The 72,089-nt window shown below is 43.6% G+C and overlaps 4 protein-coding genes across 7 annotated transcripts in view; 3 read left to right on the top strand and 1 right to left on the bottom strand.

Moving 5' to 3' along the window:
• LOC308364802 (BTB/POZ domain-containing protein KCTD1) overlaps nucleotides 1-6,428 on the top strand; it is a gene marked incomplete at both ends in the record, with an annotated part of 6,650 nt that extends 222 nt beyond the window's left edge. Inside the window, 4 exons of the mRNA XM_080838045.1 lie at nucleotides 1,043-1,221; nucleotides 2,388-2,532; nucleotides 3,789-4,094; nucleotides 6,270-6,428. Coding sequence (XP_080694171.1) covers nucleotides 1,043-1,221; nucleotides 2,388-2,532; nucleotides 3,789-4,094; nucleotides 6,270-6,428 — 789 coding nt within the window. The remainder of the gene's footprint in view (nucleotides 1-1,042; nucleotides 1,222-2,387; nucleotides 2,533-3,788; nucleotides 4,095-6,269) is intronic.
• Nucleotides 6,429-32,661: 26,233 nt separating this feature from the next.
• On the bottom strand, nucleotides 32,662-36,890 carry LOC308364584 (proteasome subunit alpha type-7-like). Of its 2 annotated transcripts, XM_080837763.1 has the most exons (7): nucleotides 36,676-36,890; nucleotides 35,997-36,123; nucleotides 35,785-35,909; nucleotides 35,042-35,164; nucleotides 34,698-34,817; nucleotides 34,512-34,574; nucleotides 32,662-32,890 (listed from the first exon to the last, which is right to left on the bottom strand). In XM_080837763.1, exons 1-7 carry the CDS (start codon nucleotides 36,775-36,777, stop codon nucleotides 32,795-32,797), a joined length of 756 nt encoding a protein of 251 aa, XP_080693889.1. In that variant the 5' UTR covers nucleotides 36,778-36,890; the 3' UTR covers nucleotides 32,662-32,794. The 2 variants fall into 2 exon arrangements, with proteins under 2 accessions (XP_080693889.1, XP_080693888.1); XM_080837762.1 differs by having other exon boundaries at nucleotides 35,785-36,123.
• A 796-nt stretch (nucleotides 36,891-37,686) lies between these two features.
• ss18 (SS18 subunit of BAF chromatin remodeling complex) lies at nucleotides 37,687-49,172 on the top strand. Of its 3 annotated transcripts, XM_080838025.1 has the most exons (11): nucleotides 37,687-37,921; nucleotides 38,723-38,799; nucleotides 39,532-39,616; nucleotides 40,062-40,200; nucleotides 41,499-41,723; nucleotides 41,854-42,024; nucleotides 42,129-42,206; nucleotides 44,602-44,724; nucleotides 45,930-46,060; nucleotides 46,668-46,730; nucleotides 47,527-49,172. In XM_080838025.1, exons 1-10 carry the CDS (start codon nucleotides 37,853-37,855, stop codon nucleotides 46,683-46,685), a joined length of 1,116 nt encoding a protein of 371 aa, XP_080694151.1. In that variant the 5' UTR covers nucleotides 37,687-37,852; the 3' UTR covers nucleotides 46,686-46,730; nucleotides 47,527-49,172. The 3 variants fall into 3 exon arrangements, with proteins under 3 accessions (XP_080694151.1, XP_080694150.1, XP_080694152.1); XM_080838024.1 differs by having other exon boundaries at nucleotides 45,930-49,172; XM_080838026.1 differs by lacking the exon at nucleotides 44,602-44,724 and having other exon boundaries at nucleotides 45,930-49,172.
• A 16,488-nt stretch (nucleotides 49,173-65,660) lies between these two features.
• Nucleotides 65,661-72,089, top strand: part of znf521 (zinc finger protein 521) — a gene marked incomplete at its 5' end in the record, with an annotated part of 114,472 nt that continues 108,043 nt past the window's right edge. The window contains 2 exons of the mRNA XM_080837626.1: nucleotides 65,661-65,849; nucleotides 69,510-69,627. Of these exons, the coding sequence (XP_080693752.1) occupies nucleotides 65,661-65,849; nucleotides 69,510-69,627 (307 nt within the window). The remainder of the gene's footprint in view (nucleotides 65,850-69,509; nucleotides 69,628-72,089) is intronic.

Here is a 72,089-nt window from a genome sequence, read left to right as displayed (position 1 = left end):
CCTATTCAACCCAAATCTGAGCCTTTTAACCATGATGTGTGGAATAAGAAGCGCTTTTTGTGTTTAAAGTATCGCTCCTGTAGACTACTTATTCGTTAAGTGTTGGTCTCGAACCGCTGCTCTCTGTTTGTGCAGAGGCAACTGTTCCCGCGGTAACCTAGTAAGAAAATGACCAGTTTACTGACATTTCTAAATTGGTAGGCTTAATTCATTCGTGAATGCATGAACGGATACTTATGTTATAATAAAATATATTTTCTTACTAGGCTACAATACAACCATCTCACCATGTACGGCTGCAGTTTACCTGCCCACTGATTTGTACGATTTAAAGTAAAGGCCACCCTACCGAGTCCTTTTCGTAACTTCGAGTTTTACCGGAGTACCATACCATGTCCAAGTTATTTTATAACAAGCCTGCTGTTTACACTTGGAAACAATTAATTGAATTTGACCCATAATAATGTAGTGATAGCAGGTTGGATAGAAAGTAGTGACCTATGCATTATGATGTTAGCCTTTATTTAAAACTCTTGTCAAATTAACACAAGGGCAACATGCATAGTGAAACGATGCCTAATGGTGTCCACAGTTACCCTCTGATGTATGTGGGTATATTGGACAGCTTGAAATCTTAGTTTGGAAGCCAAGTGTATCTTTTTTACTCATTTGACACAGTAAGCTTGTCCTTGTTTCAGAGCTTGTAATAAGGACACATGGCCACATTAATGATGCTGCTGCTGCTGGTGGTGGTTAGTCAGTACCTCCACTGAATTTGCTTCTCTCCTCCTTTTTCAGTTACTGTCATGCCTTTTAGAGCCATGGAATATTTGGGATTTATACATTCCACTAAATGGTGGCCCCAAAGCATGTCAAAACAATGAAAACTGTTTGCAGACATTTTTCAACTTCATACCAACACAATTACAATGGTTTGGCAAAATATGTGAATCCCAATAACATGAATGCAGCCTAATGATTTCTGCTGATTGTCTGTGTGAGTGACCCGCTGACCTTAAAGTTTATTTGTTGGTTCTGACAGGATAACCGGTCCAACATGTCCAGGCCCATGATCACCAGATCGCCAGCCTCTCCACTGAGTAACCAGGGCATCCCCGCTCCTGCCCAGCTCACCAAGTCCAACGCGCCGGTGCACATTGACGTCGGGGGCCACATGTACACCAGCAGTCTGGCCACATTAACAAAATATCCAGAGTCCAGGTGAGCTTCACTTCTAAGGAGGGTCATAGTGGGCCTTCTTCACATCCCACTTCATGTCAACTAGTATGGTTGGTGAATTTAAAAATATATATATTTTTCATAAAAGTGAAGAGGAGTCTTTCGCAGTGTTCCTTGACATACCAGACAAGCACTATGGCACACATGCTTTGTTCCACAGTCCCTGTGTGCAGTGTTGAACACCCCAAGAGATGTAAGCTGGACATCGTTTTAAAGAACATGGCGTGACTCAGACAGTGAAATAGATCTAATGTAGCCCTTGTCTGTCTTGGTCATCTTTATTAGGTCTGAGACTGCTGAATGTCATCCACCATGACAGATCAGATAAATGTCAAAGTGTGTGTCCCTCAGCGCAGCTAAATTCTCAAAATTCTACAGACTTCTGCAAGCCAATTGGACTATTCAGACCCCTTATGAACCCAAACCTGTACTGTCATTCACTTATCTTATTAACTTAACCTAAGCCAAATCATCTGAAACATTATCTTCCACAGATAGGCTCGTTAGAATTTTTAAAACATGTTTTTCTTTTTTTTTTGTATGAACGTGTGGGTGACTGTCAAGTGCGTTTTGGCAGTAATCCACACAAAGCCTTACTTTTTCAGTCATGTCCCCACCACTTATCCCACTGCTGAATAAATTATGTCTTTTTGAAATGTATTTATGTTAAACACATTTCATCATTGTTGCATCATGATCCTCCAAACTTTACAAACAGCAAACATTCTGAGGCTTTAAAAAAAAAAAAAAAAATGCTTCTTTTTCCTGTGATTGTGTATGGTGTAGTTAAACTGCTGAACACAGAGCCCAGACAAAGACAGTTCTGTCACAGTGACAGATGCCCCAGGAGCGGTACAGGTCCAAAGGGTATGGGGGCCATCTGGAGATGAAGGGCCTCGCTGTCCCCTCAGGCTAGGCTCCTGGAGCACACTGCCCTGGGGCCCAGCCTCTACCAGATGGCCCCAACCTCTGCGTCTGACCAGGGGTTTAATCCACAATTTATGTATTTATTTATTTATTATTCAGGGTTTTTTGTTGTTTATTGTCTGCAAGGGATTTCAGCCTGGCTTGCTGTCGCTTTTGGTGCCACAAGTTTGCCTCATATTGCATCTTTCTCTCTCTCTCTCTCTCTCTCTCTCTCTGGACAGAATTGGCCGTCTCTTTGATGGCACAGAGCCCATTGTCCTGGACAGCCTCAAGCAGCACTACTTCATTGACAGGGATGGTCACATGTTCCGCTATATCCTCAACTTCCTCAGGATCTCAAAGCTCCTCATCCCAGACGACTTCAAAGTGAGTGTCTGACTCACTTCAGTACACAGTGATGTAGCCCACTCATTTGGGCCAGAATTTATCCAACTTCCAAATTAGGGATTGGGTGCAGTGTACACACCATCTGAAATGTTTATTTTCTCTTACAGAGCTCACAGCGTGTGCAACATTTCTTTGAGAGTTCACAGGCGTAGCATATGTCAGAAAGCATTAGTCATCTGGCCTCGGTGCAAACTAAAAACCAAGGAATGAGTAAAAAAATATATAAACTGATGCAGATTATGAACACACGTTCATGGTGAATCGGCCTGTGCAGCACATTTTAAAGCAGCAGCTAGGTTTAGGATTATAGCCATTCAGGTCTGACAAATTAGAAGCAGCCATTTTAGGTCATATGAGTTTGTTGCGCTCTTTGTGTACATTGATTGTTAAATGTGCAACTGGATGCCATCTTCCTCGGGGCTGGGAGGTTATCCTAGTAGTTAAGGTGCCAGACTTGAAACAAACCTCAGGGCTGATCCTCACAAGAACACATACCAAACACTAGACTACTATACTGGGGGATAAATATCCAAGGTCCTTGAAAGAGTCATTGCCTCTGGGCCATTGAGCAAGACCCCAAAATAGCTGTAAGGCTTTTCACCCCAATCTGCTGGACCCTACCTAGAAACATGCCTGTCTGCTTTTACCCCTAGGGTATCACTGCACAGTGAAATGGGGGTTTCAGTTGACGTGCCCTGACATGTATGAAAAAAAGTTCAATTAAAAATAAAAGTTAAAATCTAATAGTAGCAGTAAAAGCATAAAGAGCGCACGTCTGTATACTTTCTACTTTTGGGAATGTTTTACTTTGAGCCCTGTCACAGTGTGAGCATTTGAATTCCGATTTGCTAGCTCCTACATGCCATTTAGCTGTTAATTACAAACTTGCCCTGAGAGCAAACAAATAATCACATTATCTGATAGACTGTCCACTGGGTGACTCAATCTGCGCTTAAAGTATGTCAGATAAAACAAGCAAAGACAAAAGACTGGCTGGAGTTCAGTGTGAGGCCACAGTCGCTCGTTCAGACAGTCTGAAACGATCATGGCCAGGTGCTTTCTGTTCAGTCAAGTTTTTTTAATTGCATTCTTGCATTGGAATTCAGAGTCAAATTGAATTAAAGTCCTCAAAATTGGGGACAGATGATGAAGGACTGGTGAGATGACATGGTGTTACATGCTCTCTCTCTCTCTCTCTCTCTCTCCCTCCCTCCCTCCCTCCCTGCTACCTAAAGGACTTCACTCTGCTGTACGAGGAAGCCCGGTATTTCCAGCTGCAGCCCATGCTGGCAGAGTTGGAGCGCTGGCGGCACGACCGGGAGCTGAGCCGGGTGTCTCGCCCCTGCGAGTGCCTGGTGGTGCGCGTGGCCCCCGACCTCGGCGAGAGGATCACGCTGAGTGGGGACAAGGCCCTTATCGAGGACATCTTCCCCGAGATCGGAGACGTCATGTGCAACTCTGTCAACGCTGGCTGGAACCACGACTCCACACATGTCATCCGCTTCCCCCTCAATGGCTACTGCCACCTCAACTCTGTCCAGGTAAGCAGAAGTGTGTGTGTGTGTGTCTGTGTGTGTGTGTGGTGGGGGGTGGTAAAAGATGTATCTGTGCATTTGTCTATTTTACTTCATTTAATTACAACTCAAATACACCCATGGAATGTATTTAGGGAGTTATACATCATCACATACCTTCTGTAGGGTCTAGGGTTTTGAATTCCAGAGCTTCCAGACTTGTAATGTACTTGAGCACCAGAGAATATTGCTCCTCATCCCTTTGGGATGCCTGGTTTATAAGTGATATCAGATGTAATGTCACCTGAGACAATACGCTCTTGAATTTTCAGTTTAATGAACATGGCTGCATAAAGCAAAACGCCATGAAGCAAAATTGCATCATGTTGCTGTATAAAGGAGAAGCATGGTTTTGACATCACTGTTTTTGGAATGTTCTAGTCATTAAGTTATTTTTTGAGTAGATTTCACACAATCTCAGGTGCAACATCACAAAGAGGAATCTGCCAAACACACCTTTAGGTGTTGGAGATGAGGGAGGGAGGGGGGTCTTCAATCCTATGAAGTCCGGCACACTCCAAGCTATTTATTTCAGCTGAGCTTTTAGTCTTCTTTTTGGACCTGAGTATGCAGACGTCTCTCTACTTTGACACTTCCTCAATTACCCAGCAACACATTACGAGCTTGGGGCATTTTATTTCCTGACCCTTGTGATTTTCTTTTTTAGTGAATCTTTCAACTTTGTCAACATCTGTTTGAAAACCCCTTATTCTTACCAAAAAAAAAAACTTGATTTTTCAATTTTTACAGGAAAGACATATTTTAACACACAAACAGATACAAACTCGCCGAACATGCACTCACACACAATCACAGAGATGCACTCCTTGGTGTTATGAGAGTACACTCCCTGGCAGGTAGTCCGCAGGCAGGACCCCATAATCCTGTTTGGTTATTAAAGCGAGCCCGCAGTGGGTGCTGTATCTGCGCCTAATGGAGGCTGTGTATTTATGTGTGTGTGTGTGTGTGTGTGTGTTCTCTCACACACACACACACTGGGGGAGGGTAGAGGAGATGGAGGGGGGGCCGCCAGCAGAGTGAGACCTTTGTAGTTTTGGCGGGGGCTCAGGCCCGGGGCGGCGGAGGGGGGAGTTTGGGGGGGTGGTAGGGAGGGGCGTGCTGGGGATCTGTGCTGCCAAGTGGCACAGAGAGAAGCCTCAGCACTCCCTGGGGGCACTTTGATGGAATGCGATGATCCCGCTGCCCCCCGGACACGTCTGTGGATGTCTGTGAGGCTGCAGAATGAGGGACAAACTCGTATGCGTATGCACACACACACACACACACACACACACACGTGCACATATTCTCATTCTGTTTCTCTCTGCCTCACTTAAATCTCTCAAAAATTAGACATTTACATTTATGATGGAATAGGATGTTTAGTAGTGGTTGTAAGCAATAACCTACTTTCTCATTCTAGTCTTATGTTGTTTCTTGATATTTATTCATAATTGTATGTCATTGCATCCTTGCATTAGATGCTTAGAGCCTTCTTTACAATACATAACATTTTAACACACACTGTTGTCAAAAGCCAACCAAACAATAAATGTTCTACAGTGTTATGGCCGACTTATGGATAAGTTTCAACAGTGATATCTGTCGTTAGTCAAAAGTGGTTTACCTTAATTTTTCTAATTAGAACCCAATTACTGGGCCAAAGACATACACAGTGATGAGCCAAAACAAATCACCTAATAATGTTCCATGTTGTTCACCTATTTTGTGCATTAGATTACACATAGCTATTACTTTTAGGTACTAGTGCAGAACTTAAGAAACCACTACTTCAGTGTGAGTTGAATGGCTGTTTGTGTGAGTTTCACAAAGGCGGCATCAAATTTCGATGGTGTGGTGTAAGAGGGAATTTTGTTGGGTGTGAATGCTTATTTGCTCACACTGATTTCTGAAACCATCTTGAAAATCAAGTTGTCAAATGTGTCTCTTCTAAGTCATATGTTCTTTCTGGTGTTGTTTTGGTTTTAACGCACAAATGTTAACAATAACCTGGGGGGACATCTAAACATCAAAAAGGGATCACTATTAGGGTTAATTTGGACGCGCCTTACCTTACCTGAGCTGTGTGTGTGCTTACCTGAGCTGTGTGTGTGCTTACCTGAGCTGTGTGTGTGCTTGCAGGTCCTGGAGCGGCTGCAGCAACGAGGGTTCGATATTGCTGGCTCATGCGGGGGTGGCGTGGACTCCTCCCAGTTCAGCGAGTACGTGCTGAAGCGAGAGCTGCGGCGGGCCCTGCGAGGCCCTCAGACGAACAGGATAAAACAGGAGCAGCTGGACTAACGACCTCCCAGCCTCAAGGGGCGCCAGACATTTCAACTACCACAGAAGCACGGACACTTCCTGTGTGTTATTTTTTGTTTTCCTTTCTTTCTTTTTTTTTTTTTTTACGTACATAAGACAACAAAAAAACAGAAAAAAATGCAACTGAATTTTTTTGCCACAAGAAGATACAGAACGTTTGAAGACTTTTTAAATCGTCGATTTTCTTGTGACTTTCCCTCGAAGACAAAAATGTCCCCAAATGAAGTTTGTTTTAAAACTTTGATGCTACAGTATAAAAAAATAATCTATGTATATAAAGGCCAACCTGTTCAAATACGATTTAAAAAAATGAAGTTTGTTTTTACCACTACTATTTTATTATTCCATGCAACATTTCACAGAGTGAAGTCAGCAGAGTGTTGCAAGAACTCCGTCTCTGTGTCTTTTTCCCATGTTGTGTTAACATTTTTAAGCAGTTTTTCCATCGTTTTTCTTCTGGACAAGTGAAATGCAAAAATTCAAACAGTTGAAGTATGTAAAGATAGCTCAAAGAACTTTTATGGAAAATCTCACAGTATGCCAGGATGTCATGGTACATTCTCCACTCGTTAAAATGAAAATGAATAAATAAATTATGTTAATACCATTACCTCTTTGTCTGGGAATACACATTACATTAAAATATCAATATATCTATAATATAATTGATATTGTATACATATTATTTTATCTATCAATAATGTCAAATATCAATATCTATCAAACATTCTCTCTGTGTTATTGCATACAAATAGTATGATACTGTGTTTACTTATTGGCTAAGAAAAGACGGGGCTCTGACATCATATTCATGGTTGACATTTCTCTAATAACAGAATAAGACATTCCAGCAAAGGCATTGCGAAACCCAACAAGTGGGGGTGTAAGTCTTAAAATATGTTAAGACCTCAATAGTGACTGTGTTTTTCATCTTATTCATCGATGTAATTAAACCAGACTTGCAAGCTTTCAGTGAAATGAAAACATATTGTTAAGATCTGAAACAAATATCTGTTGTCTATTTGCCATTTGAATTGCAATTTGGGTTTAACAGAACACAACATTTGTCTCAGAGAATACGGTCACATATCTGCGGCCTAGTTGATGGTGCTAACATTGTTTTGTGCATTTTATGTCTTAGTCCCACTTTTTCAGAGAGACACTGTACAGTTAGTTCAACAGTTATAGTTAGTTAACTGATTGCATATAATCATGATGTTATGTCTTGAAAAATTAACGTGGAGTCTGAAGGAGTCTGAACTCACTTGACTGAAATGGAGCATTGGATTTCTGGGGGTACATATTGCATAACACATACTGAAAAGAAATGGCTATGTTGTGAGAAGGATGTCTAAACAAGGTTAGCTGGTTGTTGTCCTAAAATCAATGCACAAATATCTAGCTAAGCTGTTCACTTCTCTCATTCCTGATAAAACTAAAGTTCGAAAAAGAAAATGGGCATGGGCAGAGTCACTGCTTTTGGCACAAACATGTTCTTGTGTACATGTATTTATAGGAAACCCATAGGGCCAACAGATACAAAGGGTAATGTGTATTTGGTTGAGAAAGAACATAAATTGGCGAATGCCTACATCCCTGTATTGCCCCCCCCCCCTGTGTCGTTCACCGTTTCCTTGATTAAACTGAAGTGTCACATAGCCTCCTAATCTTTCCTGCTGTGTCTCCCATCTCCAAGGTTGTCTGGTTGCACTGGAGTTGTTTTATCATTCACTTGAAAAAATATGGACACCAAGCTTGCAATAAGCTGCTCCAGCCAGGTCTGACTGTTGGTTTTGATATAGTGAGGACAAGTCTTCATATGGTCTTGAGCAGTGGAGTCAGCCAAGAAGGGAAACTGCATAGTGTTGTTTCATATCTCTTCTGAAATATATCTGTGTGTGTTTGTATGTGTTTGTTTGTGTGTGTGGAGAGAGATAGAGTGTGTGTGTGTGTGTGTGTGTGTGTGTGTGTGTGTGTGTGTGTGTGTATGTATGCATGTGAGAGAGAGAGAGCAAAAGAGTGTTTGTGTGCGTGTCTCCCCACGTCTGCCAGACCGTGGTTTGTTCTTGTGAATGTTTCTGTTGCCATTCAGCTTATCTGTGGCCGTGTCACTTTCCTCCATTATAGAAGACAGGGATCATTTAAAGACAAGTGACCTCATGTGATGCTCTCCCTCATATTGTTAGAGTAAGAGGAACACAACTGCATCATCTCTATGAACATACACATACATCTGGAGTTTTTTTGAACGCATACTCTCTTTCCATCTCTCCCTATCTCTTCTGCTTGCTCTCTCTTGTCTGTCTCTCTCCTCCTCTCTATCTCTCTCTCTCTCTCTCTCTCCTCCTCTCTATATCTCTCTCTCTCACACACACACACACTCACACACACACACACACACTCAGATTTCCGCCCCACCCTCCAGACTCTCTGACGAGCTCTAGTTTTACTGTGTCCTTGCCCCAGGCGCTGAGGCTTCAGAGTACCCCCACACTGCTGGGAAAGGCTGCAGGGCCAGAGCTGTGGTGCGTTTGCTCAGCTCATCCTAAACTCCATTAGCTGCACTTTTATTTCTGGAGCTGGTCTTTAGAGAGAGGCCATTGTGCCACAGTCCAGTGCTCAGGCTAAGTGGAGGAGAGGCAGGCCCAGGAGACAGAGAGGAAGAGGAAGAGGAGGAGGAGGCGAGAGCTTTTTTAAAAGCCTGGCAGACTGAATGGAAACAATCTCCTCACCGTGCACTCTACTTGGTTGCTTATGCATGCATGCAGTCTGTCACTCATTCTCTCTCGATCACCCTCTTGATAGCCCCTTTACTAACTCTCACTCACTCACTCACTCACTCACTTACTAATTCACCCCTTAACTTTCTATCTCACTCTTTACTCATTCATCCACTCACCCATTCATTCAATTACCCACTCTCTCCTTCCCTCCCTCACTCACAGCACTCAAACTTCCAGGCTGTGACTAACCACATTATCAAATATTAACCACATTATGCAAGCAGGCTATTTTCTCCCAGTGAAACTTCTACCTGAGAGGCAGCTGAGTTGCGAGGGAGATTGATCGCAGAGAGCGGGGCCTCCTCTCTTTGCTTAGTGGCACTGAACAGAGCAGACTGCTGCACGCAAGCCCTGTCAGCTGGGTTTCGCCATATCCCTTCAGGACTCAAATCCAAAGTGAAATCCCACACAGAGGGCTGACGTCTGTCTTTTAATGCTTTTGGCAGAATCCCCGCACCCCTCAGCTTCCCACGTTTTCTCCTTATTTGTCTCCATTTCACCCTCACACTGACTCCATTGCCTTACAACACGTCTGTGTGCACAGGCTAGGCTTAGGGTAAAGGAAGGATGATGCGGATGGGTATTAGGTAGGTGCAGCCCAATTTCACAAAGATGTCCGGCACCTCACAGCTTGACAGGCCTGAGTGTCCAGTCGACCCTCCGACACAAAACCAAAACGTTTTACCCCTATGTGTACTACACAACCGTCCGGTGTAGGCTACGCACAGTCTTTAAAGAACATGCTGTAGCCTTCAGATGGTTATAAAGAGCATCTGTACTGGGGGCGAAATGGAAAGCATAAAAACACATTTCACCCTCTAAAATCCGAGTTACATAAATAAGAACTGAGTCAATGTTCAGCACATATTGGGACCCATGAAATATTTAGGATGAACAACTTCAGCACTCTGGCTCTGCAGTAAAGGGAAAGAGGTGCTTTCCTCCACCCCTCTGTGTGACTTTGGCCTTACCTGTGGGCCAAGCGCACTAATGAGGCTCATTCAAGGCCCCGCTCCTCATTTCCTGCACCCACACCGAGTTGAAAAGGAATCAGAGATGGCCCTCACTGAGGCAACACACTGGAGAGGCGAAAAAAGGACTACTGGTATGAATAAACTCAGATATCCACTTGCATTTCTGTTATATATATATATATATATATATACGTGTGTGTGTGTGAACAGATTTGAAAGATAATGAAAGGCAGGGTAGAGAGAGAGTGAGTGAGAGAGAGAAAGAAAGGGAGAGATAACGAAAGAGCGAAATTGGGGTAATTTGGATTCTTCGTCTGTGGAGCCTCACGCTTCAGTGCTTTCTGCTGCTAATCAAAGGGCAGAGCTGACCCTGTAGACTCCTCTCCAGACTGCACATTCTTAATTACACCAAACTGAATTGTTTGATCTCATCGGCCATCATCTGATATTCACCCAAGACAAGTAAAGCCCCATTACAGCTATTTCTCCCAATCTCTCCCTCTCTCTTTCCCTCTCTCTTTCCCTCTCTCATTCTCTCTATCTCAGTTTCTGTCTTGATTTATTTCCAAACCTCCACATCAATGTCTTTCAATAATGTAATCACACTCTCCCTGGACTTGACCATTTTCATCATTGGCTTCCCTTGTTTGCTGTTAGAGTCTGATCCCGCCACTTATGCTCACACACACACACACACACACACACACACAGACACGATACACTAACATACATACTTGAGCACAAACACACACTCTCACACACACACACACACACACACACCAGCCTGCAACCAATCTCAATGCCTGGGGAACTGCTTGCCTGAGACTCAAACTGAGGGAACAGACTGAAGCCTCATAAATACCTTTATTCAGTTATAATGACCACATTTCCATCTATTATTTCTAGAAAGTCAGTGCAGAGAGCATCAGCTTCATTTGCCTGATGAATGCACTGGCAGATCAACCATAGCCCTCTGGCTCTTTACATCGTCCCAAACTGAATGACGGAATATTACCATGTCTACGCCCAAATCCCGGCTGTAGAAATATTAATTCCAATTTTCACTAAGCAGGGATGCAAGTAGAAACTCAACAAATTGACTTTTCCTCGATTTCTGTGAACAGGGTCTCTAAATAAATATGTCAATTAACATGAGCAATATACATTAAGAAGGAATTCTGCCTTCCTCTGTGCTACCTATTTTAATGCGAAATTGGAGACTACCTATAACAAAGACTCATTCAGGTCTGAGTCAATCCCATTTTTTAGATTCAATTCTGGATATACATGCCGTATTTGCATGTGTCACTAAAGCCGCAATGCCTTCCTCAGGTAACTCTCAGGACATTTTTTCAGGACAGTATCCCAAGAGGAAGGTATGCTGTAATGGCTCCCTTGCAGAGATTTGTATTGTTTATTTATCTTGCCTTGAGTTGTAATGTGCTCTCGGTGAGGCATTTTAGGCTGAAACCACACTGGCTGCAGGCCCCTTGGCATCAAATTTTTTCCGCAAGAATCATTTATATTCTACTCTTGAGGTTACAGAGGAACATGGGATTGGAAAACAGCAGAAACCCTATTCAAATGGCTCAGGGCAAATGAAAGCCGCAGAGCCGGAATGTTGCGGAGCATATTTAAACAGTTACTTATTTCCGCTTCCAAATACAGGCCTATGTTATATAGACGGAGAGGCTGGAGACACACCATATGCAGACACAGACCAAACTCACACTAATTAGAAAACATCTGATGCAATCTCACTTTCTTCCTCTCTCTCTATCTCACATACATACACACATGCGAACACAAACACACACACACACACACGCACATGCACACGCACACGCACACACACACACACACACACACACACACACACACACACACACACACACACAATCAACAATTCTATCACACATGCGCACACACTCACACACACCCTTAATGACGGTCACACTCCAAAACAGACACATTTCTGTGACAAGAAGCACAGTAGGTTCAGCCATTCTAAATTGGGTTGCCTTCACTGCAATTAGCCCTGCAGCGCTGTCTTCCAAGCACACCTGAACACAGATCTGTGCTTCCCTCCATACCACGGAGCAAAATACCTCCACAATGTGATAATTGCTGGGGTGTCCATGCAGATGTTTCACACCATCTTTCTCTTTTAGTTTAGCTCATGTCCACCCTGCTAACAGAGAGAGAGAGAAAGAGAGAGACAGAGAGAGAGACACTGAGAGAGAGAGAGAGAGAGAGAGAGAGACATAGAAAGAGAGAGAGAGAGTGATACAGTTTCAAAGAGCAAGAGAGACTAATAGACAGAGAGAGAAAAAGAGAGAGTGATACAGAATCAAAGAGCGAGAGAGACCAATAGACAGAGAGAGAGAGAGAGTGATACAGAGTCAAAGAGCGAGAGAGACCAATAGACAGAAAGAGAGAGAGAGTGATACAGAGTCTTAGAGCGAGAGGGACCAATAGACAGAAAGAGAGAGAGAGTGATACAGAGTCTTAGAGCGAGAGGGACCAATAGACAGAAAGAGAGAGAGAGTGATACAGAGTCTTAGAGGGAGAGGGACCAATAGACAGAGAGAGAGAGAGAGTGATACAGAGTCTTAGAGCGAGAGAGACCAATAGAGAGAGAGAGTGATACAGAGTCAAAGAGCGAGAGAGACCAATAGACAGAGAGAGAGAGAGAGTGATACAGAGTCTTAGAGCGAGAGAGACCAATAGAGAGAGAGAGTGATACAGAGTCAAAGAGCGAGAGAGACCAATAGACAGAGAGAGAGAGAGAGAGAGTGATACAGAGTCTTAGAGCGAGAGGGACCAATAGACAGAGAGAGAGAGAGAGTGATAAAGAGTCAAAGAGCGAGAGAGACCAATAGACAGAGAGAGAGAGAGAGTGATACAGAGTCTTAGAGCGAGAGGGACCAATAGACAGAGAGAGAGAGAGAGTGATACAGAGTCTTAGAGCGAGAGGGACCAATAGACAGAGAGAGAGAGAGAGTGATAAAGTGTCAAAGAGCGAGAGAGACCAATAGACAGAGAGAGAGACGGGAGAGAGAGAGTGATACAGAGTCTTAGAGCGAGAGGGACCAATAGACAGAGAGAGAGACGGGAGAGAGAGAGCAGCCCTAGATGGCCAGGCCACACAGCAGCAGCGGCCTCTGCTAGCAGCAGACGGACAGAGCAGCCCAGGACAGGCAGAACAAGCACCTTAATGATTCCACCGCTCGCCATCGGAAGGGCCGGCCATCCATCACGGCACCGCAGCCCGCGGCCCCCTCTGATACAGAGGACAGACATGGTCCCGGGCTATGTGGGACACAATAGAGGTCTTTCAACAGACCTATAAATACATGATCTGTCAGCACGGCGGGCCTGCAGGCGCTCGCAGCCAGCGCTCAGCCCCTGCAGCCGGCCATCACTTATGCTAAGATATGCACCTGCCCGGGGCAATGGGCTCAGGCTCAGTTCATTTCATCCCCCTCATCAAGCCTGCGCACTCCCCACCCCCGGCCATGAGAGAGGGAGAGAGAGGGAGAGAGAGGGAGAGAGAGAGGGAGAGAGGGAGAGAGAGAGAGGGAGAGAGAGAGAGGGAGAGAGAAAGAAAAACAAGGAGAGAAAAAAATATATATTTAAAGAGATGTGAGGGGGAGAGGGAAGGAGAGAGAGGTGTGATTCATTATAATGGAGAGTGAAACATTAGCCAAACAACACAAACGAGGGAGTCAGATAGGGATGCTATGGACCAACCTGTGCCATACTCCGTCGGAGGAGGAGGCTGTGAGAGGGCTGCTCTCCTCATGTAGTGGTCCAGAATGGAGAGGACCTGAAATGAACTCTTCACCTTCACCCGTCTGAAATCAAGAGGTTATCTTGCAAAATACACTTAATTATACAGCACAGCAGGGGCCAAAATAATAAAATAACTCCAGCATCACTGTCGTTCTCTTCACATGACATTGTTCTCTTTACGTTACATGAACCCAGCTGAGCCTGAGCAGCATGTGTGTGTTCGGGGCGTGGGGGGCGGTGGGGGGGGTGGGGGGGTGTATGTAAGAAAACGACTGTGACCGTGTTCAAACATAATCATGATTACAGACAGCGTACATGTTTTTCGCAGACCTGAAGGGGCTCTTTCATCCCTGTCTTGAAAATGCAGTCTCTGTCGAACACATCATGTAACCTAAACCCAGGGCTGCGTGTGACGCTGCATCTGCGTCTGGGTATCTGGAGTCCTTCACTCCCCTTGCAAAAGCAATCATCTCTCTCGCCCACACCAATCCAGCTCCTTGGGGGCAAAGGAAGAACCAGATTCTTTTTTGTTCTTCCAGTCTTTTCTTTTTTTTTTTTTTCAAAAGAAGGCGGCGGCGGCGGCGGCGGTGGCGGCGCTGAAAATGTTAACTTCCTCTTGTTCTCATTCTAACGAGCAGCAGCAGCAGACCTCCCCGACTTCCTGTCGGAGGCATTTGCTGCTTCTCACCTCTACTCCTTCTGATAGCACCTATCTCAGGTGAGAATCTGTGCTTGCCGCTGGCCCCCCGGGCGCAGATCACCAATCAAAGCAGTGAGACTGCTGGCTGCTGGGAGATTAGCGCTCTGGCGTCTGCACTTTTGAATAGTAAACAGGCGAAACATTTCCATCCTGAATAATGTAGGGAGTATATGGTGCTGAATATATTTGTACTGTACGTGACATATTTCTCAAAGGCTTACCGCTGAGAACCACTAAGGTCTAGTTTTGTTAAAGCACGGGAAGAGGTTAGTAGATCATGTTTCTCCCTCTGTGTTCATTTGAGTAGTGGGATATGACTACTTCCTTTAGCCCATGAGCTTGACACAACTTGCTAACACCTTGATCTTTCAGTTTAATAGGATGATTCAGAATATTCTGATTAAATTACCAACATTAACGTACTGGGTAAAGGGTTGCACCAGTGGCCAGCAATGTGAGAGATTGTGACATGGCATGGTTCCCTCTCAGCTGGATCAGTCACATTTTCACAAAGCCCTCCTTTAATGATCTCTTCTTCTTCATTACCTTCAGCATAGCTGTTTGGAATATGGGTCGTTCTAGGTTGTCATCATCACTCATCTACGTATTTGAAAACTGTCTTTCAAAGCCAATGCAGACTTTTCACGTTGCAAACCCCTTTTTTGCTCCTGTTAAAAGCATTTCTTCCTGGCATGCTGGAACTGAGAATACACCACCACTGCCAAGCTCACACACACACACACACACACACACACATACACATACACACACACAAACACACACACACACACTCACACACACACACACACACACACACACACACACACACACACACACACACACACACAAACACACACACACACACTCACTGCACCACATTGAGCACACCCTATTAGGGTGATTATTTCGGTCCCTGTGGCAACAGAGGCAGGTGGGTGGTGGACGGTGTGGGGTGTGTGAGCGTGTTTGTGTATGTGTGTGTGTGTGTGTGTGTGAGTGGGGTTAGGCGAGAGGTAAAAGGAGGTGGTTGAAAAGGGGCTGGGGGTGGGTTGCAGGTTTAATTCCCCCCTCCCTACCCTCACCTCCCCGTTTTTTCTTTCCCTTCTTTCTCCCCAGGTCTCCTTTCGCCACAGCTGCCGCCTCGGAGGCAGGCCCTCAGCCTTCAGGAGGCCTCCCCTCCCCTCCCCGCTCCGCTCCTCCAGTCCCCCACAGCCAAGAGGGAAAGGCAGGGGAGAGAGGGGAAATAAAACTTCAGGCGCATGACGCTAGGCCATCTGGGTAATCTTGTTCAAAAGGCTCTAGGTGATAGCTGCAATTTACACAGGCAAAAAAAAAAATAGAAAATCAGGCCTCATTACCATGCCCACCAGCCTCAAGGAGATGAAATTGAATAAACCAAGAATTAGGAAAGAATTACACTAAACCAATACAGAATATTTAACATTAGCGCATTTTGTTCTAGTAATCCACCCCTGTGAAAAACAAAACGATGAAGGTAAACGAGGAAGGGATGCGTAAAATAAAAAAACGAAGAGACAGAGAGAAATTTGTACATTTGCATTGCATCTAGTAATCATGAGGAAATAATTTAGTAACATCACGAGAGAAACTCAAACTATAAAACACACTGTGGACAGAATTGGATTAGCAAGATGGCATGACTGCATCCCATCGGTCATTGAAATATTCATCTCAAAGCTTTGACTCTGTGGAGTGAATCCGCTTTGTGGCGCCACAGCGTGTTGAGTGGCATGAACTGAACACGACCATGAAACAATTAATGTTTCAATTAAGCAGCAGCCATGAATAGAGGAGTGTGTGTTTTCCAGTGCGGGCCTGCAGTCGTATGTAACCAAGCGTGGCAGTGCGTTTACCCGCACGCGACAGCATATGCACTGTGTGCAGCGGGCAGACGTTATGCCTTTACTCTCCCCCCGTGGAGGCATATGTGGCACGTTTGCGGCACAGGGACTCCATGCTCACTGGATTCAGGTCATGCATGTGTGCATATTACGTTTCACCCACTGAATGTATGTGTATGTGTGTGTGTGTGCATTCATCTGTGTTTGATTTTGTCATTGTGTGTGTGTGTGTGTGTGTGTGTGTATGTGTGTGATTGTGTGTGTGTGTGTGTGTGTGTGTGTGTGTGTGTGTGTGTGTGTGTGTGTGTGTGTGTGTGTGTGTGTGTGTGTGTGTGTGTGTGTGTGTGTGTGTGTGTGTGTGTGTGTGTGTGTATGTGTGTGTGTGTGTGTGTGTGTAGACAGAGAGAGGAGGGTGGTGGGAGTAAAGGATAGTTCATTGATCATGTGATAAATTATGTCGGTGGCTGACTGAATAGGAGCAAGTATCAGTAAGACAGAAAAAAACATAATTATGCTATTAAAATTCCCTTCCAGCCTTCAGTCCACATCACTTCAGTAAAGCGCCATGAGACAATGTTAATTGTTAATGGTGCCATATAAATATGTGAATATGGAATTGAAGCTGTTAATGCTTGTATTATAAGGTGCTCATTGACATTGTCTGTGTGTGTGTGTGAGTGTGTGTGTGATTGTGTGTGTGTGTGTGTGTGTGTGTGTGTTTGTGTGTGTGTGTTTGTGTGTGAGTGTCTCTCTCTCTCCTTCTCTCTCCCTCTCTCTGCTTGTCTATGTCTGGATGTCATCTTGTCGCTGGCCTGCCTTGCACCCCCCGGAGGCATATCCCATCAGGCCCTGTGTGTGGCGATGAGTCGCGACAGGACATGTGATGGGAGTGCCTGACAGGTCATTCCCTGCTGCCCGCTGTCTTTTACTCTGTGTTCACCGGGCACACACACATACAGCTGGTCACTCCAGGAAAAAAAAAATGGTTCACAAATGCATGCACATACACACAGACAGTCACATACCACCACCAACATCTACAACAAAACAAAGATGTAAGCATAAACACACACACACACACACACACTTTCACAAAGCATTGGGTGTTATCAAAACCTAGAAAGGCTGCCTTGCTCGCTTGTTGCTAGCCGGTCACGCCATGACTTACTTCTGGTCATCAGTATGATTGCTGGGGGGTGATTTGGGAGGGGGGTCGGGTTGAGCAAATGTTCATTATTGAATGCTAACAATGCTGACAGCTTTTTAGGCTAAGGGCATTAAAAGAATATATGAATGTGATGAACCACAAATCATGTTTGAAGCTTCAATTAAGACGTATTGATTACATTCGATATTCAGAGACCTCGGGCATGCAACACCAGGAGGAGTGCATGGTTTCTTTGATTGATGGGGAAACATTGTGGTCAAGTGTGGCTGTGGATCTTGTGGGAGTTAAACCTGAAATAACCCAAGTTTCTGCTCTTAAGGAACTAGCCACATTGTAGTGCCACCGACCAACATCAAATTATGTCATGTCCTACATCATGTCATTAACATACAGTACATCATGCAAGTGTAATTGTTTTGCTCACAACTTGGCATCTGGCATTTAACAAGTAGACCTGTCTACTGTGATACAGTCTAAGTCACAATGCCATCTACTATCCACTGAAACAGGATGTTTAGAAACACCAGTGGTCCAGCACAAGTTTTTTTTAACTACTGTAGGGCTACAAATTGAGTAATTCAGAGTCTGTGACCTAACAGTAATACTGGTTGACAAAAATAATTTGAACAAAGGTGGTTCTTTTGCGCCTCACCCTCCCCTCTGCTCAGCCTGAGGGTAAGCTGAGCCACACCCTGTATCAGAGCAACCAAGAAGACAATTAAACAGGTAACATGATACTCAATCTAATGACATCACTCTTTCTTTTTTTTAGGAAAAGAAATGGATAGAGCACTCAGGGAAAAGGTGGGTCTAGGGCTGGCAGAAATATCCTGCTTTATTAAGTAGCTATGAGTGCTGATTATGATCTCGAAGCCTGTTGACGTCAAAACCAATTTACACTCAGTATGGTTGTGTCACAGTTTTTATTAAGGCCTTTATATTTGGCAGAATTAATATAGGTTGATCTAGCCCTAATTTAATATTTTTTTATTATTATTTTACTAATGCAATAAGGGTGTTTAAATGTTATACATTAACTGAGACACTTACTTGTGATGGATTCTTAGTCAAACGTCAACACTTGAAGGACCAGGGAGATGAAATCAGCATTTTAAAGTTTATTTCAGCGTTCAGGCCTGCACAGGGAGCCACCCCTAAACTCAGGAAGTGACTGACTGGCAGTGAAAAAGGTATTACATTTATACCAGGCAGGTAGTAAAGTCAGAGATGAGGGATGCCTGTACAGAATGTACTCTGGCAACGTGGGGAACTCTACTCTCAAACACAGAACAGACAGTGTCAGGTGTTTACTTCTACTATCTCTCCTTCTGAGAAGCATATGGGTATTTTGGTGTGACCTTGCGAAAGGCCTTGGGAGCTGAAAGGACAGAAGAAAAGGACATTCTTCAACTAGTGGCTAAGGTCCATCACACTTGTAATATATGGAATACGTGTTGATGGGATTTTGAAAGTGGGAAGAGCCACAAAGATGTACGTCCAATGAGGAAGAGGTTACTCCTTTATTGAACACTACTTATTGGACACAATGATGAACATGAATACCTCCCCCTCACCCTACTGCTGTCACAAACACTAGACAGTCTACTGGAAGACTGCCCAGTCCAATGGAAGGCTACCCAGGGGCTGCAAACTTTCTGTCAGTGTTTCGCTTACTGTAGTGGTCCCCCTATAGTAAGGAGAACGACCTCGATACTCTCTGTAAATGATGAGAGCAGGATAGGTGAACATGATGGGCTATGTGGGTCACATGATCAGCCTATGAAAAGCGTGAGGAGTGACAGAGGGACAGCTCAGTAGTTCTGTGTGTGTGTGTGTGTGTGTGTGTGTGTGTGTGCACGTCTGTGTGTGTGTGTGTGTGTGTGTGTGTGTGTGAGTGTGTGTGTGTGTGTGTGTGTGTGTGTGTGTATGTGTGCGGTGGCCAGCTCAGGGTTGAATAGGAGGTCAGCCTCACTCAGAGCGATGGAAAAACGCCTGAGGGCGCAGTGGCCTAAATGAGGGCATATCCCTGGGGGGGAGAACTCACCGCACACCCCCCACACCCTGCCCCTGCCGTCCCCCCTCCTACCCACTCCCAGCGACAGCCACTCCTACACTCACACAGCCTCCCCAGAGCAGGTCATGTTCCCCATCAGCACTCTGTTTTATATGCACAGACGGACAACAAGGCAATAAATGAATAAACAAGGCTGAGGAGGCAGTAACTGAAAAGTACTGCCCGCGAGGTAGTGCGTTTGGCAATGAAAAAAATAAAAACTTTCCCTATCGCTCTGCGTAGGTGATACTCACTCTGCGTGTTCCAGAGCCAAGCTGTCTTTGTTTCTCAGCCCATTCCATTTGCCTTTGTAAGTTCACTGAAGCTTGGTCGCAGATTTGAAGCTGAAACATTGTTGCCCCACCAAGAAGTCATCCATCATGCAATCAACGCACAGATTTCGCTTCTGGGGATTACACACCATGAACGAATAATAAACAGGCAAGGAGAGAGGGATGGATGGAGAGAGATAGAGGAAAGGAGGGAGAGAAAGAGAGTGAAGGGGCGAGAGGGAGAGAGAGAATATTTGAAAGTAAACATAGTAATACGTTTGATTAAAAAAATAATAAGAAGAATGGTGACTGCAAGCGTGGCCCCGGGCGTGAAATCTCATTAATGGTTGTTTCGATTCTCTCTTTTCAATACATTTGTTAGAAGTGCCAGAGAGAAAGAGTTCAATTATCATCGCCCTCTCACCTCTTAAAGCACGGAGGGGATCCAAAGGGGAGAAAAACCCCTCACCACAAACTCCGGGCTTGCCATACGTGTGCGCGTGTGTGTGTGTGTGTGTGTGTGTGTGTGTGTGTGTGTGTGTGCTGTATGTGTTTTCACATATTTGTGTATCTGTGTATCTGTGTTTTGTGTGTGTGTGTGTGTGTGTGTGTGTGTGTGTGTGTGTGTGTGTGTGTGTGTGTGTGTGTGTGTGTGTGTGTGTGTGTGTGTGTGTCTGTGATTGTGTGTGTTTGGTACTAACAACACATATAAACCCTGTCAAGCCATGAAGGAGTGAGGCAACGTGAGGAGCATGGGTTTGGGTGATAAGTGTGAGGGAGATGCCCTTAAGGGTTTGCTCGTCAGACTTTGGCCAGAACAGTAAGATTGTAAAAATCTTGAGGGGGTTGGGGGAGCGGGCACATTAATACTTGATATCAGCATTGCTGCTTATATTTAAACTTACCTAACATGCATCACATTACAGTACAAACCTTGATTTGAGAAATGACAACAATCCTTCTTAACAATCCAACCAAAACATTAAGCTTAGCATTGCGTGTTGACATTTACCCATTTGGCAGTCATCTCAGTCTTTGAAATGCACACAAAACACCAAGCACAAAGGCTCAACTCTATCTTTGTTTTCAGGTCTTTCCATGCTCCGGGCACTGCATGATCCAGGCCTTGCCTCGAGGCCTCTCCCCCCAGGCTCGGAGCTTAAGCAGGGAGCGTTGCCCCTGGGGCCGTTGTGTGTGCCCTCTTTCTTTCAGACATAACACAAAATAAGGGTGTATGTGTTCCAGCCCACCGCATATTCCTTTGTCAGTCCATCGGTAGATGCCTTTAGGCCAAACTGCCAATGGACCTTCAGGGCAACTCAAAAGAATGGCAACAAAAAACTGAGGGGGGTGGGGCGGGGGGGTATTTTCCTTGGGAGTAGCCGAACGTATGACGAAATGGAGACTTAGACTTTGTAAGAGCTCAGAGTGTCATTGCGAAATCCAAACCCAAATGGATTTCCCTGTTTCAGTTTTCAAGTCATTTGGTTTCAAACAGAATGTATATACTAATAAAAAAACACCAATTACTGCTGAAAATGACAACAATGTATATATACCTAACCATACAAAACAAAGGGGTTGACTGTATACAGTGTTTCTCTATTTACAAATACTAATATGCAACTTTGCTTGGGGTCTGAGAAGGTATTCAGATATATTCAAGTACAGTGCATTTTATCATGGATGCAGTAAATAATTGAAAAGGTGAATAACACTGTTGAGAGTGAGATGCAAGCAGTGGGGGAAAAGCCCACACGATTGATTTGAATCGATGCGCATGGCCACTCTTTACACAAACAGGCCGATCCATCTTTATTTCAGACCTAAGAGAGACATTCGCATTATTAAAGCGGAGAAAGTAGATACTCTCCTCCACCTCGTTTTCACTCCCCTAGCTGGAGGGGATGGAATAGTCATTCCCGCTCTCACCCGCTGGCACAGAACACTGCTCCATTTCCATCTCTTTGTAGCATCTGTGGCCATCCAAACTGCAGCATCTGTTCACTGAGTTTCATTTTATATCTACTCTTTCTGTGTTCCCTCTATTGGTATGAAAGGAGCGTGAGGCGAAGGGAATGTGTTTCGAAATCCATCTGTTTGGGCAAGCTTTTTTCATCTAGGCAATTTATGCATTTAATGTATATTGAAGAATAGTGCCCTGTGGAAACTGACAAAACATACCGAGGGCTGAACAATGCAACCGTACAAGGGGCCCATTTGATGCAAAAATGTGGCCTGATTGCTGACAAGATCAAGGCTTTGAGCCTTCAACAAATGGTCATAGGCTGTGGCACCTTAGCACATTCAGCTGAGGAGGGAGGGCATATAGTGTATGTGCAGAGATATACACATGGACACACACACACAACCCCTGCACAAATGTCCACACACATAGAAAAACAGAGCGAGAGAACGAGAGAGAGAGAGAGAGAGAGAGAAAGAGAAAGAGAGAAGGAAAAAGTAAGAGTGAAAGTGTGTGTGTGTGAGAGAGAGAGAGAGAGAGAGAGAGAGAGAGAGAGAGACAGAGAGACAGAGACAGAGAGAGAAGGAAAAAGTAATAGTGAAAGTGTGTGTGTGTGAGAGAGAGAAAGAGAAAGAGAAAGAGAGAGAGAGAGCGAGAGAGAGAGAGAGAGAGAGAGAGAGAGAGAAAGAGAGGCCAACTTTTGGTGCTTAGGTTTGCTTCTATCCTTCATTAGCCAGAGGGTTCGACTCTGGTTCGCTCCAGTATTAGGCTCAATTAGAACAAGCTCCAATTAGAGGTCTCCCTCTCCCCTGGGCAAGGAGAGACAGGAAATGGAGACTGAGAAATGGAGGAGTCGACAACATGCGGGCGCAGCCAACGCAAACAAACTTATTTTGTTGATCTCGGCTGTTGCTATGCAGGAGTCCTGTGGGAGTCGAGGCAACAACTAGACTAAGCTATGAGATAAAACAAAATAAAAAGAACTCCTGGGGCTAAACATGAACTCTGTGAGCACAAGGGCTCTGACACCATGAAGGGAACGGCTGGGCCCAGAAAATGAAAAGGCCCTGAGGCTTTTTCCATTTACAACTGAAAATCCAGCACTACCTCCAAGCCAGGGTCAGGATCAGACTCACAGCATTAGCAGTCATAGAGAGGGGAGACAAATGAGCATGCCTTTTGTTGCCTGGCCCTAATAGAAATATATAACTCACCCTCTACATGAAACCATGCTAAGCGATGCAATTGGAAAGGACTAAGAGATACAAATCGGGGCAGGAAGGGAGACTAAGTGTGTGTGTGTGTGTGTGTGTGTGTGTGTGTGTGTGTGTGTGTGTGTGTGTGTGTGTGTGTGTGTGTGTGTGTGTGTGTATGCTTGGGTGTGTATGTTTGTTTGTGTGCCTCTGTGTGTGTGTGTGTGTGTGTGTGTGTGTGTGTGTGTGTGTGTGTTTTTATGCCGTATAGGAAAGAAGAAGAAAGAAAGAAAGAAGAAACCAAAAATAGAGAGAAAAACAAAGAAAGACAGAGAAAGAAAAGAAAAAGGGAAAGTCACCGCAGTGTGTCTCGTGTTTTTGCATTTGGAGGTGGCAGCCATGTTGTGTGTGCTGCCTGGGCTTGCCCTTGCCTTGGGCCCAGAGTGCTCCTCCCTCAGGCACAGCACGCAGGGAAATGGTGTGTGTATGCAGGGCAAACCTTGACCCCCACTGCCTCAGGCTACCCACATAGTAAAATGTGCACAAACAAAGCAGGCAGGCTGAGTCGGAAAGGAGGGAGGTAGGGTTTTTTTCCCAGCCTCACCTAGCTAGCTTTCTGAAAGCAGAAAGTCTGCTTTCAGCTGAGAAGGTCCTCAGGAACCCGAATGGTAGCCCTGCACAGCTGATACGATAACACATTATTTTGTGGTGTTGGATATGGAACATTACGTTCACCAGAGACTAATACGTCAGAACAACTCAAGATGATGTCCTGATTAAGCTCAAGCAGTGGCATTTTGAGACTCCACTTCAGTCATGCATGCAAATAAATGGACAGAGAGAAAGATCCATTTGAATGTTGAAGAACATTTGCTATTACCTGGGATTAAGGCTCTCGGTACAGATCCATAATGCACTTTGGAGGCAACTCATAAAGAGAATAATTATCACAGCAGGCTTCCCTCTCCGCTGGAAGTCACTGGCGATAATGAACAAAGGGAAGGAAATTAGCTTTTGTCTCATAAAGTCACAACTTCAAAGATCGTCGACATTACATTAATACACTCCATAGCCCACAGCAGTGAAAGTAAGCACTTTCTCCCAGTCTATGTTCAGTGCAAGGTCTAACTCAGGACAAAGACCATAGCTACAGCACAGACAAATGTCCTTTGTAAAAAAGACAGATTTGAAGAATACAGTTCGTAGATTTTTGTAGACACCTTGCTTGGCAAAGAGATCTATGACCCTGTCATAGGAACAGCCCCAGTTAGCATACAAAAGGGATTAAGGATGCATGCAAGGGTAGAAGTCACCTCATACTGTTGTGTGCCTGCAGCCTGACTTAGCAAGATACTAACAACACTAAGGTGAATGGTGAACACATGTTGTTCTGGGTAAGTCAGGATGCTCTGTTAAATGAATACATGTGAATATACTGTTGTATGGAGTGAGTTATTCTGTGAACACTTTTTTTTTTTTAAATGTACAATGTACTTCATAGTGTGTTATACCATTTGGCCTGTGATTCGTTTTTTCCTCACTATCTCACATCAAAATTGAATGACGACTTGTGCTTCAGAAACATACACTTTTTCACTTTTTCCCAATGCTGAGTGGATGGCCAACAATGACAAAATCAACTGGTGATATCATTTTATCCAATTAATTTCATATTGGTACATTCAAGTTATTTGCCAAAGCAATACATCAGAACAGAACAGAAACATGAGCTACAGTAAATGTTATGGGCTGATAGGCCTCTGAGGAGTGTCTTTGCCCTAAGGCACTATGTTCATAGTAACAGTAGATATTAACAGCATAATACAAAAAAATACAACTGGACATGGTTCCAAAGCAAATGTTGACACAAAATCAAATTACAAATGTGTCTCTCTCAGCATGATCCCAGGACAGAAGAATTGTTATTGTTCCTTCATGGTAGCCGCTGATAGCAAATGTATGGCTTTCCTCCATCATGGCAGGTCAGTGGCTGCTCTGCCAGGGGGTTCACAGCTGGACCTGCAGTCATGTGAGTCCCAGGGCCTGCTCTGAACCACTGGTCCACATGGCTGAGCAGGCTAGGCTCAGGTTAACGCCAGTCCGGTATACCAGTGGGAGGGTTGGGTGTCTCATACTGGGCCCCCGCCTCTATCCTAGGTCCAGAGGGCTGGGCTGGATGGTTGGTGGACACCATGCTTATCCAGTCTTTCCAGATACTGTTCCCATTGTTTCGGTACCAGTTTCAGAACAATTGAAACCAAAGAACGTCTGCAAATTAAGCATCTGTGAGTTATTCATGGTCATTGGTGAGTTCTGCCATTTCTCTGTGAATTTTGTTTGGTTAATTCTGTGTAGTTAACAGAAGGATGAAGTATTGAGATCTGTCCTTATATTCAAAATGACCACTTGGAAACAGGAACCAAAAACAGTATACATATATACAGGATTTCAATTATGGAGTCAAATGATGAATAATGCAATACAATTCCCATTGCAATAGTTTACACTGCCCCCATTCCGCAGACTAAACTGAAGGTAAATCATTTATGTGCTAACTATCGAGCCAGAGCCATCACACAAGGCGGGGAGATGTCTACAGTGAATATTTACAGTGAGCCGGGGTGGGGAACCTTTGGCACAGATATCTCCAGTCTTCTCAACGGGAGTCATGTGTCTCGTCTTTTATCAGGCGTTGACTCTCCTTTCCATCAGTGCCTGGTTCTCTTTGTGTCCTCTGTGGAGAGGCGGCCCTCAGCTGGAGTGCAGTGCCACAGGCCAATCTGCCTCTGCATTGTGTGTGTTGAGGCACACCAAGGATATGAGACAGTCTGCAGGTGAGGACTGGGGCATGAACAGCACCGCAGGGGGGCAAGGGGGCTGGGTGCCTGTTGTTTCGGGTCGGGCACCTCTGATCTATGCTTTGCCAAAGCCAAGCCTGCTCTGGTTTTATTCAGAAAGGTATCTGGGCTTCCTGGAGAGATGTGGATCCATTGGGTTGGATCATCAAGTGGCCGAGTCTGGCTTCCACTGCACAAGGTTGAGTGAAGATGATGTGAAGGAGTGTATGCTGGCGGGTGTGAATTTAGATTTTTTTTCAAGTGGTGATCATCTCCCCTGTACTGTCTGTCAGGTGCCCTCTGAAACTGATCTCACAGTGCCACAGTGTCTCTCTCTCTTTCTCTCTTTTCTCTGTTGTTTTTAGAGCCGACAGATAACAAGAGCATCGGTGACAGCACCAATTCATCTTACCGTGTCACCTCCACTGGGAGAGGGAGGACGGTAGAGAAGAGAGGGATACAGAATAGCTCTTTCTTTTTCACTTGTTCTGTTGCCAGGTGTCCACCTGTGTGTGGGGTGCTGGAGATGGGCAGGGACCAGTATAATATTTGGGGCTAACGAGGATTGTGTCGCCATCGGCGACCATAACACAGAGGGCTCAACCTGAAGGGAATTTCCATGGAAACAAGAACACAGCCAGTTTTGGCAGAAGCATTTAGCTTCTATCTTAACTTCGTTTATTATCCCTAAAAAGCAGTAGAGTTACACAGAGTCATGGCGGGCCAGGTCTGTCGGTTCATTTATGGTCATTGCATTAAATCTTCCATTTCACATTATAGTTAAGTTACTAAAACAATATCATGAGTTAATGAGGATGGGTCTGCTCGTGAGGGCTACAGTTTAAAAACCTAGACAACTATGGCTTTCACTGAAGACAACAACAAGAAAATCAACAAATATGTTTAACCATATTGCTGCTGTCATGTTACCGACATTAACATAGAGGACGGTGATTGTTCATGTGTTGGAAGAAAATAAACCCATTGTGTTGATAAAGCACTGTCATTCAAAAGCAATTTACAAGAATGTGATATAATATTCTATATATGAATGTGTACAGAGATAGACAAAATATTGTATATGCGTGAGGAATTTTGATATTTCATTGTGATTAGATTCACATGAGCTCTTCTAACTAAAATGATGTTTCTACATAAGGGAGGGAATAGAATATACGCTCCAATGTTTTCATCAAAGTCAAAAAGCTACAATGGGTAGTTATAGGTTGCACTGTATTGGAATGTTCAATTTATTTGAATAATTTGGTGCAGGATCTTTCCAGGCCATGTCGTATCTTTCATTTTCCTTGCCTACTGTTCCTCTCTGCATCCCATCATCTTTGGATAAAAAAAAAGAGAATGAAAAAAAATCTCTTGTCTGTGACTTTCATGCCCTGCAGCGGTTGAAGCCCTCTTTTATTTTGATCATCGCAGCACAATGGATTCATGCCATTCTGGCAACTTTTTTTTCACTATCAGCCCAAATTTACATACAGCTTAACAAGTTTGCAGAGACGGTTGATGCCACTGATCAAAGAGTTTCTCCTAACGTTCTTTTTTCTCGCCTTAGTCTTCAAAAAGAAGCAACTGCTTAGCTAGGACAAGCTGTGTCTTTGTTTATCTACTTAACAGGCTAATACATGTAACCCTTCTGCTGCCTTTGCCCATTTCACATTAGCGAAAGGGCAATCGCCTTTAACTAAAAACAACACCGCTAGTGACTTGAGAAAGCAAAGAATCTGTGGGTGTGTAGAAAGTGATTGTTGTAAGTCTGAGTTTGTATCTTTATGTGTATGTGTATACGTGTATATGTGTGTCGGTGTGTGTGTGTGTGTGTGTGTGTGTGTGTGTGTGTGTGTGTTTTCTGGTGCTTGCAGATTTGATGACACAAGTCAAGAGTGTTCATGTGTCACTTTTTAGCTTGCGGGTTAGCACTTGCCGTGGGCAAAATACCCTGTCCTGTCAGAGACAGTCATATCTACATGCACATTGACAACACACGCACATACACAAGCACACACACACCCACATGAAGTACACACACAGATGTGAACATGCACACACATACACATGCACGTGTTCTCTCTCTTTTACACAGAACACACACACACACACAAACACACACACACACACACACACACAAACACACACACACACACACACACACACGGACGAAGGTTATTTTGTATGCTGAACATGTGGATACCTGCAATTTTCAGCTTAATCTCTCGACACAGAATATATCACATTAGAATATGAATTAACAGACATGCATGTTGCTTTTGAGGTTTTGAGTATCATTGTCTCAGAGCTTATACTAATGAACATAAAAGTAAATAAATAAATAAATACAAAATAGCACATCACAGACGGGGGAAAAAAACAATGAAATGAGGGTGTGGGAAGAAAGCAAGGAATCGTGGGAATGCACGATGGCACAACCCCTGGGCGATTGAATTATCTTATGGGCCGCTGGTTCCTCCTTGTATGGCCAGCTGACATTTCCATGTAACCCCATCCTGTGTAATGCTATGTGATGTGTGTGACTGGCTTCTGCCACTGCCTCTGGGGGAGAAGCCAACCCTGGGGCTTAATGCCTCTGCCCCAAAGCATCATGGGTTATGGCCTCTATAACCCTGTCTAGCTTCTCCAACTCGTTCTCTCTTTTTTTTGCCTCGTCCTTGCTCTAGCTGAGGAAGACAGTCTCTTTTTGCTCTCTCTCAAAGAAAGAATAGCGGCTTCTGAAGATCATTTCAAACCCATGCCTCTGGACTACTGACTATGTAAACGGTGAGTCTTGGAGGAGCAACAGTCTAGAATCAAATTACCAGAAAGCTTATGAATGCCATTTTTCATATCCATTACAAAATGTCACCATTTTACTTGAAGATTATTGACACCATATAACTGGGTAGAGATACAGACCTCCTGTGAAATGATTTCAGATATATATCATTATGTAGAGTTCAATTTAGAGACTCATCAATCACTTCCTGTCATAGTTGAACCAGTAAAACAAAACAAACCTTAAACCTCCATGAGCAAAGACAAAATCTCCTAAAAAAGACTGGCTGTAAAATAAAATAAATAAGCACATATTTTTTAGGTTCATGCAACTCTTTCTTGTTATATGAAAAAACTGTTGTTAAAAGGAGAAAAAAACAATCAGTGTTGAAACCAACCAGCCATCGCTCCCGGCATAATCATTCCCTATGAACAGTTTGCCAACTGTTCCAGGTGCAGGTCCATTTACATTAATCCCAACCTTAACCATTGTAGAGTGAGTACCTCACTGCGCCTTGATCAGTGGGGCCATAAATAAACTGGCAGCGTACAAGACAGGCAGCAGGACAGGGCTCTTAACTGACATGTGTGTTTTGCCACTCCGGTTTTGGACAGCGTGGCCAGGGGATCAGATAGAGTGAGATAATGGAGCAGACCTTTGTTAGACGTGTGATGGGTAGAGAAGGGGACAGTGTCGGTCGAGAGCAGAGCCTCTTGTGACTCGACGCACTTTGACAGCTTGGCCATGGCTTGAGGACATAGCCATGCTGTTGATTTTTTTCTTTCTCTCTCTCTCTCTCCGTCTTTCATCTTGTCTCCCTGTCTCTCGATGTGGCTTGAATTCGTCTGACTCCTTGAGATGAATCCAGAGTGTTCCGGGGGGTCTCTCTGAGGCTCAGTGTTCAGAGCACACACTGAGAAGAAAACATGTCAGAGCCCGGTGCATGTTTGCACAGTGTTATCCAGACACAGGTTGTCAATGCCCTGGACAACAGTGAGAGTGAATGGTAAGTGATACCAATGAGCTACGTTTAGGGCAATGTTGCCCCCTCCTGGCACAAGTGAAAACAAGACGCTCCACGGCTGAAGGAGAGGCGTGAGGACGGGATTCATTCTATCCTCCTCAGCCTCAGAGTGCACTACACACAAGCAACGTTATTCTAAAGATCTGTTCAGGCTTCTATTTTATGTACCCCTTACCAGTATGTCTGTCGTCTTTCCAAATGAAGATACACCGCAATTTGTTTACAATATGTAGAATTTGCAATCTTATATATTAGATTAGATTAGAGCGAAAGCCAGAGCAAGAGATGGAGAGACAGAGAGAGGAGAGAGATGAGAGAGAGAGAGAGAGAGAGAGAGAGAGAGAGAGAGAGAGCGAGCAAGAGATAAGAGATGGAGAGACAGAGAGAGATGAGAAAGAGAGAGATAGAGATAGAGAGAACTTTAAACTTTATTGATCCCCAGAGGGAAATAATTACAGTTCTGCAACAGGCTAGCCATCTTGGATAACCAGGTATGTGCATATGTGTGCGTGTGAGTGTTTAAGAGAAAGAGAGCGAGAAAGCGAGACAGAGAGAGAGAGAGAGAAAGAGAGAGATGTGCCCTTGAAGTTGCTCTTTGTGAGAGGAGGAGGTGATACAGAGATAATTTTAGATCCCCAAGAGGTAGCAGTTTTTGGAATATTGCCAGTGGCAAGCCGTTTAGAGAAACAGATTTGTTACTTTCTCTCCAATTTTAAAAAGAAAAATAGGAACGAGGATTGTGATTAACGTCACCCACAAAATAGACGTGATTATTCTGAAGGATGAGAAGACACACAGTGACAACAATAATAAAAGAAGAAGCAGAAATGTATCTATGCAACCGTCAAGTAACTTATGATTGGTAGGAGCTCCATTAGATTTCACACCTCCCTCATGTGCTTTTGTAATTCCTGAGGACTACCACAGTCCGTGGGTTTACTAATCCTCTCAGATGTTATGGAGTTCTAACCACACATAGGCATGGTGATTACACATTCGATGCAGTTCCATTTGTTGTGTGCATGTATTTGTGTCCCTGAATTTGTTTGGTGTATGTGTCTGTGTGTGTGTGTGTATGTGTACACACAGCCCACAGTCTGGCGTCTCCATGTTTGGGAAGAACATCTCCTCGGGCCTTGCTCCTCTGCCGATGACCTCCGGTGAAGCCATTATTTTCTGAATTAATGACGAGGCTGAGTGTGCGATGGCTGAGATAGAGCATGTCCCCGCGGCGCATCACCACTGATTATGAGCAACAGCAACTCTCCCCCACGAGCGCTTCAGAACAGTGACCCGGCCACAGCCAGCCAAACATAAGCTTCTGCTTCGTCTGCCAAAGATGGGAGCAGATAACCTCTGTTTCTGGGGGATTATCCAGATTGAACTTCTCGAAGTTTACGAGCATCCAAGCCTCAGCATTCCTCTGCACCATTTTTTTGTTCTCTTTTAAGAAACAGATTAGACAGATAAATGGTGGAGTCAAAGGAGAGGGCCTAAATTTGATTTTATGACAAAAACTATTTTCTCGTTGGAACAGTGTTGAGTGTGGAACTGATCTCTTTTGTCTTCACAGAAAAACCCACAGCAGCCATGGACATGCTGGTTGGGAATTGGCACTCCTTCTCTCCTTCTGAATAGCATTTATCTTACCTAGAGGCTCCGACTGTTTCAAATACATTGCATGGGTGATCACTCTGGGTTTACAGCCTCTGGTCAGCAACCTGGCCAGGGAGTAGTACAATGGCCCTGAGGGGCTGTATAAATACGACGACAGACAATGAAAAAGCCGAACGGCAGCTGTAAGAGGTCACCAAGAACTTAACTCTTACTCCCTGTGCATCCACAGCAATCAGCTCCAGTCACCGACTAAGGAAATCCTGGCTCCGGGAGCCAACTTAAAATTAAGGACTTCACATTTAACATCATGTCTTCAGTGAGAGTCTGGGGGAGTCTCCAGGGGGGGGGAGGGGGGGGATGGTGGTTTGCCAGGCGCCTGCCACACTGCACAACTTTTTTTCAAAGAGCTCAGGATTAAAGCCCTTGCAGTTTCCCGGTGGGTCCGAGGCCAGGATCCCATTAAGGATGGCTGCAGTACCACCAGCCATAATTGTGTCTTTGAGAATCTGAAGCAGTGGCTCGCTGGATAAGCAAATCTGGGGTGAAATAAAAGGGAGAAGGCTTTAAAAAAAACAGAAAGAAAGAATAAAGACAGGCATCTCGCCGGACTGCCATTAGACATCGCCTGGGCCCCTCACTAATTAGATTTAAATGACTGAGGGAGCATGGGGCCTGCTCGGAGAGGTACACTCATCAAAAAGAGGAGTTGTTGGTGAGAAAAAGATGGTGAGGCTTGTTACCCCTACTGCTGTGAAATGCTGATGTGTGTATTTATATAATACCAGAGAAAGTTACAAAACTTGTTTCTGTTGCTTGCCAACACGACAGGAAGTAACTATCACTAGGTTTACTATTCATCTATATTTTGTTCAGTCCTGGTTATTGCTCAATTATGAAGTGGTCAATACTTCATTATTGCCACCATATCTATAGTCATTTTTTATAGTGTCTAGCCCGCTTTCATATTAAAGTGCTGTATAAAATCCTGCATGATGGAAGCCATTAAAGAGAACAGGACAGTATTCATGTACCAAATGCTGGTAGAAACTCATTCTCATCCCATTCTCCAGATGATATATTACTGATCTTTCAGCTTTACTTCAACTGCAGATAATACCTCAACAAGACTTCCCCCCCCCACCCCCAAAACTCACATATAGGCACATGTTGAAAGGGTGTTTTATTACACAAAAGAGGCAAAGAGCTTCACTGTTATGACTGTGACAACCATTACATAATGAACATAAATAAGGTACTTCCATGCTCGTGGAAAAGCTCAGGTAAACATCAAGCCAGCAGGAGGGAGTAAAGGGGCTTCAAGAGGACTTCTTCTGTTTCTTCTTCTCTGCCTCCTCTTCTTTCTCTTTCTCAATCTCTGCCACCAATGTTTCAATCTCGCTCGCCTCCAAGATCTACACGCAGCAAAGAAAGAAAAATGTCACACCCTCATTAAAATCAGCCGTACAATGTAGATTGAGATCCAATTGCTTTTCGAGCTAATTCCACCCTTGCAGCGCTGCCTACACCCCCAAGCAACACTGTGATGCACACACACACACACACACTCATGCATGCCCACACTTACACACACAAAAATCTTTCAGCTGCAAATTGTAACTTCCCATTGTGATGAACAAAGAATCATAAACCTACATAAACTCCACACTGAAAGATGTTTTAAACATATCAGAGTACTTAGGGAGCGTGGTGTCTATGCAGTACAATCGTTTTTGCCAAATGACAAAACCTGAAAGCAAACCAAAGCACTTGTAATGGTGCTCTCATGGTTGACCACGTAGCTGTCCTCCATGCATGCATGCTTGCTAAACTCGAGAGCAACTGCACTGACTGAAGGTGAAACACTAAAGCTGATTCGCTATGCAGATATTCCAGGATATGCATACACTCATTGAACACTCATTCAAGAGAACTTGTCAGATCATTCTCACATAACAGCACAGACAGTAACTTAAGGTTAGGATTTTAAAAAGAAACCAGAACTGTCTTGCACCCTTGATACTTATGAACAAAATATTATGCACAATACATTCAAAACCATGCAACCTATAATGAAAATCCAATGACCCGAATAACTGCCTAGTTTGAGATTTCTGGCAGAGGCAGTGGGATTTATATTTAATATCTGCTGGCATTACGTAGGGTCATCATGGTATCATCTACTCTAACAATTTGTCCAAAATTTGTTCTAGAAAGTGTAGTTGTCAAACCACCATCACAATCTTGGACACTACAACCGTCATGCAGCGATTTGGTGTCTCTTGAAAACGCAGTTCTTACAATCAATCGCAAACATGGTTGCAAAATTGGGTGGTTGGAACGACTGCTCAAAACCAGTCAGTAGAAGCTTCGTTCCTGGATATTTGCTATAGTTAACATTTACATTCTGTTAGTTTGACAAGAGTGACCCTCTACCTACCTATCTGACACACCAACTGAGGATTTCACTCATCATACAATTTTTATTTAATAATCATTTATCTTGAGTGAATCATTGAACCACGGTGACGATGCATTGGAGAAACTGGGCGTGTGCAGATAGCCGATATGCCGTGACAGGCAGTCATTTTGAAATATTGGGACACAAAATAAAACTCTTCTTACACTCATTATGAGCTAGTTCTTCATTCTCTTAAGTATGAGGACGCTCCATCAGCCGCTCTAGTCAATGAGTAGAACTCATTTTTACCCTTTACATTCTGCATTACTTCATTAACAACATTGTTGGAGCTATGGTGGTTTCAACGACGGAAGTGGCTATTTGTGACACAGTCGTGAGTAGGTCGGTATTTCAGTCAACTCTTTAGCGTACAACTGTCGTTCACCAAGAACTTCCAGTGTTAATCTTGAAACGCACCCATGGTTATGGAGAAGGATGAACAATATTTTGAACGAGGAACATTTTAGACAGCCATGTAACTTAAGCTCATCTGAGTTTTTGACACACACACACACACACACACACACATACACACACACACAATCTACAACACTTGAGGTTTGTGTAAACAGTACCTTCAGTGGTTGGTTTCTCCTGATGATAGCCAGCTCAATGTTCTTTCCACCGGACTGCACCACCTTCATACACAGGGAACAGAATGATCAGTTCAAAATAAAAGTGTCAAATGAAATTAGCTTTTGTATTTACAAAACTACAAACCAGAAGAATATACAAAAGCAATTGAATACTCCCGTCCTTACCTCCAGTAATGCTTTAATGGCCAGTTTGATGGCCTCGTTATCACCAGCAATGGCCTCCTCTGTGTAGTTCTTCTCTAGGAATTCCCTCACAGTTTTTGCACTACGACCAATGGCATTGGCCTGCATGAGCAAAACAAATATCCAAATAGTGCTAAGGAGTATGCCAATTGAGGCATGGATAACAAGTTTATTATGTGTTCACATCCACATACAAGCATATTCTTTCTAGAGCTTAGCAACATGTTTCAAAGAGTGGAAGATACCATGTGGCAAGTGTTTCAAAGGGAAATGTACATCTGCCTGCTTCTCCACTGAAGTCTGGATTTCCGTTTTGGAACACTCACCTTCCAAGCATGGTAGGTGCCTGACGGGTCCGTCTGATAGAGTCTGGGGGTCCCATCGTAATCAAAGCCAACAATCAAAGCAGAGATCCCAAATGGCCTACGCCCATTGCTCTGAGTGTAACGCTGAGAAACGAAATTCATTTTTTTTTTTAAATAGGCAATTATGCAGGAAACGTGTATATATTATATATTAAAATCAATTATCATCCATGACAAAACTCAAATGTATCAATATTAATGACATCCACTTTATATTTTTTAATGTTTTATTCAATAGAAAATGCTCAAATGTTTCAAATACCAGGTTGTTTACTACAAAAATATGGTAAGTAACATGTCGTCAGTAACACTTTTGTGAATGCTTCTGGAGACTACATGTCTGTAATCTGTTGAACTGGAAGACTGGGGCACCTGGAATGGTGGTAAATTGCAAAGAAGGGTAGTGAATCATAACTTATACTATATTAGGGGTGGTGGCCGTTGTACATGTAGTCCATTTCCTGAATTAGACCTATTAGCTAATGGGTATGCGAGAAGTGATGTGGGACTTTTGTCCGGTGCTGTCTTTTACAAACTCTGTTTCTCCGCTGCCCCCCACTACTAATTCCAAGAATAAATCATATCCTGAAATTTTATCTAATTTAATCAGTGGAATAATACCATACAAAAACATTCCCATACACACAAAATCCCCTCCCACCCACTCAGTCAACCAAGAGATGTGAATCCACTATTGCCTATACCTGTTTAAGGGTTGCAATATATCTTGTGATGTACTCCACCGTAACAGGGTCTTCCACAGTCAGTCTGTGACTCTGACACTCCACTCGCGCCCTGTTTATGACAATGCGTGCATCTGCAGTCAAACCTGGAGACAAGTAAGTGTGATGGATGAATGTGTGAGCATTGACACTGACAACAGAACATTCTGGTGACTTTCTGTATAATTTCTCACCTGCAAAAGCCATGCAGACATGTTCATCCAACACACAGATCTTCCGGACTGTCCTCTCCTCTTGCAATTTTGCCACAGATTTTTTTTCGACACCCAGAACGACGATGTCTTTACCCCTTATGCCAACCTAACAACAAACAGTACAGTGATTTACTGCCAAAGGTTAATAGTTGTTACAACATTAAAATCACCTTAGGACACAGTTGTGCATAGTGATGGAATTAGATGAATGATGCCACTCAATTTACAGGTATACAACAGAAGGCTACACTGGAGATAATGGTTACACTGGAGAGAGCTAGGAGCTAGTGTCCCAACAATCGTTGTGAACTTGTTCTCCTATGATAATATGAGTTGGATACTTCTAAATATGGTAAAAGCGTAAGTTATTAGCTTGTTCAGTTACTTTTCAGCTGAGACATGGCACTGGTGAACGTTCAGTCAGTTATGTGTTGAATAAAGTTACCGCATCATCCATGTACCCAGGCTTACACTGATGACGACCATTACGTTGGTCACCCTAAATAACATTAATGTACCTTTACCTACACCCATAACCCATGCAAATGTTGCTAGCTAGCAACATAACAGTTGGTAAAACTACACTTAGCTAGCTATCTAATGAGCGTATCGGTAGTTAGGCTAAGTTAGCTAGCTAGGATACTGATGCTGGACTCACCGCTGTGGACCCTTTCTTGACAGCCTCTTGGGCGTACTCTACTTGAAAGAGGTGGCCATCCGGAGAAAATACAGTGATAGCTCTATCATATCTCGCCGACATAGCGTTCACTCACACAAATACTGACCAACGTGAAACAGGCTAGAAAAGGACCGGTATCTTCCTGATGCTGACTGAAAATACCTAGCACTACAACTTGCGGTAACCAGCTAGCTTTTTTTCAAATCGCACACTTCCTTCAAACTGCGCAAGCGTATGAACTTCGAACCCTGGGATAGGACAAACCAAGCAGTGAAGAAATGGGGAAGTATTTGTTTGGGTGCCTCTCCAAAACATTAGAATACATTAATCTGATGAATGTTAATAATGAAGTTTACACAACCACAACAAATGCATTACAAAGCTACAAAGAACCCTACTATTTTTAGGCTGCTACCACTTCTACTACTGGTGGCACAACTAAGCTGCTACTACTACTACTACTACTACTACTACTACTACTACTACTACTCCTACTACTACAACTACTAGCCTACTACAACTAATAATGATAATACTAATCATAACAAGAAGAAGAAGAAAAAACGTCACACATCAAACAGAATTCATTCTTAAGGATATGTGCTTCTCAGAAATATCAGACACAAATATTCCATTGAGGATAGTGTAACTTTATTTCAGCTCACAGTGTTGTTGTAGAAATTAGCCTATATACGTTAGGTATGACCATATAAATATGATATAATAATCGAATACCCTCAATCCTGGTAATACTGAAAGTACTGAATGACGTCTTCTCATACAATATGCAACCTCCTCTTCTCAGACCGTACCATCTCCCAATACCCATTGCTTAAGAGGTTGACTATGGAATAATCCATTATTCGTAGGGTGCTATGTGTAGTGACGAATTGACATTATTAATTTCCTTTCATAATCATTGAACATACAGGCTTTAATTTTTTTGCAAGAAGATGTAGAAATGTTATATATTTTACGATACTGATACATTTAATTGTTTTCGAAATGAAAACTTAAGAATCTGTTTTAGCTTTGTTTCGACCTCCCCCACGTGATAGCCAACGTTACAAAATAGCATCCTTCCTTGAGCAGAGGTTTGAGTTCTACAGATTTGTGTTTTATTGTATGTTTAAACCCATATATTGCTAAAATTACTATGTCGGTGGCGTTTGCACCTCACAGACCGCGTGGGAAGGGTGATATAACACCCGCAGGAATTCAAAAGGTAATTACTATTAATTGCGTATGTGAACAGAATGGTGGAGAAAGATAGTTGCAGCTGCTGTTAGCTCACGGGGAATGTAGCTTCCAGGATTCGAACTCAAACTGTTGGGAGGGAAATGGCTTGATTGCAGTGAAGCAGTCACGGCGCGCGGTCGATACAAAATTCGCCACAGCTTCAAATGAAAATAGAGACTAAGTGATACATTTGCTACAATGTAACTATCGTCCGTGTAATTTTGCGAGCTAGCTTACAATGGAGGCCTAGTTTTCCTAAAGCCAGCTTGATGCAGGCGCTTTGTTAGCTGTGAATGCACAACGTTATTCTAGACACGGGATCACATATTATTGTTACAATATTTTTTGTTCAACGTGAAATCACACACATGAAAATAACACTGAATAACGGACTCAGAAAATGCAATTAGAACACAACAATGAAAACAACGCGGGCTTGTATGTTCCCGAAATCTATAATCGTTCTAGCCAGAAGCAGACGCTGGAACGGATCTCTGCCAGATAGGGGCCTCATCCACTCCAGAGTCAACCGCTGTTTGGGAACGAGCTGTAGTCATGACAAAATAAATATATCCTTAATTGCTCCGAGTGGAGTGGAACAAGACAGCATGTTTTGCTTGTAGCCTATTACTAGCAAGCCCTAGCGTTTCATCCGACTGTAGTTCTCAGACACAACGTTAGGCCAATGGGAAATGGGTGGGTAATTTCTGCATCCTTAACTGTTTTGCATATTTGTCTTAAATATATCACAAAATCACAATTAATGTATTTTCAATTGTTATTTCAGTTACTGGACGAGAACAACCAACTAATACAGTGCATAATGGACTTCCAGAGCAAAGGAAAGACGGCTGAATGTTCACAGTAAGTTCACTGCATGGAACCGGTCTTAAACATCTATAGCTGGGTTTCCATTCGATTCTTTAATGCGAATTTGAACCATTCCAATATGAAACTCTGAGTGGAAGCGCTTTAAATTCGCATTTAATACCCTTTTCAAACCAAGGTCCAACCAGGATTGTACCTACATTGATTTTGCGTTTGAAAGGGTTGACCCGCGTTGTCTGAGTAGACTTTGCGACCCAGGTCGATTTCAATGTGAATGGCACCACCCGGGTTGCCAACAATCAGGGTGGGACAAATGAATCTCATTGGTTGCAAATTGGGGGCACACAGTCACAATTCAGTTGTCACAGGATGTTGTTGCCCATAAACAAAGGTGCAACGCCAGCAGGAATGTTTGATAAAATCAACATGGATATCTGGCAAGATTTCGAAGTGCGAAGGTAGATGACCAGGATCTACTGGGCTTCATTTTAACTGGGGGTGAGCGTGGCCATATGACAACCATGTTATCATACTTTAACCTTATTTAGCAGCAGATTAGACACTGATTCAACACATGGGAAAACTAGCTATTGGCACTTTAAGATTGTTTCAAGTTTCTTAAAAATTAATCATGCGAAGAAAACAAAAAACAGTAGATGACCGCTTCTGGTTTCTCCCGAATGAGTGCACAGGTGTCCTGCCCAATTTTCCACATACCTTGTAGGCTATATATTTCTTTAATATTTTGTCTACTTTTTTATATAACAGGTATCAACAGATGCTTCACAGAAATCTGGTGTACTTGGCCACGATAGCAGACTCCAATCAGAATATGCAGTCTCTTCTTCCTGCTGTGAGTGTTGCTGGTTATTGAACATAGACTTATGGATAGATGGTACTTTTACATAAATCTGCTGGTCTATTTAACTAAGGACATAAGCTGAAAAAATGATGGACTCCCGATGTCTTTTATCAACAACTAAACTTTCAAGAATGCCCTGCATGGAAACTTGAACAGAGATGGGCATCGCCATCTTCATCTAGCCTATCCATCGTAATGTCACTTGCATGTACAATGTATACCTTCTTATAGGCTTTTCGGTGATTCCTTACATTTTGGTAAATGTCCTGTTTAGAGATTTAGTTTGATTCCAGTGATCAGGGGACATGCATACATTATTAATTTCATATTATGAAAAAAGTACTTCACCGTACGAGACGGTTGTTTTAACAAAATAGTCTGGGGCTTTCAGCTTTTTAAACTGCATTCTAATCAACATCACTCTTGTCCGCTGAAGCCCCCCACCCAGAACATGCCCATGCCGGGTGGCATGAACCAGAGCGGCCCCCCTCCCCAGGCTCCCCATGGCCACAACATGCCCTCGGAGGGCCCACCTGCCCCACACATGCAGAACCAGATGAATGGACAGATGCCTGGTAAGAGCCATCACTGCCTGGTCTCTTGCATACCAACTGAAAAATCTTACAAAGGAAGCTACTAAAATATTTTGACTCATGTTGGAGTTGATTGTTATTTTTTTTTTTTAATGGTTTGTTTTATTGTTTGTAAATATGCACCATTACAATACTACCGATGGGCCTTTCCCTCATTTCGAACATTCAGTGCCGTATCTCTACAATATATAAAGCTACTTTACAGACGTATTGAAACTTATTAAACCTGTCCTGCTCCTGCCTCTGCCCCGCTATCGAACCCTACTCCAAACTCAAACTTAAAATCATGCCCTTTATGACCCAAGTCAGGTGTAAGGTAGGAAACTAGTGCCGGAGCACCAGGAACAGGATTTAGAATCACTGAAATTGTAACTTGAATTTGTTGTTTAACACTATTATAGCAGAGACAGCATCCAACAGTTTGCCACCTTTTCAAACATGTTTTTAAAAGCAACTAGTAGTGTTATCATTGTGAAATTCAATGTCATGGTATTTAGTCATGTGAAGGACAGAAAAAAACACCCTTGCCATTCCAGCTAGTCTATGTCATAGCCTATGCCAGGCTTTGCACTATGCAGTGCCGTGGTCTGGGCCACACCACCTTCTGAAATGTTTATATTAAAATCATATATTATATTTCACAGCATGACCATGCCAACTATATGGCGAGAACACATGTGTTAGCATGCTAGCAAGCCAGTTATCAGTTCCAGCTGTGCCTGTTGTTTGTGTTTGTCAGGATTTTGCATGGTAGTTAGATTGCTAGTATTTGTTCAAAACTCAAAAAATTTAAAAAAATCAGCTGTTAAACAAAAGTAGAAAACAGAAGTAATAGAAGACTCTCAAGGCGAAAAATAACTTGCGTAACGCCCTGGTAACATCTATACAAATATCAAGGGTTGCGGAAAATGACTGAGGAAGTATTAATGGGTAAAGACAAGACTGTTAGTGGAACGTGAGTGGCAAAACGGTGGGCCGTTTGTCTGTAACTCACCAGCAGACTGCCCAAAAACCGATGAGCAAAAAGCCAGCATACTACCAGCTCTTCCTCCCGTAGACCAACGGTGGTGTCAGGGTTTTTTGTTTCCCTTTTAGGATTTTGTATGAAAAGCATAGGTTTATTTTTTTATTATTACTTGTTAATAGCGCAAACACTTTATGGACAGCTGGAGGACCATGAGGACCAATTTGAAAATAGTGTATGGTAGTAGAATTGCGGATTTCATGCTATGACTGCCAAATATTAATGAAATGTTATCCAATTACTTTTTACTCTCCAGGCCCTAACCACATGCCCATGCAGGGTCCTGGGCCCAACCAGCCGCCCAACATGCCAAGTGGCCCAATGAATATGCCCCCCAGCGGCCACGGGTCCATGGGCGGCTACAACCACGCCGTGCCCTCCTCGCAGGGCATGCCCACTCAAGGCCAGATGAACATGAGCCAAGGCCAGCCAATGGCAAACTACGGTCCACGACCCAACATGAACATGCAGCCCAACCAAGGTACCCTACCTCATAAAAAAAACATGATCTGTGTCTAGTCTGGTTACTGTGAACACTTTTCTATTCGGTACATTCACTCCAGTTTTGCATTCATTTGAGTTTTTCCGTACCGTCTTACAAAACTTTCCAGGCCCCATGATGCACCAGCAGCCACCCTCCCAGCAGTACAACATGCCCCCTGGTGGTGGTGGGCAGCACTACCAGGGCCAGCAGAATCCCATGGGCATGATGGGCCAGGTGAACCAGGGCAACCACGTGATGACCCAGAGACCTATGCCCCCCTACAGGCCGCCACAGCAAGGTATGCATGCGTACTCACCACACGTGTTCCACATACGACTCTCCATCATCAAAGACCAGCTCTGGACCTGATGAACTCTGGCCTGTGTGTGTGTCCACATCCAGGTCCTCCTCAGCAGTACCCAGGTCAGGAGGAGTACTATGGGGAACAGTACAGTCATGGCAGCCAGGGAGCTCCTGAAGGTACAGGCTTTCACAAATCACTAGTGAAAGGTGAAATCCTCCCTTAAACAGGCATCCCTACACTTACTTAGTTCACTGTTGCAGTTACTCAGGGGCTTTTGTGTGAAGTACAAAGTATGCATACAGTTATGTGTCTGGTGTTGGGTGGAGCTGTTTTTGTCTAAGGGGATATTTCATATAATTTGATAGTAACCAACAGTTAGACCACTTCAGAGAACAGGTGGTTCCTATGTGTTAAACATTTCCAAATACCCATAGGGAGGTGAATTCACCTAGGGCCATGGGTTCAGCTAATATGTTAATGGCAGCTATAGAATGGGGTCCATTACATTTAGAGCAGAATGCACACTAAGCCTTGTACATTTTGTAGTTATAAACAGGAAAAGATGTTACATTTTTCTTGCTATTGATTTGGGACTTCCACAGTGGCAAACCTCTCACTGTGACATGAAAGTACTCATATTTAACAACCTAGCCTAAGTATTATAACAACAGGGTGCACTACAACCATCATACTGATACTGATTCAGTACTTTACTTCTTCTTCTACTACTACTACTACTATTATTACTACTACTACTACTACTACTACAACAACGACGACAACGACGACTAAGTTTGGAACTGAAATGCTTTACTTCTCAAGCGCTATCCAAAGCACTCTTACACTCATCAACTCTCCTTCTCTGCTCTCAACTCTCTCTCAAACCTGCTTTACCCCCAACTCCAAACAAAGCGATATGGGAGATGTAGTCAAGATTAACAATGAACAATATTAAGTAACTGACCCATTTTCAGTTTACTGTAGCATCACGAGATTAACGAGCACTCAATGTCAATGTAGAAACTTGACAATTGATGTAGCTGCTCGATTATTCAAGCACTCTATGCGATCCCTAATGCGCACGTGTATATGAAATCATTCATACGTTTTCTCTTTGAGCTCATGCACTTTAAAAGGAAGATGTTGACTAGGAGAATAAATTCAGTTTTGATTCTACTACAAATTAATTAAGTGATCGCCATGGGCAGAACATATTGTGACAAGGAGGACAGATGTATTGTTGATGTATTGTGACAAGGAGGTCATGTGTATTTATCCCCTTTGCAAGAGGTGAGTTTTTTTTGTCAAGATTATGATCAGAGGGGGATATCAAATCCAGCCATGCCAGATCTTTACCGTACAGCAGGCATAGGTCATCTCAACGCTTTCAAGGTTTCATGGACGACTTTAATACTCGTGATTGTGGTAACAGTAGGCTTTTGCTGTGTTATCTAGGATTCGGTGTAAGATATTACTGACTTGTCCAGTGAGCTGATAGCTTCTTGCAAGGCAGAAAAATATGTTAACGTTACCAGTGCGTTACCTCTGTGCATTGTTGTGACATTGACATTTTACGTTTCCACATATAGAGATCCAGTGGGAACAAAAGCTGCAAGATTTTTCTTTCCTCTTTGAGCGGGTTTGTGTTCTGAGCCTAATATCTATGGCCTTAATCTCGGTAACGTTAGCTATGCTGCAGACAATTGACAAACAAAAAATAACATAAATATCTTTACACTAGCACATGCTAGTGAAACTGACAAAAAAATAGAACCCCCAACATAGTTTAAATATAGCTTCAGGGAGGGACACCGGATTAGCTTTGAACGTTTATTGAGAAGTCACAGTCAAAGTCCACAGCTAGACACCCGTTCGCAGCCTGTTCTCAAAAAGCTAACGTTTCTCCCCTCCAAGTACAGCTGCTTCGCTCTCATTATTCACAGTGATCCGGCATATTAGTGTATCACTGCCCCCTAGTGGAAACTATCGATTGGCGGTCTCCCTCTATTTCATAGGATTACCAAATGCCATGCAACGTTTGATCTCCAGTGTCTGGGACAGTGTTCCCTTTTTCTGATTATTGCTCGGAGTAGCACTATTTAGCAGTTTAAAACAAGATTCACTACAATTTGATTTGTTTGGCAAAATCAAGCGCAGAAATGTGTAGATGGCTACAATGCAGCATAAAGGATAAGTGCGTGGAGGAAACGGGGTAGACTAGGCTGTTGTAGTAGTAGTTTTATAAAATAAGCGGTTTAAACTGCCACTTTGTGTTTTGTGCTTGTGTTGTGGTGGTGATTGTGGCATTGGTGTGTGCGGTTTTGGCATCAGCTCTGCTTGCCCATATGTGAAAGTCACAGCACAGCACTGGTTGAACGATTACCACAGATTGATGGACTTATGAGCTTGTTCTCTTTTGTTGATATGGTGTAACCTATGACAAATTTGTGTCGGAAGAACTTTGATATTGATGACCATTGCCACTCCATCCTGTGTAGATGCACATTGCACACAGAAAGTGGCTCTGCCTCAGCAGGCTTAGGCTGAGTTGTCCTCTGGTTCCCCCTGCAGGAAGTTCCCAGTATGGCCAGCAGCAGGAGGCCTACCAGCAGGGTCCCCCTCAACAGCAGGGTTACCCACCCCAGCAGCAGTATCCTGGACAGCAGGGCTATCCCGGTCAGCAGCAAGGCTATGGTGAGTTAGCCACCCCAGGTAGCACCAGCTCGTCTCGGTGTGCTTTACATAGGCGCGTCCTCATCCCTCGTACTCCTTTCCACACTCTGCGTGAACACGAAAATGGCTAGTCTTCCAGCTTAATGCATTCAACTTTTTGCCCGGAGAAAGCAATGATAAACTAAATTGCCCATGTCGTGTAGCGCGGAGGAGGCACCGGGAAGACCTTGGTAAAGCCTTAAACACGACGTACCGACAGATAGCCGTTTGCCAGTTGCTACCAGGCTAAAGAGGGGGAGGAAAGGTGGCTGGGTTAGAGCCTCAGGCAGTGTGAGTGGGAGTGGAACTCACAGTCTTCATCTCTCCCTGTTTTTCTCTCCTCTCTTCCTCTAATCCTGTCAGCTCCTCTCTCTTTCTTTCTCTCTCACTTCCTCACTCACTTGCTTCCTCTCATTGAGCCAGAGGCCTTTCTCATGTTAATAATGAGCTTGCAGAGAATCATGCACGCGCATACACACACACAAGCACACACACTCTCAATGCTACTGGCACCATCTGGAGCACACTCTCCTGAGCCCCCACAAGGTTAAGATCCTCCACCGCGCCTAACGATCCTGCGTGGGCTCGTTTGACTGAGAAGAATCAAACTTCCCCCCAACACACACACACACACACACACACACACACACACACACACACACACTTTTCTTTTTTTTTAAAGCCAGAACACACACACGCACACACACACACACACACACGGCCTGATGCTTGGGAGTTTTAATGAGGCTGGGCGTTTTTAATGAAGGTTCACCAACTCCTTGATGTGTCTCCACATTAGTGGGGCAGTGCACTATCTCCAGACAGATGCCCTCCTTACTCCCAGCCGGAGATGGGTGCCAAACCGTGTTTGTGTGTGTGTGTGTAAAATGAAGGATCTACTGTCGATTCCCAGAAGCTTCCATTAGGGACAGCATGGGGAAGAGAATGTGACATGCCCCACAATGTATAATTAAAAGAGCAGATGCAATGGATGTTTTTCTATCGCGGAACACCCACAGATCAGCAGCTCAGCGCTGCTGTGTCGGACAGCCTCCATTAGTGTGCGGAGCCCTCTCTTGATGAAGATATTTGAGAAGAGCATTCATCCTGACATGTTTTGTCATTACCATTTGTCAAGGCAGCCGATTCTCTCTGCTTTGTCTGACATGTTCGATCTCTGCTGATAGGCCCGTCTCAAGGAGGCCCTGGACCGTATCCCAACTACCCTCAGGGCCAGGGCCAGCAGTACGGGGCCTACAGGGCACCACAGCCTGGCCCCCCACAGGCCCAGCAACAGCGTCCGTATGGCTATGACCAGGTAGGTCCACACAACTGGGTGCCCTAAGGTAGTAGGCAGGGAATCATCTACGAATAAAGTATAGGCGAGAAAGAATTTGGTTTACTGTAAACATGTGATCTGTGCTCCGGAAACCAGAGTAGGAATTTGTTTATGTAGGTGGCAGAAACCGTTGCATGCAAGAGGCTGAGAGAAATCTATTGTGATTTTCTGTGCCCTTAAATACATTTCTGTCTGTGTGTGTGTGTGTGTGTGTGTGTGTGTGTGTGTGTGTGTGTGTAAATCGATGCAGTGAAAATGTGTGGGTGGGACTCTTATTTGGAGGGTAATGTAGATGGGGTTGCAAAGATGGCCCCCCTTCAGTGGCGGGTTGGCCATCTTTTCCTATGCATCCTAGGCGATGCAGTTTGCATGATGGTTTACCTCATCTTCTTTAAAGGCCTCGGTGGCACGAAGCGAGGGACAAGGGAGGTGGCGTTATGGAAGCCTCTCTTGTCTCTCCAGCTTGACACTGTTTCCCCTGGGCAGTGTCGAGGACCAGAGCTGCGTGTTGCCCTGTACTTTATACCTGTGGTCCTGACCGGGGGCCACAGCCACCCTTTTGATATCTCTATGTTTGAATATTCAGGGACACATGAGGAAATAAAGGACCGGGTATTTCAACCCCTGACTAGATCTGTAAGAAGCAAAGGTAATGGTTGCTGTGAAGACCTCAACATGAAATCTAGACGTTTTGACGACTAGCCTTGATTTTTTGTTTTCATTTTGTTATGTTTTCATTTTGTTTAATCTCCACTTCCCTTCTCTCCTATTATGTCTACTTTCTGTATTTTATTTTACATTGTTTTGTAATCAGGGGTCGAAATAATCCTCAAGGTCCTTGTAAGCATTTCTGGGCAAAAAGAACAACTTATCTGTTGTTTTGAATCCAAGGCTCTGTGAGGGAACCATAAAACAAACAACAAAGCCCCCAGTATTTTTCTTGGCCAAATGATCCTCAGAATCCTAACTGTTGAAATGAAATGGCAAATTAAAGTGTTTACCGGGGAATGGTTTTCCACTGTGTGAAACAGTTGGACTCAAATGAGGGTTATTTGTCTCGCAACTAGCAAACATCCAATAATGGTCTGCAACTTTATAAGGTGATAAGCCATTTTCGACCCCTGTTTAGAAATGTCCATGTAAAATACTTCAGGTCTTAAGTTGAAAATGGCATTATAGTTTAACCTTACAAGTGCTGCTCCTTCTGTACTCATGATATCTTCTTTTTTTCTATATTTAATTTCCTCATAACTGAAGCCATGCTGCCATCTCCTGGTCAAACGATGCCAACACACCTCTTAAAATTGAAACTGTATTAAATGCAATAGCTCTGGTAGCAGTAACAGCCTGCATTCTCACAAGGATGGACTGCGTCAGAAACTCAAGAGCTGTCCAGGCACGGCCTCTTTTTTCACTTGTGTCTACTTTTGCTCTCTCCTCTCCAGGGTCAGTATGGAAACTACCAGCAGTGAAAACACAGGCATTGCACTTCCATGAGCGTTCACTCCGCTCCCCTCTCTGGACCTGTAGAAGGGCTATTGCTCTCTGAGAACCCCCCCCAACACACACACACAAACACACACACAATTAGGTTATGAAGAGAATGGTTGCCCTAGCCTCAACACACGCACCCACACACACAATGCCCCTCTTTTTAATGTGAAGACTGAACGATTTGTACTTTTTCGTGTTCAAACAGTGATTTCTATCATGAAAATAGTGATTTTTGACATTACCAATTTTCTCGTGAGCATTTGGGCCATCTCAAAGCAGCGATGCCTTAAGTGTTTCAGAGCTGCCTTATCACCATATTTACTACTTTGTCCTTTGTTTTGGTTCTAGATAAGGTTTAGTGCTCATCATACTAATCATCCGTGTCAGTTCCCAGGTTGTGATGTGTACTGACCTGTAGGCTCTGCAATGACTTAAACTCCTGTATATTAAGCAATAATGTGACAGTGAGAAGGAGGGTCTCGACCTATGACCTTGTACCAGGGAATATTAATTTGTGACCAGGTAGAATGTCATGATGTGTACAAATGTATTTACGCTTTTTAGATAGTGCTGAATTTGTAAGATTTGGGGACTTGTTCTGAATTGGCCCTCCTTCCCAACATACAAACAAACACACACACCTCACCCTGTCACTGTTTGTGTTTAGGATGTGCTTTTTTCAAAAATTGTTGCAGATTCTCAACTCTCAATCTCAACATCGGTTTGCTTACCAGTCTCTTTTGCATTTTATTTTACCATCTCCAAATGCCCACATCTTATTTGTCAGTTGTTGGTTAGGGACTCCTGTATTAAAACTGAAATGAGTGAACTGTATATAGTCATTACTCTCACAAACCAGCTGGCCAGAGCACCTCCCAAATGAAAGTGAGGAGCAAAATGAATTACAGCCTTTTGGGGACATCATTGCAGATGACTGAGGACATAGAGAATTTTCTTCTGTTTTTGAATGAAGAATTGTAACAAAGTTAATGCTCCATGATTGTAACACTCATCCTTTCTAATTCTGTTTCACTAAGTTAGTAAGGGTAGCTGTGTTAACAATTTGTTATGTATTTTTTTTATTTTTTATTTTTTTGTCGAGTCATTGTTGGCATTGTGGAACAGCTTGAATGCACCCAGACATTGTGGACTTTATGAAGTAAAAACTAGGTTCTGAAACGGTCATTCCATGAATCATGTCTATGTGACAGTGGTTAACGTATTTGGGTTTTATGTCGATATCCTATACGGTGTGGCTTAGCCAAAAGAAAAACAGAGTATTGGCTTAAGTGAAAAACAGTTTTGCAATTTTTTGGAGTGTAAGTTTTGTATGTAAAGGAGTTCCATTGTGTGTTCTCCACATTTGCGTTAGACGTTAAATGTCAATGATTTACAGTAATTTTCAGTGAAGCTCTTTAGTCCGCAGACAGGAACCAATGAAAAGTGTTGCTCTGTTATTGTACGGCCTTGATTTGGTGTCTGCTCCCTCTCAGAGGGTGTGATCGCTGTCTGTGTTTTCACCACCATGTAAAGCTGTATGTCACTGTAACTGATCAAAACGTCAGAATAAATTATTGTGACCTTTTTTTTTCATAAATTGTTGTGGTCAGAATGGTGTTATTTTTTTTGTTTGTTTGGTAACATCAAATTCTATTGTTTCCTACAGAGAATTCTATTTTATTTGATAATCTCCAATAGTACCATTTTGTGTTACTCTTAACCGAATCTGAACACAAGATTATGTTTGTTTGAAAGTAGACGCATAGGATATTTTTCTCTCCATAAATAAACATGTAAACAGAAGGTCAGCCACTGTCCTAAAAAGCTAAGTGGTATATATGGCTTCTGTCTCCAGGGCTCACTCTGCTATTGTTATGGAACAAATAATCCCATAAATTATTTTATTGAGACGCAAACTTGCATTAGCATTACAATGAGTCACATTCATCTGCGTAACCTTTCGCAGCCTCCATCTCATTCACTTCCCCGTCAGTCAAGCACTCGCACCCGGCCCGGTGAGCGACGGCATCGGCAAAATAAGCCGGCATCAAAGGCGTCGTTTTAGCAGGGCGGCGCGAGCGGACGGAGCCTCACATTTGCAATGCCAAAATGGAGCCCATCGAGAGACCTGCCTTTCCTTTAATGTTTCCAGCTGCACCCTGAGAGAGTTGGGGCGTGTTCACACCCCTCTCCCTCTCTTGAGGAAAAGAGGGACTACCTGTCACATCGGGGGTGGGGTGAGGTGGGGGTGGGGTACAGATGGCACGCCAGATGTGTGGCGAAGCCATGTGACGAGTGCCCTGCTAGTGGGAGGCAGGGGTGGGGGGTGTTGCCATTTGAGCTCCCTGTGAGTGTGTGGAGGTGTGATAAACAGACCAGCGCACATACCACCACGTATGTGTCCACGAAATCAGAGTGAGTTCATGGAAATGTGTGCTGTTTGTGGGTATGAGTTGGTTTATGTGTGTGTCTGTGTGTGTGTCCGTTTCTGTGTGTGTGTGTGTGTGTGTGCGTCTACACGCGCGCACATGTGACAGCCGCTTTCAGCGTCTCGTGGCATCTCCCCGCCGCCACACCACCCTGCTGCTCCACAGCTGGCCACCCCACCCTTCCCAGCTGCCACTGGGGCTCCCCCTGGCCTCGCTGCTTGGCGGAGGCTGGCTATCGGGCTCTCCCCCGCCAATCCAGCTTGGCAGCGGCTGCACTCAGCTGCGCACCCGCAGACGGGCTAGGGGTCGGACAAAGTCACTCCTCCTGCGACAGTGGCGAGGACGGTAGGGAGCACAGAGAGGAGGAAATAAGCCCTGCCTATTTCTGTTTCTTCCTTCCTGTGCGCTATCTCTCTCTCATCTGATGCAAAAAAAGAATCTACATGTCTGGCAGGCACAAAGAGCTGCTGTTTCAGTGCACTGATCTTGAGCTGTTTTGGAATGAGCCTTTGGTATGATGGCATTTATGAGAAAGTACAGACAGTGCGACAAAGAACCCTCTCACAATCTGAAACCTTTTTTAGAAATGCACCGAGGCAGTCATTTGTTTTGCATACTTAACTACTTGACAGTGACCTGGTGAGGATGGGGCCTACTTCGCAGTAGCAGTGCAGGCGTTTGGCTAATTTTAACTGCTTATCCAGGGCAGAGCTATCCATAAAGGGTCATGTCATTGTCATATTGTCTACTCTTGGCATTGTGGGTACAGCGCTGTGACAGTCTCATTTCGGGCTGTGATTATCTCGTTCAATATTTTGACAATTATAATTCAGGGCGCCTTTCAGAGCAAGACTCTATCCACAGTGGGGGAAAATGACATTGTGATCATAGCTGGGAGGCAAGATATGGTCGCTCAACTCTCTCTCTCCCTTCCTCTCCTTCTCTCTCTCTATCTATCTCCCTTGCACTCTTACCCATTCCCTCCCCACCCCACCCCACCCCGCTCCCCGTGACAGAAAGTCTATGGGGAGGAATAAGAGGTGGTTATGGGGGGAAATGCAGCAGCCTCCACAGTTTAATTGGAGATGTGTCACACTAAATAAATGGTGCAAAAACAAGCAGCGACCGGAGGCTTGAGGGAAGGGCCCAGGGGAGCCTGGCTGCTTTATTGGGCAGGAGCTGCAGTGCTCCGGGGCCTTGCAGGGGTGTGCTCAGTGAAGGTACCCTCTACCCAGCAAACCCTCCCAATCTCCACACCACCCTCAACCGCCACCGGACTCACACCCCAGCACCTCAGCAGAGAGAGGGGGCAAAATAACAGTGCAGTAACTCGCCGTTATTTTGAGGTTACCTGCCGACTGCAATCGTGCTTTTGCCATCACAATGTTAATGTACATATGGCGGGAAGAGGCTTCGCTGTTTCAGATGAAACACAAAGACATGAGTGGAAATTATTCTTCATTACCATGCAATCAGCAGGCAATCACTTTTCATCAGTGGTGCCCTTAACTAAGGTGGTGATAGCAATGGTTTATTAGAGCACGGTGAGCCATGAGAGGAGGGAAGGAATATCGATTCCCCCTCACTCATGCCAATGAAAGATAACATTTTATTCCTTATTTGAAATGGATCCGTGAGCCAACAAGCTGAAAAATCCATAAACATGCATAATCTCCCTTTAACATTCTCTCGCATGTGCCCCGAAACCATCTGCGCCCATTTCTGTTTCGGTCAAAATAGCCCTGCCTCACCTGCCCTTGCAATCCATATCTCACCCCACCAAGTCCTAAAGAAATGTATCTACCTATGTGCCACCAATATCGATATTAGGTGTTGGCTATGCTTTTGTTTTTTGAGCATAGTTAGGGAGCAATTGCCGGTGGATGTTGTGATGTACCCTGCAGTAATCTGTAATCGGATCTGAGAACCAAAAGCGAGTTTGAACCAGAGGCATTGGACCTCTTTTATTCCACTGTCACATGCTGTTACTCAGCTCAGTGCTCTAAAGATGGCAGTGACATCTGAGAACGAAGCTTTCTTTAAAATGAAATGACTCAATAGACCTCACTAGAGACTACTCAAGATGAATAAAATACAAAAACTGCGCTCTGTTCGTAAAAGTTGAAAGACTGTTGCAGATATAGTTTCTTGAAAACTAGTTTAAGCAGCAATGTGATGTTATGTCTTGAGCTTAACTCTGCCATTTATTAATGTAACTGTAATATAAATGTAGGCCTACTGTATGGTTCTCACACCATTATAGGCCTACATTACATTATGTTGTGAAATAACCATTTATAAGTACTTTTTGCAAATCAGAGTCATTGGAAAGTTGATATACTTCACTCTATCATCCAAAACCAAGTATTTGATTGTGCTCACGTTTCATTTCTCCATGAATGAATACCACAGAATGTCTGGATTACAATGATAAACATTTCTGTCTATGATATTTTAAGAGACGATAATAGCCTATAAAGACAGTGCCAGGCCAAATGCTATCATTCTTTTCAATCAAATTCCATTGGATTTCTATAGTACTTTAACAGCTTAAACAGCGTTTGTCCCAAAAACACTTACATACATACATACAGTACATACAATTTAGAAAAGACTTTGTGGGTATCAACACATTGTCAGATAGTCTTTTTTGCTCAGGAAGGTTCCTAACTGAGTGAAAGTATGTGGCAGCAATGATGAGATCTGGTTGCTTTTTCTAAATGCTTATCAAAGGTGGTTCAAAGCGTCCTTTTCTTCTCTCCTTTAGCATAGGATACTCATAGAAAGGGTACACTCACTGGACGAAAGGAAATGAGATAATACCGTACCACAATTTATTATGGCAGCACCTCGATAACATCTGCCATCAATAACAAGACCACCTTGATAACATCCGCCATCGCAGAATTACATAGCCGAGTGGAAGTGCATTCAAGGGGTTCTCTTAGCACCTCAGTTCTCTTTTTCATTCTTAATCTTTCCTCGACTCAATGACGTTCTGCATTGAGTTAAAGGAAAAGTGGGTAGGAAAAGACATAGAACATTTTTGTCAACTATCTGACCGCAGCCCAAGTTTGGATGCAGTGTCACATGACAGGGGGCATCGCTTGTCCTATAATAAAATAAATCAAATGTGAATGATATGGCAATTTCATTTGGTCTTACTTTAGCAATTATGGGTTAAATCGTATTGATGCATCCACAACTTATTTTTCATCCAGAGGGGCGCCTCAGCCAAAGAGCTCAAATGGGTTGTTGCTCGGCAACTTCTGCCCGGCCTTGTGCATGTCCTTGTGTTAAAGTAGCCCATCCACAATGAATGATTGCTAACTATCACCATACCAACCATGATGTCATTGAAAACATTAAACTAATGAAAAGTTTCACAGTGCATCTACTGAATTTGACCTTGTGTTCATTTCTATACAGTATGCATGGTGTGAGCCATGGTGTTGATATGCGGGTGGACAATCTAACCAATCAAGTGTTCTTTGTAGAAAAGTTTGAGTTTCTTGTTTTGCTTTTTCTCTAGCTCTATGAAGTATTTAGAAGTGCTTCAGAGCCAAAAAAAAAGAGTAAATTGATATCTGGGGCCCCCACTGGTTGTCTAATTGCTGTAATACGCTTTCTCTTCATGTAATCTGTAAACATTCCTGTTTTTGATGGTTTTGGCACCTGCTGCCTGCTGGGACCTCCACTCCAGCTGCGGACCCCCAAAGCTGCCCAGGGGGACTCAAATGGATCGTTCCCCAGAAGGTGCACGCAATCCGGCATGGGCCCAATCGATGCGGGCCCTGGCCTCACTGGGACATTGGCTATATTAAAAGCCCCCCACCTGCTGGCTCTTGCCACGCCGGCGTTTTAGGGAAATAATGCCATCGATCCGCCAGGGCTTCCGGCCGGGCATTAACCTGGGCCACAAATGAGAAAAAGTCCCCTCCAGATGGATCAGCTAGTCACGTCCCCATCCACCCCCCTTCTAACACAGAGCCCAGACTAAACGTGCCTGGTCCAGGAGCTGTAGGGCTGGGGAAGGGATAGGCAAGCTACTGCCCATGATCAGACAGGGCCGACGTGATGCACCCCGCCTGAAAAGCACAAGGGCTACTGGTGCTACCTTCTTCCATTAAGGACCAAGGGTAGAGGGACCGGGTCGATGCCGTCAGGTGGGGTCTGGGGCCTCGCCTATCCTTGGCACAGTGTGGCTTCGGGTCCTGTGATTGGGGTGTGGTGGTGGGGGTGGGGTGACGCTGGTTTCAGCAGTCCTCTGTCAATGAAGGGCATGGGGAGGAGAGGGGAGCCACAGCCACACAGCTGGGCCTTGCTCTCTCCCTCTGAGTCCTGTGCTTGTAATTCCTCTCTCTCTTAGGGAGGCATGCAGTGTTCAATTTCCAGATTTGCCAAACTGGTGTGTTTTGTGTCGCATCGAAAGTGGAGAAGTGAGGATGAAATAACAAAAGCCACTACATACACACAAAACAAACGCTTACATTTCTTCTTGGGTCTTCTACTAAATATTGTGTTTGCTAACTCTACTTTTCAGCATACAAATTCCATCCATCCGAATTTGTTCTGGAAAAGGAAAGATGAAATTACATTTAGTATGCACTGAAAATATATGCACACTGCAGGATATGTAGGTGGGTAAAACAAATAAGTTCTTATATTTGTCTTAAGATCAGATTTTATATGACCATGCAGTGCTGTAAGCCACATCAGCATCAAACAGCAGAGACAAAGAAATGAGAGGATTACTATCTGATGCATTATGGGAAACAAATTATGAGTCCAAAAGAGGAATCATCAAGGGAGCGTCTAATGTCAATAAGGGCCGATGGATGTGTTTCAGTCCTGTGTGCACTGCTCCAGAGGTGGCGTGATAACTTCGAGGCCTTCCAGTTGCATAGGTGACTTAGACTTCTGAAATCTGACAGAAATTTAACTAATGTTCAGGAGACGGAGCATAAATTGGAAATGGCCTGAAAGACTATGCCCATGTTGGACTATGCCCATGTTGAATGGGTAAGAAGACATGCTCTGTGACTGAAAAAAAAAAGATTGGTTCTGTCTCATCATTAGTCAACACAACAATGAAACCTTTTAAAGTTATTTTCACTTAATTCTTATCTCTGTGAAATTTTAATTTTGCTTCGTGCATTAAACATTTCAGTGGCTCAATCACATGTACAGTGTGTTCGCCCATTATGAAAGTGATGAAATATAATACCTCCGCTTTGTTTTTAAAACCGCTACTTATTGTTTGCTCACTGGGATGAACATAAGGGGATCTAGAGAACTGCTGAACCATGACCTCAACATGTATCTACATGTGCTGCATAAGACATTTTTTCTTTTAATGCAGATATCACTCATTTTAATGAGTGTATCTACTGTCATAAGATTGCTGATACTTTAACAGCAATATACATTGTGCCATATTGTAAAATCCATGTAAACTTTTGGTTCTAAATATGCAAATGGCTATATTAAATTGTTATATTAAACTCCTCAAGATATAACAAAACTTGTTAAATCACTGTTATATTGAAATAATATCATGTAATGAGACAACTACCCAAGCAAATTGTGTCAACCCAGTGATGGTCCACACACAGACATAGACTCACAGACACACACACACACACACACACACACACACACGTCCTATCAGTCAACGCGATGGCTCAAACGTCTGTGCTGGCTGTGGTGGTGGTGTCTCTCCGGTGCGGAGGGAGGTGACGCTGGGAAGTGGCGGGCTGCTCTCTGTCCCAGTTCTCCATGTCCTTGAGAGTTCTGCCTTCGGGCCGGGGCTGGTGATGGGGGTCCTGCGGTGCGCAATGTGTGCTACGAGCTGGAGCTCCCACTGTTCCCCCCCACCTGCCCCTGCGCGGCTCTGGAGGAACGCCAAACTCCGAGGGGCTGGTCGCCACCATGCGGGGCTCGGGGGTGGGGTGGGGTGGGGTGGGGGTGGTGGGGGAGGGGTGTGGAGGCGTGCCACAGCACTGCTGCTGCGCCACAGCTAATCTACTGAACTGCAGCATTCTCCCCCCCCCCCCAAAAAAGAGCCACATCTCGCCACCTGCCTTCTCCAAGAGATAATCAGAGTTGGTTGATAACCACAGTATTTTTAAATGCCACATGCGTTTACATGTTGACATTTTTGTGATATGCACTAGTATCAGTGAATCCTTGCATATCCACCACATATTGGTCTATGTAGACGCAATTGACGATTACCAATCTTTGCATTGCTGTGCTTTTAACAATGAAAAACCAATATCAACAAGTACTCACTCGTTTGTAGTCCTACATATTAGACATGCATTTATATTTAATTCATAGTGTGTCATTAGTGTATTTGTTATAATTAATATGGATACTGGCCAAGAGCAACGTTGAAGATCCATTTTAGAAATATTTCGTCCTTGAATGGTGTGGTGGGGGAATTCAACTCCCTTTTTTCCTCTTCCCCCAATCCCTGCATGGGGAATAGGTGGATTGGTAGGATGAGAGGCTATTCCCTAAATAGCCCATGGCAAAAGGTAGCCTGATTAGCATTCCGGCTGCTCTTTGGCAGCAGTCCTCCAGGCCACGAATGCTATCACTTAGGTGCTATTTGTATTTGTAGTTGATAGTGTGCGCTGTTATAATTGGAATGAGCTCGGGAACCTCGTTTGCTTTTGATCCGCTGCCAGCCACTCCGAGTGCTACTGGGCCACAGCCCTCACCTGTCCCTGAGGATCATGGGAAATCGCGGCGCTTATGTTCTAAAAAGTGCCTGACAGCATCTCACTCAAGGTCGAATGATACAACGGTTGAGTGAGGGGAGTGGGAGACCAAAAAAAGATGCAGAGTAAAGTTGAACTGTTTTTTTTTAAACACCATCAGGGACTGAGGGAGTAATAGATACTTTTATGTCCCATAGGTGAGACTAAAAAGACAGGGAGAAAACAATGCCTGTCTAAAATTAACTCGAGATGAATTTGAATTTCATTAGGTGGAGGTTTTTGGAGTTCATTCCACACAGCATAACAGTATATGCTTAGTGCTTTAACAGAATTAAACCTGTGTGTTATAAACACGTACTGACACTGACTGATATATACCTTGATGACCAAAGGCAAGTGCATTCCACTACTACTGAAACAATAACATCAAAAGCTTTCAGTGTATTTCATGCCTCTCCTTCAACTTCTCTCAAAATAAGCATGCCATCAGACAAGCATGTGCCAGATCCTTAAAGTGGATGATTGCTGTCACAGTGACATATAGTATACGCATAATCCCTCACTGAGATCACGAGCAAGAACTGCTCCTCTCACTATCGCCACGTGTTCAATGAAACCTTCTGAGTGCAAAAGTCCCAATGCTACAGTTCATGGAGCTAAATGGGCTAAACTCCAGAGTGCTAAAGAAGTGTGAGAGGAGTGGTGGTAGTGAGCACTCTAACAATGTCTGATTTTGTTCCATCCCCCCAGTAGACATCTTCCACTCGCGCAGAAGTGCAAAGCGATGGAAATGAGGGACACACTCTAATGATATCTGGCTGGCGGTGTGCGTGCGCTTACTCTTCATCAAGAGCTCTGGGTTTCTGCTTGCTCAGCACCTTGTCCAGGGAGGAGTTCGCTCTCAGGGGAATCGGCCAAGTTTGACGTTCACTTTCTGCCAAATGCCAGCGGGCCAGGAAAGGAGAGAGAGAGAGAGAGAGAGAGAGAGAGAGAGAAAGAGAATACTGGATCTCCTAAACTCTTTGGCTCAATATTTAAGTAAGCTCTCCAGGGTAACTTATTTTTTTTCATTGATTTGAAAATGTGAAAAGAATCTGCTTTCATTCTGAATAGCTTTTGAACGCCGTGGAAATAATATAATACATCTGTTAGTGGATAAATCACTGAACAAATCCAAACAGAACAAATCAAGACACACTAATTAAACAAGACACTATACAGTATAACTCACCAAATAGGCCACAGGCATAATAGCTACCTGTCCTGTACAACATTTACCCGCCAATAGCCAGCATGAAAAGCTGGGGTGTCAAAATATAAAATGCATCTGTAAAATGATCACACTCTCACTCTGCCAACCCGACACCATTAAAGACTGGCTAAGTTAGCATCACAGGCATTAATGACAGGGAGTTGTTGTTAATCTAGCATCCCACACTGCAACCCTCCCAGGACTGCAGCTCATGCCCAGTCGAGGATACCCATGATGAGCTTGTTCCACCAGGGCCTCACCAACACCTGCCAAAATATTGGCAATTAGAAGCTAATTAGCTGCTAATGTTTTCTGAGTCAAAGCAAAGTGCTCTTTTTTTGCCGAAGTGCACGTTTTTTTAATGTTGTGTGTTGTTATTGTTTTCCTCAGGTGCTTGTACCCAAAGAACATTGACTAAGTGCCCTAGTTCATCATATGCAAATGATTTATTAATTACCCCAACATTATGCCCATATTTACAAGACATCAAAGGCCTTCCGCCTTCAAAAGGTCCCCCTTCGGAACAAGACCCAAGTTATAAGATTGTGCGTGTGCGCATTCCAGGATTCTCTCAGACAATAGAGGTATCAAGAGAAGCATTTCACAAAATGTAATCATTTGTTAGGGTGAATGGAGGGAAATAAGTGGCTGTAAAATATCTCTTCGTCATTACTCTAGGTATGATTTATAACACATCAGCATTACACATTCATTGTTTATTCTCTCGCATTCATGTGTAAGGTACGGTGTCTTTTGTATGTATTTATGCAGTATAATAATGATACATACTTTGATTGTATTTATAATGCACAAAGGTGTACATATATCCCACAAGGGGTAATTTTGGATGGTTTTATTCCTGATATTTTTTGCAGCTAATACATGTGATCATACTAATTCATACAAATAATGTTCATGGCATCCTTCGTAGCAAATGTGACTTCTCAAACTTGAAGTTATTTTGTTAAAGTTGTATTTTAATAACATGACACATCAGCAGCAGCACTATCCAGCTTCCCTCTAATCCTCCGGTGATTGTGTTATGAGTTGAATGTGTGTTGGGGGATTCTGTTGTTTTGGACAACCATTAATGCACATGATGAGCAAACATTGACTTTATCAGGATGAGAGATTTGCACAGACCTCCAGCTGTAGCTCAGATGGATGCTCTGTTTAATCAGCCTTGTCTGGGAGAGTTAGGCATGAATTAGGTGGCGAGTGACAGCTTCAGTCGCTGCCATGTGTGGAGTGTCTGCATGAAGAATTTATTAAAACTGTTTCAAAATATAGTCTCTCGGGAAAGGCACAGAGGGACATTCTCTCCGCTTTTGGGTTTGTATTCTGCCCATGATTTTGGCCTTATTGATGCGTCCATAGTAAAAACTATATTATAGTTTAAACACTGAAACACAAGGCTTACTGTGGCTAAATATGATTTTTTTTCTTGTATGAATTGTTGGATTCTAGTGTTTACGGTATATAATATTGAAGAGGAGTCGTGGGAAAAATAAATAGTGCCTCTGCATGTGGAAGCATATAAGGCTTAATGTAAACCAGTATTATTAGTAAGCTTAGTGGCGCTGAAATGCCCCTACAACTGATTCATGCTTTCCAGTGATTTCATGACTGTAGGCGAAAGCCACCAGATGGGGCTCACACCTCCAACAGTGACAGAATGGAATTGAGCTACAGCCTCATCTACGGTGAAATTAGCCCATTAATGGATAGAGGAGTGTTTGTGAGGCAGGGTGAATGGAGAGCATGCAATCAACCGCATGGTACATAACCAAATCTTTTAAGGAATGGACAGAGATAGAAAAGCATTCCTCGGTGAAAACATGCCAGAATATGCTGTGCTCACATGGCCTTATCAAAGCAATGCCAGAGCGTCTGTCTGTGATGCATCACTCTACTCACAGTAACACAGAGCATCCCTGCCTTCCGAGTGAGTGGTTTTCCCCACATGTGACCCCGAGATGGCCAGGGTAATTACCATGGTGCCATTAGGATGATGATGGAAGCCACTCCCCATTTGCACGGCCTATTAATATGGGGCAATGATGCTCGGATTAACTATGCAAGCACTGCTGGTTGTGGGTTAAGCTCATGATGAAGGCAGAGGTGGACATAGGAGCAATCGCTCATGATTGTCTCTTTAGATCTGTAAATGACTCATGAACAAAAGAACATTAGCAAAAGAACAAAGTCAATCACCCCGATTCCTGGGCTTGTTACTTTTAAAAGGTTATTGATGAGGATGAAAAAAACATCTTTTTTTATTCGTCAAAACTGGATATATTCTCGTATTAGAATTTAACGGCTGCAGATGGAGTCTTCTTTTGCTCCAAATGGACAAATGTGATTGAATGCTTTGTCTGTTTTTTATGGTTCTGTCTGAGTCCACTTCTTTCTACCTCTCCGTGCAACCTCTCTTATCCATCCTCATTAGATTTGTAATGTAAGGATCTTAAACAGAACAGTAAAAGAGAGAGATAAGAAATGAAACTCTTACAGCCCTGTAAAACCCTGTGTAGTCGGACTCTTTATTCAGCTGCAGTTAACACTGAGCAAAGGAGGCTTTCTAATGAGCAGATTCATTTGCATGTGATCCCACTCTTTTGATTTTATAAAACTAGTCCACACTCAGATGTGACCATGGAGTGACGCTAGAAATACATACCAGCAGTATATTGCATTTGTGCATTGGTGTATATTTTAAGAGCACCCTTGAGCACGACACAAAGCGTAAAAAGAACTTTGAATATGAAAAAGAAAGTTATATGAAATTCTACATATATTTTCAGCCTTTGTACACTGGGCCTCTTACCTTGATTGAGATAATTGATAGTCAGCTGATCCTGACTAATCAACTGAAAATGCTATCAAATCTACCTTGATTGCATTTAATTGAATAGCTTACCTCCTGAGGTGATTTGCTAGTTTAGCACCACTGCAAAAACAGAAAAATACGACTTTCTTATAATAGAATTTTGAGCATTATTCCAGCCTAATCTATGCACTGACATTTGACAAAGGACAAACAGATTCCCGTATGAATATTTGCGCAGAATCTTCATTAACACATCCCACACTTATTCACACAGTCAGAATACATGTCTCTCATTACAATATGATATTCCGTCTTTTGCACGTCTCGTTGCGGTTTGCTCAGGGTGGCTGGTGTGTGCCCCAGCCGTACATCTGAGAGCTCATAAAAGCAGACAGCACACCTCTGATGCAGCCCCTGGCCCAGATAGGCCACTGGAGGGGGAGCCGTTGTTTCTCCATGCCTAACGGTGTGCAGCGCCATGTGCAGCAGCCATGTAGATGCGCTGATAAATACACCGGGCCACTGCTCCCAGCCTCGCTCCGCTCCGCTCCCCCCTTCCCTTCCCTTCCCTTCACGCCCTGGCGCCTGCTTCCGTGTCTGTGCTGCATCGGCGGAGGGGAGATGGTGGGGAAGGGTTGAGGGGGCTGTGGGGCTTTGGTAGGGGTGGCGGGCTGCTGGCCTTGGCCTTTCCCCCTGAGAGGAGGCCTAGCCGTCAGCCGTCTAATTCAGTCCAACCCCTCCGACCCCCACCACCAGCGACACCGCAACAGCCACCCCCACTCACTGGCACTGTATGCAAAGACCCGCAGAGCTCGAGCTGCCACAAGGGCTCAGCACCCTCATATATACACACTCATGGCTGCTGTGTGGGCACAGACTGGGTGTGGAGGTTGTATGGCGTTTTGGTCAAGTGTAAATGTACGTTTTACTGTGGACAGGCCCAAGCGGTGGAACGGCCTCCCTCTAGATCAGGGGTCTCAAACTCCCGGCCCGCAGGCCAGACACGGCCTGCCAATCGATTTCATGCGGCTAGCCACTTGATATCAAGTTTTATTATACGGCTCCTCAGAATGGTGCAAAACTTTCCGTTGATTTGAATGGGCCACCCCAATGTTGACTGCTGCCATTGGCAACGAGTTTTTGTGCTTCTAATTCACATCTTTCATAAAATTCCGTCCAGTCATTTAGCGCAACGGAAACTTAATTCTTAAGTCAGCAAGGAATGGGTTGCTTCGCAACACCTGAAACTTTAAAGTTCTATTTGTGTGAAGAACTATTTTTTCTTAGCAGAAGTCAGGAAATGTCAACAAAATCATTAAAAAGAGGCATTTTGGAGGAATGTCTCCCATCATTTAGACAAGTAAACGAACAAAAAGTGGGATAATGTATAGTCCGCCGGTCATTATCGAAAAATAAATCTAGCTGTGCGTCAAAGGCAAAAGTTTCAGTGCGAATTCTGTGGCTCTGGATGAGAGCACTGACGTAAATGATAGTGCTCAGCTTGCAGCCCGCGGTGTTAACAACCTGTTTGAAGTGACAGACGAGTTGATTTATGGAATGCAATTATACGCTTAAAATATGTTTATCATAAATACATTATTCAGATTTTTGCTGAAACTTTTTTCTGCTTTGTTTTGTTTGTTTGCAGCCGTGTTACCAACTATACAAAAGTGGTGCAGTACATTATTTGCTTTGAAATGTGCATGTATGAAAAATATAGATGTAGTCGATGAAGACATTATCCCCCTATTACTGCTGTACTGTATATGTCAGTCATGGGCTATCAATTAGACAAAGGGACCCAAAAATGCAACTTTAACCTTTATCCAAAGAGCATTGCCCAGGAATTAAACAACAATACAATGCAATAACAACAACAATAACCATTGTACCACTACCACTGATCACAGATGGAAAATGTGCCACACTCAAAAGTGGTATCTAAGGTATTGTGATAGGAAAGCCAACAGATCAAAAAATCTGGCACCTTACTGACCAGACTGGATGCTCATCGGCCCCCGGGTAATTTTAGTTTGAGACCCTGCTCTAGATCTATGATCAGCCCCCACCAACGATTCGAGCCCTTTGGTTTTCATTGGCCTATTAGCTGTGCTTCACATTGTGTCTTTTTTGTCTCGTTTTTAATAGGCCCAGTCTGAAACCCCTTAACTGTTGTGATGATTCGCACCAATTCCCCAAGGTGACAGGTTCAAGCACTCACTTTTGCTCTCTAGCTGATGTGGTTATTGTAGTTATGCAGGGCTCATTCACAAACAGATTATAACATGTACATACTGGATAGAAATGATACATGACAGATCGCTACTTTGGTGAGGTTGAGTCATTACAAACCATACCATAACAAATATATATCCCTGCAAGGGGGGTGAAAACTTGATCACGATACACACAGCTAACAGAACTCAGAATCCTAAAAATATATTAAACGCTCACACGGTCAGTACGAGTCGCCTTGGCCCAGTTAAGTCCGGCAATTGTATCCCAAGGCAAAAACTTGAAAAGAAAATTAGATAAATAGTTGCTCTTCTTAATGTTGTGAGAAAGCATAGGTGCTGGTTGTCATCTCTCCAAATACTTTTGTCCTCCATACATTGATTCAGATGTTCGCTTCTTGTCACTTGTCATTTATAGATAAACCCTTCAAACAACAGAGGTCTGCATATTATTTATGGCAACTGGTGAACTGAGTGAATTGAAAATCTTTTTTTATCACATGTATATAACAAATACATTCTTAAAAAATAAATCAGTCGTTTCAAACCTTTTTTTGGCTTCTAACGTCTCACGTCGACAAGCAGTGTGTATAGTCAGGGTCACATTTCAGAGGTGTATGAGTTGTTAACATCTCCACCACGTCAGTATGCCAATCCTTTCAAAGAAACACCACCGAATAAAAAGTCTGTCTTTGGTGTTGGCTGTGTAGCCATGGAAACGAGCTCAGTGTGGAGAGAATAGGCGGAAACATACCTGATGTTGCAGTGCAGAGTGCAGATCAAACATGAATCACGGAGCAGGTTCTCCAATTACATCAAATCCAACAAGTGAGAACTGGAGCCTTTTACCTGAGTAATCTTCTTGCTGCCTCTAGTTAACAAGGGCTTAATTAGACTGTTATGTGTAACGTAGGAGGCAGGAACTGTAAATACATGTAGGAACAGTCGTTGACAACATGTGATACTGGATCTCTGGTTATTTATGCAACATAGTCGTTACAAAACCAATACGATCAATGAAATGAGATGTAGTGTTTGATTCAGCCCAAAACTGGAACATTATGAAATCAGTAGCTGTATTTGCAGACACCCTCCAAGTTGACATTGCGATGCAACAGCATTTCAGATGCAGAGGTACTAAGAGAAGATGTTGCATTTTGGATGACTAACAGCTATTCATACATATGTTATGCACAGGTCTTCTGCAGGGGTACTGTTCCAATACACCTCGCTCTAATAGCTCCCAGGGAGCTCATATGATATACAGTGCACCCAAGGTGAAAATACATGGTCACAGGTTGTAACCAGCCAGCCTTGGTGTGTAGGTGCAGTGTGTGTGTGTGTGTGTGTGTGTGTGTGTGTTTATCTGTCTTTGTGCATGTTTGTGAGTGTGCCTGTGTACCTTATTGGCATAACCTATTGTAGTCCTTTGGAGGTGTTTGATGTGTTTGAAGCTGCATGGCGTGCACACGAACATGACAGTAAACATGGCACTGGTTCTCCCTCAGTGGAGAGCTACCTCTTGTCATACCCCAGGTTCTGTTTGAGCGTGTGTGTGTGTGTGTGTGTGTGTGTGTGTGTGTGTGTGTCTGTGTGTGTGTGTGTGTGTGTGTGTGTGTGTGTGTGACAGGGGAAGAAACCCAACGTACTGGGGCATGCTGTCTCGCGGGACTCTCCTCGCTACGCCACGGTGACTGCATGTTGCTTAACGGAGGTGCGAGCGGCAGACTCCACACAAGCAGCCAGGGAAAGCAGGAAAGACAAAGGAACACAAAGCACGTACAATTCCTGCAGTGTGGGGCAACACCTTTGCCTGCGCCGTGAACCAAACTGCAGCCCTGCCCACCCGCCTTCTTTGCAAATCTCATGAAAGCCTCTGTGTTCATATTTTTTTCCCCTTGCTTTTTTCCCCCCCTCTCATTTAATTCTTCGAATATCACTAGTGAGTGTTGCCTGCATATTTCCTCTGGGAAATTAAGAGACAGATTATGGATCTCGGGAGACATCAACTAGAGATGAGATCTGGGGGAGAAAAAAGAGAGAGCGGTGAAGGTGGGCTAGAGGTGTGAGGATACGGTATCTGAGGTGCTCTCAGACGCATCACAAACAGCGGGGAAACAAACACGTCTGAACAACGACTAAAGTCAATGAGGCCCCGATAATATGTCCATTTAGAAAGATCTATGGTCTGGTGTAGTAAGAAACTGTCTGAGCGTCTCCACTCAGGGGATTTCTGAATGCATATTAATAATGTCCCGTGCTCAAAACCTCTCTCAAGAATATATATGAACATGGTGAAATACAACTTTATCATCTGAAACACCACTTAAAGCACACCAACTTTTTGATGTAATTACGGGGAGCTGCGAGGATGGGTGCCACAGAATGTCACTTTTGAGTAATTTCTCTGTACGTAATCACCAGGCAGACTCGGAGAGCAAACCTGAAAGGTAACTTAACAAGAAATCTAAGGGAAAGGGGGAAAAAAAAGTAAAGAAAAAAGAAAATGCCTTCAGAGAGAGAGAGAAAAAAGATCGACAAAGAGAGGGACAGAAATAGAGAAAGAAACAGAGACAGAGAGCAAGAGACGGAGAGGAGGTGGGAGATTCGAGATGTCATTTGGTGAGGAGTTCCTTTTTACAGGCGGGAAGGAAGGGAGAGAACTAGGTCACTGTCCAGAGCACCAGAGCCTTTGGTCCCTGGGCCACGCATGTCAGGCCTGTGACAGGAGAGATGGGAGCGGGGAGCGGGGAGCAGGGAGCGACCCTCTCCTCCTGACTCCTCTGAAGAATACCCCCACAGTCAGGGCTTGTCAAGAGAGTTGCACTACTTTTTAGAAGGAGGTCATGTGACTTGGGACCAACTCCTCTTCCACTTCCTTTGAACTGTGTTCCTCTGGATATACAGTAGTGAATGCATTGTTTCCTCTCTGAATGGAGATCATAGGAGGTGGAGAGCAATGAGTACTGGTGCTGTGACAGGTTATGAAAAAACAACAAAAGAGACCCTTTTTTTTTCCAAATCAAACTTCACCAGCATACACAGGCTTCAGTGTTTCTCGGTGAAAAATAAATGGTGATTTAGATTAGTCTTACATGCGGTATAAAAAGAAGCATCGCAAACGTGTATTTTGCTTCACAAGTTGCATATGTAGCTTTGAAGGAGGAAATAGTTTTATCATGACACAGCAGGATAAAAATCCAGTCTTGATACATTTTTAATGATGTGTCAGAAAATGCATAGAAATTGGAATTCAAAAAGTCCTCACATCAAACACATGGATATAAACAAGCAAAAAAAATCCACGTTTTAATATTCTAAAGACGTTTAAAGGCCCCATTTTAAGCAGCCATATTATTATGCAGCAACTTTTGCTTTGACAGGAATTAGATAAATGAATGCTTACATTTAACTTCTGTAACAAAAACGTAGGTACTCTTTTTTGCTGAACTTCTCAAATAAAAGTAACAGCTTATATTTTAACATCCATGTGGGCTATGGACTGAAATCAGTTCAAGCATTTAACTGTGAAGTATTTCTATCTTAAAAGCAAGTGAGTGAGAGAGAAGGAGCGAGTGACTGGGTAAGTAAGCGAAGTCGGACAGTCGTAACAATTTGTAAACAGGATACAGAATGACTTGCTTATTAGCCTCCGAATTGAATTATCTTTTCGCTCTGTCTGACCTCTCTGTGCAGTATTTCTGTAAGACAGTCACTTGCCTGCACGCAAGTTGAAGCACTTTGTTCACATATCACAGACACACTACAAAGTGCAATGAGATTCATACATCTGAGAGTCTGTGCAGAGCAGGAACAAAGGCCAGACATCACCCAAAACAATAGGAGCACATGAAAAAGCACCCAGAAAAGAAAACCAGGAGAAGAAAACATCCTTGATCAAAGTGCAGTGTACACTGTACATGATGTGTAATTGCCCAACATGTAAGTGAATAGTAAGAGTGATACACAAAGTGATACACATACACAAACCTGTGTTGGAAAAAAAAAACAAGTACAGCTTCGGGATCAGGGAATGTGGGCTAGATTCTGCTTTGACTGCAAACTCACTGACAGACTTAGTGGAAAATGTAGTTAGTCTAATAAGGTAGTTATCAAATGAGATGCCTGATGTCACATGTATAATTATGCCCTATGTATGGTAGTCTCTGGGGCATGACTCTATGTAAGAGGTGTGAGTTGTAAATTGGCTGCTAATACCTGATTTGTATTGGCCATATGTTCATGGGAGCTCTTGGATGTTTGCATCCCCACTGTGAAATTTGTGATGAACTTGCTTCTATGTGCAGGTGCACAATCGACTGATGGCTGGTAGTGATGCAGCTTTGGCCAGTGTCTTAGGAGAACATTACAAATGCGCTGTGAGGATGCAGGCGTTGCCGAACCTCATACAGCACTGGGCAGACACAGGAGGTTAATCCTCATGGGATTTTGTAAACCAAACAGAAATGAGGAAAACCATTCTTGAAGACAAACCCTCAGGGTTTAATCACAACATGCCTTAGCTGCTATACTTCTAAGTCAATATTACTGGTCAGCCTGCAGCTATTGTTCCTGCATGTCACAGTAAATCAGTGAATATGTAGCTCAGCTCGTGGACCGTGTTACAATCAGTGGAGCACAGGACAATTTATAGAACTACAATGGAGTATTTTGCTGGCGAATTATTGTTATGATCATTATTATCATAAGATCAGTGGAGCCTATGTTGCTAGTTTCACACCGTAGGTTCAGCTAAGCTATTCCATTAGTCTCATAAATGTGCAGTGAAACAGACCAGTGCTCAGGGCTAGAGTCTAGGAGAATCAATTACATCCTAACACGACTCTCGTGGCTCTGAAACGTAACTAATTGACTTAAACTCCTTTAATCATAACTCCATGCCACGTACCATACCACAATGGTCAAAAAACTCATAATCTCTTGAGTAAGGCGACTACACAACTTTCATCATCATCATCATCTTCTAATGTAGAATGTTTCCTAATCATAACGCATTTTGTATCACAATGGCAATAGTAAAATAGAGTACAGCTATACAAAGCAAATCACTGTAGACACCAGAGAACAGTGTAAAGTCGGTAAAGTATGTATGTAGCCTTACTTTCTTTTGTATAGCTTCTTGCAGTGATGTACTATAGTTACTGCGCGAAGGTACAGGCTTCCTGTAATGCTTATGCGATTATGCTATGTTACCTTGGCAATTAAAGGCTTGTTAGAGACATAAAACCTTGAAATTCAAGCTGTTAGTGAGTCCCTTGTGATTCAATCCAGGGGCAAATCCATAAACCAAACTAGGTTCCAGTGGGAACGCTTTCCTCTACTCTCCCCTCGGATGTGTAATTACCTCGGCTTGTTTGGGAAAAAAAGGGAAAAAATGAACACCCCCTCTTGTTTGCTGATAGTGCCTGAAGTGTTTATTGAAATTAATTAAGGTTATCAACACACTGATTTGGGCAGCAACTTGAATTATGCTTGTGGAGGGATCTGACATTACATTACTGTAACTGATGTTTTTTTTAATACAGATTCACTAATTATAGATATATGCATGTCTAAGATGGCAATAACTCAAGTTATGGCTAAGGCTTGTTATTCTGTTCTGTAGATAATGTTTACTACTTTGGGTTTTTGTTAGCTTACCCACAGACTAACATCATTTTTCTACATGCACAGTCAAACATACCTCAGTGCTATTGCTTTGTTTTTGCAAGTTGAAGTTTCAGGCCTTAGAAGGTTTATAAAATAAATATGCACTTCTGATGGGTAATCACAACATATAAAAAAGGAAAATAAAGAATGACAGGTGCCATGGCCACAGGAATTATAGTATAAATTGAGTACAAACATAGTCTTATAATGTCATGTTTACGGCTGTTTTTTAACGTGCATGTTGCATTATCTCAAATGTATATGAAGAACAATTGCAAATGGAGACTGAATGACACAACATTACTGCATATGTGCTTAATTGGGGCCACATTACATCCTAACCCATTCATCATCCATTCCCTTATGTCACAGACCATCGCTATCTTAGTTTAAACTTAAACAAACTAGGGCAAACTATCTATTTCCACACCCTGAAAAACATTTTCCCATCACAAACTGTATGTAAATCTAAACTCAATGTGAAGTACAAATACAAATACAAATACAAATATATACAGTATATATATATATCTATGTCTGGTAAAGTTAAAATAGCCTAAAGGAGGTGAGATTATATGAAAGGTACTGTATGTAAGGTACTGTATGTACTCTCACGACATGACACTATTGCAATTACCCCAAAGCCTGAAATCTCACCCCACTGTCCAGTGCACTTTTTCTGTATGAGATGGGTTTGTAGCTCCGGCCTGTACCTCTCTTTCTCTCTCTCTCTCTATCTCTCTTTCTGACATCTCCCCCTAAGTGGTGTGGATCTGTATGGCCACTGTCAGTTGGCTACAGTGATGTGGAAAAGCTGGTGTGGTGTGGTGTGGCGTGGTGTGGTTGAGGGAGGCTGTAATGCACTAATCAGCCCCTTGCCAGGACTCCAGGTGCTCCACCAGAGGACAGGTGAGTCTTAACAGGGAGAGGGCCTCCGCTACCTACCTCTGCCGAGACAGAGACTCCCTAATCCCCAGGACCATCCAACACAACCCCCTGGTCCTAGGACCCTGGTGCAGTGCGGCCCCTCTCTGCTGTGGCGGAGATGGGGGGGTGGGGGGGTGGAGGGGGTGTCGGAGGACTGGACGTGGACCAGCTGCACATGGCACAGGGTCCCTGCTGAATGCACGAGCCCCGGGCCCCCTGTGCATTAACCTTTTCCTTTAATTAACACAGTTGCAGCGCTCCCCGCGCCACTGCAGTCCAGAGAGAGGGAGCGAGGGGGACAGAGGGAGAGGAGAAGTGAGGGATGGAGAGAGGGAGGGAGAGGAGAAGTGAGGGATGGAGAGAGGGAGGGAGAGGAGAAGTGAGGGATGGAGAGAGGGAGGGAGAGGGGCTCAAGCTGTTGTCAGGGAGGTGGGGTTGTGGGAGGAAGGGATGAATAATGTGCGCAGGGCCAGAGAGCGGGGCTTCTCTCACTCCAACAGAGCACACACACACACACACACACACACACACACACACACTTACAGACACACACACACCCTAACACACACACTTACACACACACACACACACACACACACACACACACACACACTTCACACACACACACACACTTACAGACACACACTTACAGACACCCTTACAGACACACACACGCACACACACACACACACACACACACACACACACTAACAGACACTTACAGACAAACAAACACACACACACACACACTTACGGACATACACACACACACACACACGTTTACAGACACACACACACACTTACAGACACACACGTACAGACACAGATACAGATATACACACACACACACACACACACACTTACAGACACACTTACAGACACACACACGCACACACACACACACACACACACACACACACACACACTTACGGACATACACACACGTTTATAGACACACACACACACTTACAGACACACACGTACAGACACAGATACAGATACACACACACACACACACACACACACACACTTACAGACACCCTTACAGACAGACACACACACGCCCACAGACGTACACACACACACACACACACTTGCAAACACAGTTACAGATAGACACACACACACACACTTACAGACACAAACACACACTTACAAACACAGTTACAGATACACACACACACACACAAAATTACAGACACAGTCACAGATACACACACACTTACCTACACCGTTACAGATAAACACACACTTACGGACACAGTTACAAATAGACACACACACACACTTACAGACACACACGAACACACACACACACACACACACACACACACACACACTTACAGACACACACAAACACAGACAGACCTAGAGACACACACACACCACACACACACACACACACACACACACACTTACAGACACAGTCACAGATACACACACACTTACAGACACCGTTACAGATAGACAGACATACAAGCACATTCTGAGACATTAACACACACAAGCACATTCTGAGAGACATACCTGCAAACACAAATATACATCTACTCATCCAAGAAAAGAGGCTCAAAATGTCTTGAAGAGATGTTTTCACTCCATCTGGGCAGCACAACTTGAAAATCTCAGCATGACCATCAAACAAGAGGTTATTGAAACAACAACTAAAACCACACATCTTGGCTAGTAAGAAGCTAAATAATTACCTCCAAAGACACATTTAGAATCTGCCAAAGCAAACTGATGTTGTCCTGAATCCAAAACACAGCAAATTGTGCTGCTCAGCAGTCTAATAATTGCCAGGCTGTCAGAGGCCAGACTTATAAACCACCCTTTAGGTGAGCTGAAACTATCATCCAGAATGTTGTGTACGATAAGGGCCCTGACACCCAGTGATATGGCTGATGGAGACAGGGTGGCATGTGGCCTGATTAAACCACGACTGGCGCTCCTAATGACGCAGAGCTCAGGAGAGTTAGACATTGTGGAAATGAATCTCTCTCCGTCAGATTAAAGCCTCTCTGAGACGCCTCTCGGCCCTCATTTGAAGTCGGGGGGAGACAAGTCCATCTCCTAAGAAGATAGCGTGGACCGGATTGTGATTTTGTGAGCGAGGGGCATGGGGATTTATTTTTTGTGTGTTTTTTTTTGCAGTTGCTATCATAAAGCTGTATCTGCACAGACCCGTATATGAGAAATGCAATTTTGGCGAATACTAATGAAGATTTAGTGGATACTAAGCATCTATACTGCTGGATTATTCGCCAAACCATTTTAGCTGGTAATTACTAAAAGCTCAACCATTAGCGATTGTGATCGTTCAGTATCAGGAGAATGAAGACTTCTGCTGATTAAAGGGCTAATGGCTTTTTTCTCCAGCATATTTCATCATCTCACACAGTTTTAAGTTCAAAGACCTTAATTTGGCTGTTGATTACTCTATC

The sequence above is a fragment of the Sprattus sprattus genome, assembly GCF_963457725.1.
Source record: "Sprattus sprattus genome assembly, chromosome: 4".
NCBI lineage: Eukaryota > Metazoa > Chordata > Actinopteri > Clupeiformes > Clupeidae > Sprattus > Sprattus sprattus.
This window is presented reverse-complemented; position numbering and strand designations above follow the sequence as displayed.

Excerpts from the sequence above, each read along its gene's own strand:
- LOC308364584 (XM_080837762.1), bottom strand. The coding sequence starts at position 36,777 with ATGTCGGCGAGATATGATAGAGCTATCACTGTATTTTCTCCGGATGGC. Across the intron at positions 35,165-35,784 it reads ATATTGCAACCCTTAAACAG|CGTTACACTCAGAGCAATGG; the intron begins GTATAGGCAATA and ends TTCGTTTCTCAG. Across the intron at positions 34,818-35,041 it reads GCACCTACCATGCTTGGAAG|GCCAATGCCATTGGTCGTAG; the intron begins GTGAGTGTTCCA and ends TTGCTCATGCAG.
- ss18 (XM_080838024.1), top strand. The coding sequence starts at position 37,853 with ATGTCGGTGGCGTTTGCACCTCACAGACCGCGTGGGAAGGGTGATATA. Across the intron at positions 37,922-38,722 it reads CACCCGCAGGAATTCAAAAG|TTACTGGACGAGAACAACCA; the intron begins GTAATTACTATT and ends TTGTTATTTCAG. Across the intron at positions 40,201-41,498 it reads GATGAATGGACAGATGCCTG|GCCCTAACCACATGCCCATG; the intron begins GTAAGAGCCATC and ends TTTACTCTCCAG.